The sequence below is a fragment of the Dendrobates tinctorius genome, unplaced genomic scaffold, assembly GCF_039654945.1.
Source record: "Dendrobates tinctorius isolate UK_male_01 unplaced genomic scaffold, ASM3965494v1 ptg000014l, whole genome shotgun sequence".
Taxonomy (NCBI): Eukaryota; Metazoa; Chordata; class Amphibia; order Anura; family Dendrobatidae; genus Dendrobates; species Dendrobates tinctorius.
This window is the reverse complement of record NW_027361682.1, coordinates 31842252-31903199: the sequence shown is the minus strand read 5'-3', so window position 1 is coordinate 31903199 and position 60948 is coordinate 31842252. Positions and strand designations below refer to the sequence as shown.

At 46.0% G+C, this 60948-nt stretch overlaps 1 protein-coding gene across 9 annotated transcripts; it reads right to left on the bottom strand.

Moving 5' to 3' along the window:
• Positions 1–874: 874 nt before the first annotated feature.
• SLC38A10 (solute carrier family 38 member 10) lies at positions 875–56754 on the bottom strand. Of its 9 annotated transcripts, none has more exons than XM_073560603.1 (18): positions 56110–56667; positions 55374–55468; positions 53843–53960; positions 53097–53142; positions 52660–52753; positions 52243–52386; positions 49884–50008; positions 37922–38024; positions 36937–37119; positions 31664–31775; positions 29204–29310; positions 26801–26954; positions 12828–12995; positions 11729–12181; positions 8783–8872; positions 6297–6320; positions 5541–5690; positions 875–2283 (listed from the first exon to the last, which is right to left on the bottom strand). In XM_073560603.1, exons 2-18 carry the CDS (start codon positions 55461–55463, stop codon positions 1295–1297), a joined length of 3150 nt encoding a protein of 1049 aa, XP_073416704.1. In that variant the 5' UTR covers positions 55464–55468; positions 56110–56667; the 3' UTR covers positions 875–1294. The 9 variants fall into 9 exon arrangements, with proteins under 9 accessions (XP_073416704.1, XP_073416705.1, XP_073416700.1 ...); XM_073560604.1 differs by having other exon boundaries at positions 56526–56596; XM_073560599.1 differs by lacking the exon at positions 55374–55468 and having other exon boundaries at positions 56526–56754.
• Between the last annotated feature and the right edge of the window lie 4194 nt (positions 56755–60948).

Sequence of the window (60948 nt, the reverse complement as noted above, 5' to 3'; positions counted from 1 at the left end):
CATTATATGGGACCAATGATTCTGTATGGAGAAATAGATGGGCCTCGTCATGAGATGTAAAAAGTGAGGTATTTTTCATTGTACTATACCGCTATTTCTCTGCCGTATCGGAGCATGATGAGTTGTGGTATGTGTTAAAGGGGCGCTCTTTCGCCCAGGGCACATGAAAACCTGGAGCCAGCCCTCCCCCCCCCACAGTTTGTAGCCAAATAACCCCCATTTTTCAGTGCGTAACTTGTATTATGAAGTTAATTAAGGTTGACAAGCTTAAGAAAGAAGAATTGATGCTTTTGGCATTCAAATGGGCACTGTAGGTGTGTTTCCTGTCCTCCTCTCACTGCCGACTTTTATTCCCCATTGACTTACATTGGGTTTCGTGTTTCGGGACGACCCCGACTTTTCCCTGTAATCGGACGATCTTGCTCGACCCGACTTTTGGAAAAGTCGGGTTTCACGAAACGAAACGCGACCCTAAAAAACCAAAAGTCGCTCAACTCTAATATTTAGTATCCTTGGTGGTCTACAGTAGAAAGTAATGTTAGTTATCCTTAGTGGGCTGGGAAAATGGAAGGATTTCTGCCCATCACCCTGCAGATGAAAGCCCCTTTGTTGCTTGTGTCCCTGTAACAGGTTTCTGCACCGATAGTTTATGATTAGAGTAGGGAGATCTAGAGATTAGGGCAGGAATAGAGAGGACTGTGTGCTGTGACGGATCATTCGGACGCCGGTAGTAGAGCTCCAGGAGGCAACATGAGGGGATGGTACATAGAACGGTATAATGAACAAAGACTGATGCAGATGGCGTTATGGACATTACCGAACTGTGTTTATCCGCACCCTGCATCAAATGCTTCCACTGACAGACGAGCAGAAATCATGAGGCCATGTTTAATAATATGGAGTAAGAAGGTCAAAGGTTGAAACACGGCACAGGCCAACACAAAGGTAAAAGGCACAAGGTTAAGAAATGATAGTCTCATCCTAGAAAGTACAAATCCGTTCTGAAGGCGTCACTGCACGGGTGACCATGTCCTCATGGATGAGATCACAACTGGAATGGACAGAAGGTAGGTCACATCTCATCAACGAAGCTCCGGACTTCGACTTCTGTTGACATGCTTTTCTCAAAATGTGACCTGACGAGTAATACTACCTGAGACGTACAGTATTGGTTGAGTTTGCAGCATAACTACCAGTTCTGACCACCGTTTCACATCAAGGGGGTATTGAATGTAAGTCCCATCGCAACCAAGTTCCCTGTGAGCCGCGCCTAATGTGGAACCACCTTACATCATCATCTTTTTTTCTCTTGTTCCGCAAACTGCTTGATCTGCCGGCTGTACACCGCCTGCAGACCGGCCTCAGCCACTGCAGCATTAAGATGAGTCTCCAGGGCCGCATGAAGGTCATTAATTCTTGGGTTGGGCGCGTGGTTGAATCCTATTAGAGTTCCATCTTTCTCCATATATTCTTCATCCTCAAGATCTCTCTTCTTTCTTCTAAGTTCCAAGTCATCTTGTAGTTTCAGGTCCCTGTTCTGCTTCCCCTGGTCATTTTCTGGTGCAGCACCATATTCTGGACCAGCCCCTAGTTTGGTATCCCTAACATGGTGCATGGACTCTCTTGACCTGGCTGCTTCTTTCTCCACCTTGATGTTTTGGCCTTGATTCTGTAGGTCCTGATGCAAATGCTGAACTTGTCCAGGTCCAACTTCTGGTCCATCTTCAAGTTGTCCTTTATGCTGCTCTAAGGGGTCAGCTCCTGTTTTCACGATTTTCTCCTTAGGAGGAGGACGTTCCTTCATCTTTATCTCCTTGTCGGGAGAGGCCAGCACAACACTGTTCTCCTTATCTTTCAATACCTCCACCTGATCTCTGGCTTGTGCATGAACCTGGTCTTGGATCTTCAGCGCTTCCTTCTCTTGCTGTGAGGGTTTTTGTACATTTAATTTGTCCAGAGACTGTTTTACAACCTGCACGGCCGCCTGATCCATGGCAGGGCTTTCATTCTTCTGCTGCTCAACTTTATGAGGGAGCAGATTATCATCACTTTTTTTAACCTCTGGCTTTTGAGCCTTCTCTGCGATATCCAGACCATTGCCCTTCTCCAGTTCAGGTTTTCCAGGTACTGTGTTGGCAACTTTATCTGTCTCCTTTTTAGTTGCTTCCGGTTGTACATCTACAGGGGGCACGTTCTTGATGTCCAAACCTTTGTCAGCTTCTCCAACCTTAACATCCTCCATGTTCTTTGGATGCTCCGCGGCTCGTGCTTCTGGTTTGTCACCTAGAACAAAATTCAGTTACAGTAATTAGTACAAAAACAAAACAATTATCTCCTCCCAATTCTTCCTTTGAGGAAAAATGCTTATGTTATAACAGCTTCCGCCCAGAGGAGAAAACTAAGGAGGGGCACAGATCTGGGATAAGAGAAGCAATGTCGGGCAGTAAGACCAGATTCTCAAGGCTCCCGTCCACTAGTCACAGATTTTTTTTTTTCTTAGACTGGATCCTGTGAATTGACTGGCTCAACTCTATTCTTCCGTGAAATGTATGAGTAAACTGACCACTGTAAACTGCGGTATGCCCTTATACAGTCTCACAATGTTTGGATAGTACCAGAATGTACAGGGAAATATTGACAAATTGGAGTAGCCATTTCCCTTTTGGTAATTTATTTGGTCATACATATCAAAAGAAAAAAGGATGTATACTTACAGGTCCCAAGAAAAAAAAAAAGGAGGGCTTCATTTTGGTTGGTGTCAGTTGCAGTCATATTAGTGGTCCAGCACTAGGAGACACCTGCTTAGAATCATAGAATCGTAGAGTTGGAAGGGACCTCCTGGGCCATCTGGTCCAACCCCCTGCTCAAAGCAGGATTCACTAAATCATCCCAGTCAGATGTCTGTCCAGCCTCTGTTTGAAGACTTCCATTGAAGGAGAACTCACCACTTCTCGTGGCAGCCTGTTCCACTCATTGATCACTCTAACTGTCAAAAAGTTTTTTCTAATATCTAATCTGTGTCTCCTCCCATTCAGTTTCATCCCATTGCTTCTAGTCTTTCCTTGTGCAAATGAGAATAAAGTTGATCCTTCTACAATGTGACAGCCCTTTAGATATTTGTAGACAGCAATTAAGTCTCCTCTCAGTCTTCTCTTTTGCAAACTAAACATTCCCAAATCCTGCAACCTTTCCTCATAAGACAGGGTTTGCAGACCGGTCACCATTCTGGTCACTCTTTTCTGAACTTGCTCCAGTTTGTTGATGTCTTTTTTAAAATGTGGTGCCCAAAACTGGACACAATATTCCAGATGAGGTCTGACCAAAGAGGAGTAGAGGGAAATAATGACTTCACGTGATCTAGACTGTATGCTTCTGTTAATACATCCTAGAACTGCATTTGCCTTTTTTGCTGCTGCATCACACTGTTGACTCATATTCAGTCTGTGATCTATTAGTATACCCAAGTCTTTTTCACATGTGCTGTCACTTAGCCCTATTCCTCCCATTCTATATATGCTTTTTTCATTTTTATTGCCCAGATGTAGTACTTTGCATTTCTCCCTGTTAAAAACCATTCTGTTAGTTACTGCCCACTTCTCCAGTTTATTTAAATCTTTTTGAATCCTCTCTCTCTCTTCTCTAGTATTAGCTATCCCTCCTAGCTTTGTGTCATCAGCAAATTTAATCAGTTTACCCTCAATTCCTTCATCTAAATCGTTGATAAAGATGTTGAACAATACAGGGCCCAGGACAGAGCCCTGTGGTACCCCACTTGAGACATTCTTCCAACTGGATGTGCAGCCATTTACGACCACTCTTTGGGTCCGATCACTAAGCCAGCTATGAATCCACCTAACAGTTGCCTTGTCCATTCCATACTTAGTCATTTTTTCAATAAGGATTGTATGAGAGACTTTGTCAAATGCTTTGCTGAAGTCAAGATATACTATATCTACAGCATTTCCTTGATCCACCCAATCAGTGATACCGTCATAGAAGGAAATTAAGTTAGTCTGACATGACTTATTAGTTACAAACCCATGCTGACTCTGTTTGATCACTTCATTCTTATCCAGGTATTGACTTACATGTTGTTTAATAATTTGTTCAAAGATCTTTCCTGGTATAGAAGTCAGACTCACCGGCCTATAGTTGCCTGGGTCCACCTTCTTCCCCTTTTTGAAGATAGGAACAACATTTGCTCTTCTCCAGTCTTCTGGCACTTCTCCTGTTCTCCAAGAATTTTCAAAGATTATGGAGAGTGGTTCAGAAATTTCTTCTGCTATCTCCTTCAGTACTCTGGGGTGTAATTCATCTGGACCTGGAGACTTGAATTCATTTAGGTTAGCTAAGTGTTTCCTCACTATCTTTCTGTTTATAGATATCCTGGATTCTTCTATTCCCTTAATAGGACCGTGAATAACAGTTGGTGTTACATTTCCTTTCTGAGAGAAAACAGATGCAAAATAGGAATTTAAAAGTTCAGCCTTCTCAACATCCTGTCTTACCATTTCATCATTTTCATCCTGTAAAAATCCTATAGCATCTTTGACTTTTCTTTTACTTTTGACATATCCCCAAAATCCTTTATTATTGCTTTTGACATCTCTTGCAAGCCTCAATTCATTTTCAGCTTTAGATAATCTGATTTGTGTCCTGCAGATTCTGCAGACAACATTATATTCTTCTTTAGATATGCCTCCCTCTTTCCATTTTATAAACATTTTTTTCTTCCTTTTTAGCATGTGCTTAAGTTCTGTGTTCACCCATCCTGGTTTCCTTAAATGCTTCCTATTCTTCCCTCTTTTCGGAATTGTTAACAACTGTGCTTTGAGAATTTCATTTTTCAAGATTTCCCATCCTTCCTGGACATTTTTGTCTTTAAGGATATCCAGCCATTGGATCCCTCCAATTATCTTTCTGAATCCCTTAAAATCTGCCTTTCTGAAATCTAACCTTGACGTCTGAGTCTTCACAGGTCTTCCGCCTCTAGTTATCCAAAATTCTAAAATAGCATGGTCGCTACCTCCTAGAGTTCCAGCCACTTTTACCTCCTCAACCATTTCCTCCCTGTTTATAAGGATTAGATCCAAGGTAGCAGTTCCCCTTGTTTTCTCCCCTACCTTTTGGAAGATAAAGTTGTCAGCAAGAGAGGATAAGAATTTCCTTGACCTGTTAGTTTTGCCTGAGAGAGATTCCCAACAAATGTCTGGATAGTTGAAATCTCCCATGACAACTATGTCATATTTTTTGGAGAACTTGGCCATTTGATGCATAAAGAGTTCATCCATATCTTCAGCTTGCACAGGCGGCCTGTAGTAAATGCCTACAATGGTGTCCTTTCCATTGTTCTGTCCTTGTATTCTTACCCAAACAGTTTCCACAGAACTCCCAGTCTCTGAAGCTTCAATCTCTGTGCAGGAAGGCCCCCTCCCCTTTCCTTGAACCTATTGTTCTAGGAAATGGATAAGACTGGACACTGTACTGGTGAACGATTACCATGTACAATGACTTGCTTGTCCTCGGACGCGCTGTCTCACCTTGCTGCTCCTGGTGAATCTCCATGTGCTGCTCCTTGATCACCTCCAGCAGCTTCTCCTGCTGGTCCAGGAGTCGCTTCTGCTGCACCTGCTGCTCCTTGATGACCTGTAACAGGATGGCGTGGTCCAGCATCTCCACTTTACCTGCATCTGTAATCCAAACAGAGAACATTTAGAAATGAAAGGTAAAACAATATCAGTCTGTTGTTGTTACAGGGTTTCAGAAAACAAGAAAAGCCATCTCCAGACCTCCGCAGATCCACAGCAAGATCACAATCCTGCTAAATAACGTACTCCCCAAACATGTCCCCTGAACCACCACTTGCCCGAACAGGTCACCAAACCCAAGTGACTAATCAGCCATCACCTAACGATCCGCCAAGCACAGCCCCCCCCCCCCCATCTCCCTCAGCCACTCTAACGGCCGAGCGTGGTCCTCCCCCAGCCGATCTGCAATGGCCAATCGCAGTCCCACCAGCCACTTTGCAATGGCCAAGCACCGTACCCCCCAGCCACTACACAACGGCCGAGCGCCATTCCCCCAGCAACGTCCAAGCGTGGTCCCCCCCCGCCCCCCCAAGCCATTTCACAACGGCCTCTCTATAGTGACACAAGCCGCAAGGGAATTTGGACAGTAAATCAGACACAAAAACATGAAGTTACAGAGATTAGTACTAGAAGATGTCAACTATGTACATTAGGAAGAAAAGGATCACACAGTCCTACACTGCACATGCCTCACATAACCATGCTTACGTTCTGCTAGCCTCCTCTTATCAGCTGTGAAGGATCCAGGAGAACAAGGGGGAAAAAAGACAGAGAAAGGGCATGAAAGCAAGGAAGAAGCAAATCTAAGCTGCACACAAGCCCAAAACATCTCTACCCTTTCAGATTAATATTCTTGCACATAGGAGCACTATTAGGCTATGTGCACACGTATGCAGAAAATTTCGGCATAAAAACAAGACTCCTTCCCAGAAAACGCGCGTTTTTTAGCGGAAAAAACGCGCGTTTTTTTATGCGTTTTTTTTTTTTTCCGTGCGTCCCCAGACACACAGAAAATAGCCAGAAATGCGGAATTTACCGCAAAATTAATAAGCATGCTGCATTTTTTACCGCAAAGCTTTTTTTGCGGTAAAAAACGCATCAATATGCACAAAAAGTGCAAAATGCATTAAAATGAATGGGAAGCTTCTTTTAAGCGTTTGAGCGGATTTTTTGGAAAAACGCGAAAAAAAACGCTGTGTGTAAACACAGCCTTATAGTAGTTATATCCCTACATATAATGGGCAGTATTATAGTAGTTATATTCTTGTACATAGGGGCAGTATTATAGTAGTTATATTCTTGTACATAGGGGCAGTATTATCGTCGTTACAGTGGGGGAAATAAGTATTTGATCCTTTGCTGATTTTGGAAGTTTGCCCACTGACAAAGACATGAACAGTCTATAATTTTAAGGGTAGGCTAATTTTAACACAGAATATCAAAAATAAAATCCAGAAAATCACATTGTATAAAGTATATAAAATTTATTTGCATTTTCCAGTGGTAAATAAGTATTTGATCCCTCTGGCAAACAAGACTTAATACTTGGAGGTAAAACCCTTGTCGGCAAGAACAGCACTCAATTTTTTGTTTTGTAGTTGATGATGAGGTTTGCACACGTCAGGAAGAATTTTGGTCCACTCCTCTTTGCATATCATCTCTAAATCATTAAGATTTTGAGGCTGTCGTTTGGCAACTCGGAGCTTCAACTCCCTCCATAAGTTTTCTATGGGATTAAGGTCTGGAGACTGGCTAGGCCACTCCATGACCTTAATGTGCTTCATTTGAGCCACTCCTTTGTTGCCTTGACTGTATGTTTTGGGTCATTGTCTTGCTGGAAGACCAAGCCATGACCCATTTTAAATGTCCTGGCGGAGGGAAGGAGGTGGTCACTCAGGATTTTACGGTACATGGCGCCATCCATTCTCTCATTGATGCGTTGAAGTAGTCCTGTGCCCTTAGCAGAGCCACCCCCCCAAAACATAATGTTTCCACCTCCATGCTTGACAGTGGGGATGGTGTTCTTTGGGTCATAGGCAACATTTCTCTTCTTCCAAATATGGCGTGTTGACTAAATGCCAAAGAGAAATGTGTCTCATCTTCTCCCAGTCACTCACAGAATCATCCAGGTGTTCATTGGCAAACTTCAGATGGGCCTGTACGTGTACCTTCTTGAGCAGGGGAACCTTGCAGGAACTGCAGGATTTTAAACGTTTACGGCGTAATGTGTTACAAATGGTTTTCTTGGTGACTGTGGTCCTAGCTGCCTTGAGATCATTAACAAGTTTCCCCCGTGTAGTTTTAGACTGATCTCTCACCTTCCTCATGATCAAGCATACTCCATGAGGTGAGATTTTGCATGATGCCCCAGATCGATGTTGACCGACAGTCATTTTGTATTTCTACCATTTTCTTACTATTGCACCAACAGTTGCCTCCTGCTCATCCAGCGTCTCACTTATGGTTTTGTGGCCCATTCCAGCTTTGTGCAGGTCTATGATCTTATCCTTGACATTTTTATAAAGCTCTTTGGTCTTGCCCTTGTTGTAGAGGTTAGAGTCTGACTGATTAATTGAGTCTGTGGACAGGAGTCTTTTATAAAGTTGACTATGTAAGACAGCTTTAATGCAGGTAACGAGTTGATTAGGAGCGTCTAACTGGTCTGTAGGAGTCAGAACTCTTAATAGTTGGTAGGGGATCAAATACTTATTTCCCACTGCAAAATGCAAATAAATTTATATAATTTATACAATGTGATTTTCTGAATTATATTTTTGATATTCTCTCAATGTTAAATTTAACATACCCTTAAAATTACAGTATATACTGTTCATGTCTGTCAGTGGGCAAACTCGCAAAATCAGCAAGGGATCAAATACTTATTTCCCCCACTGTATATACTTGTACATAGAGGCAGTATTATTATAGTTATAATATTCAGGAGTATAGAAGAGCTGAGTACCAGTTACTTAGGAAGCTGTAATAATTGTCATATTGGTTGCGAGCAACTCTGCCTTTTTACTAATTTGACAGAAAAGTAAAACTTGGATAGTAAAAGAATGAACTTGACTTTGGAGTGCCATCACCGTGGCCGGAGCAGAACGGTGTGACCAGGAGTCATGCTTGGCAATGCGGAAACCTTCTCACAGGGCTGAATGTTTCATGGCAGGGTAGACGTAAAGAAAAGCACCAACCTTCTTGATTTTCAACAGCCTTCATGTCGACATTTCTCACATCACGCTGCTCCGGTCCAGTGTCGCCAGGTGGCTGCTCTTTCTTCTCATCTGGAAAGGCAGTGAAAAGGTCACAATCAGAGCAGCCGACTCTTCTCCATGCGAATCTAATCTTGTTAAAGGGAGCAGAATGTGCAGCGAAGGAGGAAAACACGCCTGACAGTCAAGTGCTAGAGCTCCCCCTACTGAAGAAAAGGCGCAAATGCATTTCCTTTTAAACTCGTTCCCGCCACGGACAATTTTCTTTTTTCCCTTTGGTTTTCTACTCTCCTAATATTCTTAACTTTGATACCTCCAAACATAAAAAGAAAAAACAAATGTACCATACAATGTACTGAAAAACAGGAAGAATTTTAAAGTAAAATAAAAAAAAAAAAATGGTGGAATTGCATATTTTATTTCAATATTTTTTTTGGAGGGTGGGGGTTAATTTACTGCTTTTTGTGCAGTAAAAATTAACTGGCAATATAATTTTTGAGATCAGGACAATTAAGCAATAAGAAGAAACTATAACTCTGGTTTATTGTACAAGTGGTGAAAAAAAAAACAAAAAAATCCCTGACATTTATGAAAAAAAAAAAAAAAAAAAAAAAAAAAAAAAAAAAATTTGCGTTGGTATTTTTTGACACCACACTTACTTGTGTTGGACTTGTCTTTTGACCTGACGGATTTATTGGGATCATTTTGGAATAGATAAAAAATTGTGATCACTTACTAATGCATTGTTGTTGTTTTTCAGGGAGGGCAGTGACAGTTTTGATTGTTTTTTTTTTTTTTTTAAGGCTGGATTTGTGCGCATGGGACAATACCAAATAAATAAATATTATACAGTTGTGGCCAAAAGTATTGACACCCCTGCAATTCTGTCAGATAATACTCAGTTTCTTCCTGAAAATGATTGCAAACACAAATTCTTTGGTATTATCTTCATTTAATTTGTCTTAAATGAAAAAAAAACACAAAAGAGAATGAAGCAAAAAGCAAAACATTGATCATTTCACACAAAACTCCAAAAATGGGCCAGACAAAAGTATTGGCAACCTCAGCCTAATACTTGGTTGCACAACCTTTAGCCAAAATAACTACGACCAACCACTTCCGGTAACCATCAATGAGTTTCTAAAGGTACTGTCACACTTAGCGATGTATCAGCGATCCCGACCAGCGATATGACGCGGTCAGGATCGCTGGTGCATCGCTAAGTGGTCGCTAGTGAGCTGCCACACAGGCAGATCTCACCAGCGACATCGCTGAGGACGGGGGTCGTTACTTACCTGTCACACTAGGCGATCCTGACGTCCTCCTGCCCGGCTCCACGCTCGTCTCTCCACAGGAAGCCAACGACGAGAAACAGTCCTGGACGTTCTCGCGCGTTCAGCGATAACCAGCGGGGGAGCAGCTCGTTGGTAAGTATCAGACACAGCGATATCGCTAGCAATATCGCTATAATGTCACAAGTTATAGCGATATCGCTTAGTGTGACAGGCCCTTTACAATGCTCTGCAGGAATTTTAGACCATTCTTCTTTGGCAAACTGCTCCAGGTCCCTGATATTTGAAGGGTGCCTTCTCCAAACTGCCATTTTTATATCTCTCTACAGGTGTTCTATGGGATTCAGGTCTGGACTCATTGCTGGCCACCTTAGAAGTCTCCAGTGCTTTCTCTCAAACCATTTTCTAGTGCTTTTTGAAGTGTGTTTTGGGTCATTGTCCTGCTGGAAGACCCATGACCTCAGAGGGAGACCCAGCTTTCTCACACTGGGCCCTACATTATGCTGCAAAATGTGTTGGTAGTCTTCATACTTCATAAAGCCATGCACATGGGCAAGCAGTCCAGAGGCAGCAAAGCAACCCCAAAACATCAGGGATCCTCCGCTATGTTTGACTGTAGGGACCGTGTTCTTTTCTTTGAATGTCTCTTTTTTTCTCCTGTAAACTCTATGTTGATGCCTTTGCCCAAAAAGCTCTACTTTTGTCTCATCTGACCAGAGAACATTCTTCCAAAACGTTTTAGGCTTTTTCAGGTAAGTTTTGGCAAACTCCAGCCTGGCTTTTTTGTGTCTCGGGGTAAGAAGTGGGGTCTTCCTGGGTCTCCTACCATACAGTCCCTTTTCATTCAGACGCCGACGGAAAGTACAGGTTGACACTGTTGTACCCTCGGACTGCAGGGCAGCTTGAACTTGTTTGGATGTTAGTCGAGGTTCTTTATCCAACATCCGCACAATCTTGCGTTGAAATCTCTTGTCAATTCTTCTTTACCGTCCACATCTAGGGAGATTAGCCACAGTGCCATGGGCTTTAAACTTCTTGATGACACTGCGCACGGTAGACACAGGAACATTCTGGTCTTTGGAGATGGACTTGTAGCCTTGAGATTGCTCATGCTTCCTCACGTTTGCTTTCTCAAGTCCTCAGACAGTTCTTTGGTCTTCTTTCTTTTCTCCATGCTCAATGTGGTACACACAAGGACACAGGACAGAGGTTGAGCCAACTTTAATCCATGTCAACTGGCTGCAAATGTGATTTAGTTATTGCCAACACCTGTTAGGTGCCACAGGTAAGTTACAGGTGCTGTTAATTACACAAATTAGAGAAGCATCACATGATTTTTAGAACAGTGCCAATACTTTTGTCCACCCTCTTTTTTATGTTTGGTGTGGAATTATATCCAATTTGGCTTTAGGACAATTCTTTTTATGTTTTTTCATTTAAGACAAATTAAATGAAGATAATAATACCAAAGAATTTGTGTTTGCAATCATTTTCAGGAAGAAACTGAGTATTATCTGATAGAATTGCAGGGGTGTCAATACTTTTGGCCACAACTGTATATAATTTTTTTTTTTTTTTTTTTTTTTTTTAAGTCCTGTACTTTTCAAGGTGGAAAATTAGGACAACTTTTGCTTACCTTCTCTGAGCTGCTTCTCAAGGACTCTCTCGGCCAAGGCGAGATCAATTTTTGGTGGCTCTCTTACTACAATTTCTAGGTTCTTGAGGTCATCTGAGTCGTCCACTTTCTTTTCTAGCTGCTGCTCTCTGTCTGCTGGCTGGACACCCAGATCTTCTTTTACTGGGTCCCTCTCTGGCTCCTTTTTAGGTAAGCCCTCCTGCTGTGGGGGTTGCTGGGGGGCCGCAACGTGGTCCTTCTCCACCATTTCCACTGGAGGTTGCCCTTTTAGTTCAGGATTACCTTCTTTATTTTCAGTCTGTTTTCCATCCTTAGGAGCAACAGCGACCTCATTGTTTGGCAGGTTCTTCTGCTGGGAATCCTCCTGGTCTTTCTGTTCATCTACAGGGACTTCATCCCGTGGGACAGGCGGTTCATGTCTATGAGCTTCACCGACCGGGACAGCAATGCCTGCTAACCAGAAGAAGATGAGAGAATGATCAGGGTGACACCACACTAAGCCAACCGACTGTGTCCCTACCTGGTCACACACTAACTAGACACATTTAAAAGGGAAATAGTTACAGTCTATACATTTTACAGGAGTATAATAGGACCAGATTCATAGAAAGTCAAAGAAAAAAGAAACATCCGGCACAGTCCCTGAGAATGAAATACCCGCAAAGCCACTTATAACCGCTATCAGTGTGACACCTGTAACCCTTGCTGAACGGGTGCTCTTTCCATGTGAAGAAAAAACATGAAATATCATAGTAGAAAAAGACAGCAGGATGGCACTCACCGTTCTCTTGAAATTATTCACTTTATTTCATATTAATAAAGCATAGGCAATGGCACGGGAGAAAAGCAAAAAGACGGACGACAGCCGTTTCGTGCACAATGCACTTCAACAGGTCCCAATGGGACCTGTTGAAATGATTCACTTTATGAAATAAAGTGAATCATTTCAAGAGAACGGTGAGTGCCATCCTGCTGTCTTTTTCTACTATGAGATTCATAGAAAGATGCCCTGAAATTATTTTATAGGGAATACAAGTATTTACTAAAAACAGACATGTCAGGAGAGTGGAGAAGTCTTCTTGTACTGTATGAATGGTACCTTGGTCAGGTCTGTCCAGTTGTACTTCTTGCTGTTTCCCATTTCCTTCCTCCTTTTGTGGAACATCAATAGGCCCCTTAATCTGAGGCTGCTCCACCTCTACCTGCTTTGGAGGGAGTTTAGGTTTGTCTCGGTCATCTTCTGGTTCTTCCACAATTGGTTTCGGGACTGCAGAGAGGAGACGGACATTTTAGAGGTTCCAGCTGTGAAGGCAGCAGAATAGTGAGTGCAGCTCTGGAGTATAATACAGGATGTAACTCGGGATCAGTACAAGATCAGTAATGTAATGTAATGTATGTACACAGTGACTGCACCAGCAGAATAGCGACTGCAGCTCTGGGGTATAATACAGGATGTAACTCAGGATCAGTACAGGATCAGTAATGTAATGAACATACACAGTGACTGCACCAGCAGAATAGTGAGTGCAGCTCTGGAGTATAATACAGGATAAGTAATGTAATGTATGTACACAGTGACTGCACCAGCAGAATAGTGAGTGCAGCTCTGGGGTATAATACAGGATGTAGCTCAGAATCAGTACAAGATCAGTAATGTATGTACACAGTGACTGCACTAGCAGAATAGCGAGTGCAGCTCTGGGGTATAATACAGGATGTAACTCAGGATCAGTACTGTAATGTACATACACAGTGACTGCACCAGCAGAATAGTGAGTGCAGCTCTGGAGTATAATACAGGATAAGTAATGTAATGTATGTACACAGTGTCTCCACCAGCAGAATAGTGAGTGCAGCTCTGGAGTGTAAAACAGGATGTAACTCAGGATAAGTACAGGATATGTAATGTATGTACACAGTGACTGCACCAGCAGAATAGTGAGTGCACACTGCAGACAATCATGAGCCCACTTAAAGAGGCGGGAGCGGCGGAAAAATTGAAGGAGTTCGCTAGATCTGATCCCGCTGAAGGTGCGCGGCATAATAGGAGCACATCTTCTCAAGTTCAACGCAAAAATCACCATTCTGGGGGCGAGGAGGAGATGGAACAGGAGGAACTGACCCTTAAAGAAGCATCTGAGCAGTTGATGCAGGCTCTCTCATTGACCAGGACATCCCTGACGGAGAAAATTGAGGATGTCTATACGGAGGTGGGGAGACTCCGTCAGGATATGCAGGCCATGAGGGGGCGCATCACAGAGGTGGAGACGAGGGTGTCTAAGGTAGAAGATACCATTACACCAATGGAGGTTAAACTGACAAAAGTGTCGGGCTCCATGAATGCCTGGAAGCAGAAGGCGGATGACTTAGAAAACAGAATGCGCCGAAATAACATCCGTATTGTTGGACTGCCTAAGCGCTCGGAAGGTCAGCATCCTGAGCATTTTCTGGAGGATTGGCTCAAGACCTCCCTGGGGGACGAATTCTCAATGTTCGCCGTTGAAAGAGCTCACAGAGTCCCTACAAGACCCCTGCCTCCGGGGGCCCCACCTCGACCATTCCTGGCACGCCTGCTCAACTGCAAGGACAGAGATACCACTTTGCATCTTGCACGCCTGAAGAGTCCTATCAAAATCAACAACGCTGTCGTTTCTTTTTTTCCGGATTTCTCCGTGGAGCTGCAGAAGCAGCGGGCACAGTTCTTCGAGGTCAAGAAGCGACTCAGAGATAGGAACATTGTTTATTCGATGGTATATCCGGCCCGGCTCCGAGTTGTCCATGAAGGTTCCTCCGTATTTTTTACAGATCCGGCGGAGGCGACTGATTGGCTGCGGTCCCATGGGGGATCCCCTGCGAAGGAGTCCTAATGTGCCGGCTGTTACTTCAGATTTCCTCAATTGACGGTCTAATTGGAGCTCTCCCGGCGAGTTCCCAGATGCCAGCTATACCGGACACTGTACTCAGTGATGGTATCCCCTTGTTTAATTTTTGATGAGGGCGTAGGACTGTACGCCTATGTTATTAGGTTCCTGTATTGTTTTTTCTTTTCCAAAAGTTTTAATTTTTATAGTTGTTTAGATGGAGGCCGCAGCCGACACCAAATTCTGTTATCTGTGTGGGCTCTCTGCACCGGGATCGGGCACCATTATGCACCATATCCAGATGCGGGGAAATGGGTTCTGAGCTGATTTGTATGACCTAGAATGTAAGAGGCATAAAAACCCCTCGGAAGAAAATTAAGGTGTTCTCACAGATCAGACATCACCGTCCTCACATTGTGGCTCTGGTAGAGACGCACCTGACCAGGGATACGGTTCGGTGGGTACAGAAACCGTGGGTGCAATGGTTTATACATGCTTTTTACACTAGCTACTCAAGGGTAGTGTCACTGTTAATTCATAAGGATGTTCGGTGGGAGGCCAGAGAGGCCCGGAAAGACCCTGAGGGAAGATTTGTGTCCGTACATGCGCTGATTAACACTCAGAAATATGTAATTCTTTGTATTTATAATCCCCCTCCGGCCAATATATCAATCCTTCAGAAGGCATTGAGCTTTGCTTTAAATTACCCAGATGCACATGTCATCTGCATGGGAGATTTTAATTTGGTCATGAACAACCATCTTGATAAATTGAGACTGGGCGATGGAATACAGGGTGGGGTCCTCCCCCCGGGCACATCCCAACTGTCACAATTCATGACGGGTAGTGGGTGGCTAGATTTATGGAGGATGCACCATCCAGAGACGAGGGAATATACTTGCCACTCCTCCACTAGGCGCTCTCTGTCTCGCATAGACTACGCGTACATTTTTGGGTCCAGCAGTTTGGCGGCGTGGGTGGATGATATTAGACATGGAAGCAGGGGGATTTCAGATCATAGTACAATTATTCTCAAGCTTAAATATGGGCCATTGACTAATGGGATAGTATGGAAGCTGAATCCTTTTTGGCTGAAGTTGATAACACCCCGATAGAACGATAGATCAGTTACGTTGCTTCGTCTTGTCTCACCCCGAAATATTAATGTATTTTGGGTTGCTCTTAAAGCCTATTTACGGGGTTGTCTATCCTCCACGATTTCTCATATTAAACGGGTGACATCAGAGGAGGATGGCGAGATGGAGCGACGTCCGAAAGACTCGGAGGCATCCTATATATCGGATCAAACTAACAGTAACAGGGTAGAATGGCTGACCGCTCAAAGGTTATATGCTCAATACACTGACACCAAATCGAAACGTAAAGATGGATTTTTGGTTCTTACCGTAAAATCTCTTTCTTGGAGCCTTCATTGGGGGACACAGATTACCATGGGGTGTATGCTGCTGCTAGGAGGCTGACACTATGCAAAACAAGAAAATTAGCTCCTCCCCGGCAGTATACACCCACCGACAGGCACCAAGCACCTCAGTTGGTGAAAAAGCAGTAGGAGAAGCAACGAGAAAACTCTAAACATATGTACCAACCCAACAAGGGACTCTAAGACCCAACACGGTACAACTTAAACAGGGAGGGTGCTGTGTCCCCCAATGAAGGCTCCAAGAAAGAGATTTTACGGTAAGAACCAAAAATCCATCTTTCTTTATCGCCTTAATGGGGGACACAGATTACCATGGGACGTTCCAAAGCAGTCCCAAGGGTGGGAACAGCAATAAGGAACGAAAGTAACGGAAAGGCTTAGGTCGGCCGGTGAGCCACCGCCGCCTGCAGAACCTTCCTACCAACAACAGCATCAGACGAGGCCTGGGTATGAACCCTGTAGAACCTCGTGAAAGTGTGCAAAGATGACCAGGTTGCGGCCTTGCAAATTTGCATGGCCGAGGCCTGGTGACGAGCAGCCCACGAAGCCGCCACAGCCCGGGTGGAATGAGCTCTTACTCCCGGAGGGGGTCGCTTTTCCTGAAGACGATACGCCTCCAGAATGGTAGAACGAATCCAGCGAGCGATTGTGGATTTGGAAGCCGGAAGGCCCTTCTGGCGACCTTCAGAGATGATCAGCAAGGAATCGGACCGACGAAAGGAAGAAGTCCTGGCGAGATAGACACGCAGGGCTCTAACTACGTCCAGTTTGTGGAGAGACTTCTTAAGAGGATGAGATGGAGCCGGACAAAAAGAAGGAAGGACGATATCCTCATTGATATGGAAAGCGGAAACCACCTTTGGAAGAAAAGAAGGAACGGGCCTGAGAACGGCTTTGTCCTGATGGAGAATCAGGTAAGGGGAACGACAAGACAAGGCCGCCAATTCAGAAACTCTTCTGATGGATGAAATGGCGATCAAAAAGGTGACCTTCCAAGAGAGAAGGGACAAAGGGATGTCCTGGAGAGGCTCGAACGGCGCCTTCTGGAGAGCGCCAAGAACGAGGTTGAGATCCCACGGGTCTATTGGCGAATGATGAGGAGGAGCCACGTGGGAAACCCCTTGCAGAAAGGTTTTGACCTGTGGTAGAGAAGCTAGCTCTCTTTGGAAGAGGATAGAGAGAGCGGAAACCTGGCCCTTGAGCGTACTGAGGGACAGACCCGCGTCTAACCCAGACTGAAGAAACCCAAGGATAGATGGGATAGAAAAGGACATTGGGAAGACTCTTATCATCGCACCAACGGAAAAAAGCCTTCCAGTACCTATAGTAAATGCGGGAAGAGGCTGGTTTCCTGGCTCTGATCATAGTTTGAATAACCTGACTGGACAGACCTGATTCCTTCAGAATTGCGGTCTCAACGGCCATGCCGTCAAACTCAGAGACTGAGAATTCTCGTGGTAAAGGGGGCCTTGCGAGAGAAGGTCTGGAAGCCTCCAGGGGACGTCCGCGAGCATGTTGACCAGTTCCGCGTACCAAGGCCGTCTTGGCCAATCTGGAGCGACTAGAATCACTGGTACGCCTTCCGATTTTATCTTTTTGACCACTCGAGGGATCAAGGCCAGAGGCGGGAACAGATAAGGAAGTTGAAACTGGGACCACGGAGTCACCAGTGCGTCGCATGCGACGGCTAGAGGGTCCCTGGACCTGGCTACGAACTGCGGCACCTTGTGGTTCATCCGAGATGCCATGAGATCGACATCCGGGGTGCCCCAACGGTCGCATATCTGAGAGAAGACTGCGGGGTGCAGGGACCATTCGCCGGACGCTAGGCCCTGGCAACTCAGAAAGTCGGCTGCCCAATTTTCCACCCCTGGAATATGGACGGCGGAGATTGTCGGAACATAACGTTCTGCCCAGCGGAATATCTTGGCCACTTCTGACATTACTTGCTTGCTGCGCGTGCCCCCCTGATGGTTTATGTACGCCACGGCCGTGGCGTTGTCCGACTGAATACGGACCGGCTTGCCAGACAGGAGGGGCTGCCAATGAAGAAGGGCCAGGAAGATTGCTCTGATCTCCAGAAGATTGATTGGGAGGAGAGACTCCTGTGGCTTCCAGCGTCCTTGGGCCGCTTTCTGATGGAACACGGCCCCCCATCCTAGAAGGCTCGCATCGGTGGTGATGACTTGCCACTGAGGCGGAAGGAAGGACCTCCCTTGGAGAACTGACGCTGGCCGTAGCCACCAAGTGAGAGACTGCCTCACTCTGAGAGGAAGCCGAATAGGACGGTCCAAGGACATCGTGGTCTTGTCCCAGGCTGAAAGCAGAGACAGCTGGAGGGGGCGAAGATGAAACTGCGCAAAGGGTACTGCTTCCATGGAAGCCACCATCTTCCCCAGGACCTTCATGCAGAACCGAATGGGAATGGGAGCAGGCCTCTTGAGAGTCCTGATGCCCTTGGAAAGAGTTGTAAATTTTTCCCTTGGAAGAAAAACACGGGCTAGCTTCGTATCGAATTCCATGCCCAGAAAGGTCAGACGCTGGGTGGGGATCAGAATGGACTTCTCCTTGTTGACTAGCCAACCTAGGCGGCTGAGAGTGTCCAGAGTTATCTGAAGGCTCTGGAGACAGTCCTGGCGAGATGAACCCTTGATCAAAAGATCGTCCAGATAAGGGATGATGAGGATCCCTCTGGAGCGAAGGATGGCCATGACGGTCGCCATCACCTTCGTGGAAACACGGGGCGCTGAAGCTAGGCCGAAAGGAAGAGCTGTGAACTGAAAGTGGTCTCCCTGAAACGCAAATCGAAGATACTTCTGATGCTGCGCACAAATTGAAATATGCAGATAGGCATCCCGAATGTCCACCGAGCAGAGGAATTCCCCGGGTTCCATGGAAGCAATCACCGACCGAAGAGACTCCATTTTGAAATGAAGAATCTTCACGTGGCGATTGAGCAATTTGAGGTCCAGAATAGGACGAAGAGAGCCGTCTTTCTTCGGGACTACAAAGAGATTGGAGTAGAACCCGGAAAACCGTTCGTTTGAGGGAACGGGAACAATGACTCCGGCGGAAAGAAGGGAGGAAATGGCCTGCAGAAAACCCGGAATCTGGGCCCGCTGTCATGGAGGCCGAGACCGGAAAAACCGTCTGTTCGGGAGTGAAGCAAATTCGATCTTGTATCCGGATGCGACGAATTCTCTGACCCAAGCGTCGTCGACAACGGACAGCCAAGCATCCACGAAAGAGGAAAGTCTGCCTCCCACCCTGGAAGAAATTCCAGGTGGGGGTGACCCGTCACTTAGACGAAAATCTGCCGGAATTGGCGCCTGCAGATCTGGAATATTGTCCTCTAGATCTCCAGCGAGGAGCGGGTTTGTAGGAAGGTTTCCTCTGATCCCGCTCCCTGGTGGCGGGTGGCCGATCCTGTTGAGTGGCTCTCTCCGTGGCAGAGAAGGGACGAAAGGGCCTGAATGGTCGAAAACCCTTTCTGTTCAAAAAACGTTTTGGTCGAGATTGGGGAAGTGAAGTACTTTTACCTCCAGTGGCATCGGAAATTATCTGATCCAGCTTTGCTCCAAAGAGTCTAGAGCCATGGAATGGCAGATTGGTAAGCGACTTTTTTGAAGTAGTGTCCGCATTCCATGACTTTAGCCAGAGGAGTCGGCGTACAGCTACTATGTTGCTGTTAGCCCTTGCAACGCAGCCGGCCGCGTCCAAGGAGGCGGCCAAAAGGTATTTACCCGCATGGTTAATCTGATCTGCAAGATCCGCCAACTCGTCTTGAGGAGCTGACCCTAAGATGCCTCTGCGAAGAATTTTGGCCCAAGCGGAAATGACTTTCGCCACCCAGGCGGATGCGAAAATAGGGCAGAGAGAGGCGCCAGATGCCTCAAAGATAGATTTAGCTAGAGATTCAATCTGCCTGTCAGAAGGATCTTTGAGCGATGCCCCATCTGGTAGAGAGAGCACCGTTTTTGAGGCTATCCGGGAAACTGGAGGATCCACCTCGGGAGCCTTGGACCACTTTGAGAGCAGTTCTGCGTCAAAGGGGTACAGAACGTCCAAGTACTTGCGGCCTGAGAAACGTTGCTCAGGGCGCTCCCAGTGTTTGGATAAGGTAGTATCGAAATCGTTGTGATTGGGAAAGGTTCGAGACGGAGGTCTTGCTCGTTTAAGGAGAACCGAGCATTTCTGAGGTGGAGCCTCATCCTGTTTAATTTTTAGTGTTTGGAAGATAGCTGCAATAAGACTATCGACCATGTCCCACGTTTTAGAAACGCTGTTCCCCTCAGAACTAGCTTCCGATTGAGAATCATCGCCTGACTGAAGGTTGTCATCCGAGGAAGGAGAAGGAGGCCTGGGAGTGGAAGGGCCCTGCGAGCTCGAGGACGAAGTGGACAGAGCCCGCTTCCTAGAAGTCCTACCCTGTCTGTCTCTCTGAAGGTCGCAGTCAGGTGCGGACGACTCATCCCGAGAGGTGGTCGGGGCAGAGGTGGCTGAGGATAGCTGAGGTAATCGTTCTAAGACCTGGACCAGCGACTGTGATACTTTTGTCAAATCAGAAACAGACTGTGACATTGTAACGGCCCACTCCGGGGGGGAGAGAGGAGGGAAGAGCGCCCTCAGGCCGTGCGTTCCTGAGATGCTGACATATTTGAAGGACTGCAGGGGGGGCAGAATGGGGACGAACGACCAGATGCCCACTTCTTTTTACAGCACGCACAGGCGTAATAGGTAGCGGTGGGCCTGAAGCAGAGATCCCCTGAAGGGTTGGGCATAAGTAAACTGCACTGAATGGCCGCAGGAATTAGGGAATAACTGCCGAGGAGAGCTAATCCTTGCCTCAGAGCAGAGCCTACCGAGATTCTGTGCGAGCAGCAGAAGAAACGCCAAAGTGTCCCCCAAGCAGCGCAGGAAGGAGTGATTAGGAACAGGAGATCCTTGTGCTGAAAGATGGGGGCGGAGCTTAGCGGCTGCGCCGTGAGTGGTTAATAGCGACGGAGAGGGCATGGCAGAAGGGGGAGGCTGGCATCTCAAAGAGAAAGAAGCCCTGTGATGGGCTAGAAAAGGCGCGCTGAAAGGAGCGCGCTAGGAAGGGAGGAGGGAGCAGAAGAATTCCCCGCACTGAGGGGAAAGTGAAAGTGACGGCGCCGCAGCCCCATGCCGACCCCGACATACCGCGCTAAAGAAGTGGCCATCTGATCGCGGTCCTGCTGCTTGCGACGCTGCGGTGAGTGAGGGGAACCCCAGAGTCTCCCTGACTAGAGCAGGGGAAGGGGAGGACCGCAAGCGGCTGTGTGAGCGCGCGACAGGCAGAAAGGGCGGGAGATTCAAATGCTGTGGACCTCACCAAGGTCCTTTTTTCTTCTCCCATGCACTGAAGCTTATTCGGGGCCGGAGGGAACGTACAGGCACTTACCTGACGTTCCAGAAGAGGATGACCACAGGGGCCCACGGGGAAACGGCAGGCCGCTGGGAGGGGAAGGAGTCCTCTGTACCCGCATCCTGCAGAAGACGGCTTGAAACACCTGCGATTGCCGTCTTCCTCTCAGCACTGTCCCGAGAAAGGGGTGAGGAGGGGGATTCGGCAAGGACCAGCCACCTGTCCACAACCCTTATCACCGGAAGGTGATAGGGGAAAAGTCCTGCCTGCGGTACTGAGAGTTGCGATGTGGGTGACACCACACTGCTCGCTCAGCCGCATGATATAGGAAATCAGGGTGATAACTATACCCTGTTTCCCACTGGAAAAAACCTAAAAGATAAAAGGAAAAGATTAAAAAGTTCAAGCTAAACCTGAAAGAAAAATTGGATTAAAAACTGCGGATCTGGGGAGATCCCGGTCCGCCTCCTACAGACACTAAGCACAAACTGAGGTGCTTGGTGCCTGTCAGTGGGTGTATACTGCCGGGGAGGAGCTAATTTTCTTGTTTTGCATAGTTCAGCCTCCTAGCAGCAGCAGCATACACCCCATGGTAATCTGTGTCCCCCAATAAGGCGATAAAGAAATTATTTTTTGCCCGGAAGTCTTATTTTGAAATGGGGAATCAGGCAAGTAAGTTTCTGGCCTATTTAGTACGACAGCATAATGCAACTAACACAGTTCTACAAATTCGTGATTCACATGGTACTTTGGTTTCCTCAACTGACAAGATACTAAAATGCTTTTCTGATTATTATGGTTCAAACTACATCCTTTATTTGGGGGAAAGCCAGGCCCAAACTTAAACTAACCACATTGCAGAGGCCCAAGAGGGGAGGAGGGGCAGCGTTACCCGATTTCTTTTTATATTATTTAGCTGGACAGGCCAAGGCCATAAGTACATGGATGCCTGGAGGTCACCTCCCGAATTATGAGAGTCATCTACTTCATGCTGCAGGGATTGGTTGCCCACTGGGTTTTTTGGAAATGAGGAAAATAAATGTCTCGAGACTGTTACCTCTGCTTCATCTGGCACGATCGATATGGAGACAGATTAAGGGGGTGATTAGATTCGGGGATATTATAGCTGAAATTCCTCTATGGAATAATGACTACCTCACGGTGCTACGTGAACATCCATCCGCCGAGTTCTGGGTTCAGTATAGTGTCTCTACGATAGGTGATCTATATGATCGTGGAACACTGGTATACTTTGAGCAATTACAGGTCAGTCGCAGTGTCCCGAGATCCCAGTTTTTCCGTTACCTACAACTAAGATCAGCTTTTCAATCGCACATGAGATGTATGGGTATAGAGAATGCCATTTCGTCTCTACCCCTGATAGGGATTCTCCAATCACAGGGCCCTCAGGGTCTCATCTCCTCTCTATATACATATATGTTGTCAGTGGGGACAGAATGTGCCTTAGATTCCGTTAGGAAGAAATGGGAGAAGCTCATCCTAGATACACAAGGTGAAGAATAGGAAGAAATCCTGGAGTCACCAATTTGGGTGTCTCCCTCTGCCAACAACAGGATGATACAACTGTATATCATTAATCAATCATATTTGACTCCAATTCGACTCTTTAAGCTAGGCCGGTACCCGTCATTGGAATGTTTGAGATGTCATTCAATAGATGCAGATTTTATTCATATGATCTGGAGCTGTTGCGCAATACTGGAGGGAGGTGACGTCATTATTAACATCTTTAGTACAAACCCCAGTTCCCCTTGAGCCACTGATTTGTCTGTTTGGAGTGTGGGATGAGGAGGCATGGGGTCATTATGTTGGGATTTTTCTACGGGAGACGCTGATCATGGCACGGAAGATACTAGCATTACGGTGGATGCGGAATTCGCCTCCTTTTCTTGGGTCCTGGATCACTCTGGTAAATTCGATTATCCCATATGAACGTACACTGTATCAGAATAGAGGGTGCCCGGGTAAATTCCAAAAGATTTGGGAGAGGTGGAACTCCTCTCACCTACTTTGCAGAGCGGAGATGTTGCACAGTAAACTGCTCATTATATAGAAGAAGGCTGCGGGATAGTTTATGTTTTGGTAGATGTAGGTAGGGTTTAGAAGCCAGGCAGGTTTTATTACCGATACAATAACACAACACTACTGTGATTCAATTGATATTATGCTTGCTTTATTTACACACAATTGATGAACATATTATGCCTCATGTTTTCATACTGTCTGAACATATATATAATTTGTATTAAGGTTAGTGTCTTGTACTAAATGTGTGTATTGTAAAACTGCTTATGGTTTAATAAACGAATTAAAAAAAAAAAGTATAATAGTAGAGTGGAGTATAATACAGGATGTAACTCAGGATCAGTAATGTATGTACACAGTGGCTGCACCAGCAGAATAGTGAGTGCAGCTCTGGGGTATAATACAGGATGTAACTCAGGATCAGTACAGGATAAGTAATGTATGTACACAGTGACTGCACCAGCAGAATAGTGAGTGCAGCTCTGGAGTATAATACAGGATGTATCTCAAGATCAGTACAGGATAAGTAATGTAATATATGTACACAGTGACTCCACCAACAGAATAGTGAGTGCAGCTCTGGAGTGTAAAACAGGATGTAACTCAGGATCAGTACAGGGTCAGTAATGTAATGTATGTACATAGTGACTGCACCAGCAGAATAGTGAGTGCAGCTCTGCAGTAGAATACAGCCATCTAGTGACCACAACTTCTGGCTGTCCGCAAGTCATAAGTTACTTCACAAGCTCTTAATGCCAGTCTATGAGAGCTAGAATGAGGCCAGAACCAGGCTCCCATAGACTTGTATTGAGTTGTGACCTCCAGCTCGCACCATGAAAAATTGGAGCAGCCATCAGATCACAAGCTTTCAGAGACTGAAGGGAGCGACAGCAAAAGAAGGCGTAGACAGACAGATAGCAGCGGCAGTGAAAGAAGGTCTAAATGGCGACAGGTATCAGACTTAATGCAAGGACCTTAGATTTAAAGCACCAATCCAGCTGTAAAATTAAAAAAAAACATAAAAATAAACTAGGGATTCCTACATTCCCAGGAGTAATACCAGACAAACAGTTCAATACGCGCAGTTCTAAAACTTTATTTTGAAGATTCAATGTCAAAAGATGGTAATGCCACAAATGTCTAAGATGGTAATAACCCTTCATGACTTATTATGAAAAATATTGAGGGGAGGAAAAAAAATAGGTTCTATAATAGAAAACTGTGGATTCCTTATTCGAAGAGAAATAAAAAAAATCATTTGCTCTGCATTGATTTTATATATTAAACTATTTACCACCCTGAGATAAACTATCGGGGGATGGGGGGTAAACAGGACACCAGAGATTTTTCCTTAGGATTATTTGAGGATATCCAGGTAGCGTTCTGCCCTTCGTTTCCTCACTGTATTCTGCACAATGTCAGGAAGCAGCTGGGAAGCCCTGATCATAAACACTGATCTGAAAGCAGAAGAATCCCCAGAGCTCCTTACATCAATGCTGTGTTCTCGTGTCCTGCTCTAGTCGCACACAAACCATGGTATAGATCAGATCAGGATATTTTGAGACCTGCGGACACAAACAATGAAACGACGTCCCATTCCCATGGCGATCGTCTGACAACTCTATGACAACCTGACATAAACCGGCAAACTGTGTAAGACAAACATGTACAATGCGGTCTGCATGATCGCATAATAAAGCCTGTTGGATTTTGAGGATTCCCTTATAGTTTAAAGGGATTCTGTCAGCCCTTTCATGCATAAATACCTTGTTTATATCGGTTCAGTATGTAAACTGCCGATGTCCGGTCCGCTGGGCGGGGCTTAGTCACCTGCTCTACCCCTCCCTGTCTTGCTCTACACAAGAAGAAATGCATAGAGCAAGACAGGGAGGGGGGGGGGGCGGCAGGTGAATAAGCCCCGCCCAGCGGACAGGACAGCGGCAGTTTACATACATCTGAACCGATATAAAAAAGGTATTTATGCATGAAAGGTGCGGGGTCAGGGGGAAGCAAAAGTGCTAAGAGAATCCTTATGTGACACACAATTGAATGATATCATTACATGATATCTCAAAAAAGGGCTGACAGATTCCCTTTAAAGCAGCTGAAGGCCTTTGCATATAATAGGATATTACCGACTCCTTGCACCCCATCCCATGTGGTTTATTGAAGAGCAGCACCATACATACAGCTGTGGTATATGGCACATGAAACGCTACCATGTAGTCTAGACCGCCAGGGAATAAAATACGAACCCTCACCACATGCCCTAGACAACCAATGAATATGAACCCCAACAATATTCCAAAGAACACCTTGAAATAAATTATGAACCCCACCAGGTAACTAAATATGAGCCCCCACCACGTACCCTAGACTACCAGGGAATAAAATACAAATACCAATCAGATAGCCTAAGGTCATTGCAGAATATAATATCAACTCCTGCCATTTACAATAGGCCACCAGGGACTAAAAACATGAAGTCTCTGCAGTTTTCCCTAGACCACCAGGAAATATGAACTACTACCATATACACTACACCACTAGGTAATAATAAAATGGGATCCCCAATCATATACCCTAAGACCAACATGAATTAAAATATCAACTCCCGCTTTTTACACCAGGGAATAAAACATGAAGCCCAACCATATGCTATAAGACCAGCAGGGGAATATTAACCCATACCATATACCCTAGGCCACCAGGGAATAAAATACAAACCCCAACAAAATACCCAAAGACCATTGTGGAATTTAATGTAAACTTACTATTTACCCCTAACCACCAGGGACAAAAAACACGAATCCTCACCATGTACCCTAGACCACCAGGGCAAATTAACCACTACCATATACCCTAAACTGTCAGGGAGTAAAATACTAACCCAATTATACGAGTACCCCCAAGACCATGGCGGAATTCAATATAAACTCCCACTATTTATCCCAGACCACCAGGTAATAAAACATGAACCCCAGCAGTATGCAATATTACAATAGGGTAATATGAAACCCCCCCCATATGTCCTAAATCACTTTGGAATAAAATAAAATATGAGCCCTTGTCATTTACCCTGGACCACCATTAAATAAGAACCCCAGTGTATACCTTTGACCACCAGGTAATGGAATATGAACCCTACACCACTGTTAAATATTAACCCTTATTTTACCCAGAAGCACCAGAAAACAAGATACATAGTATTTTTGTTGTTGTTGATGATTATATTATATTTTTTTTTCATACATGCAAACTGCTGAATGGGGCCAGGAGCAACCATCAAAGCAAATAGAGCAACACATAATCTAAGACATACACTCTGGGAACCTCACCTGATATTTTAGGAATGTTCTCCTCCAGCTCTGGCTCTTTAAACCCTTCTCTTCCCTGCAGATCAGATTTGACTTGTATGGATGGCTCCTCCGGGACGGTCAGAGTTGCATAAGTGCTGATTACGAGAATCACCAGGCCGACTCCAAAGATAAACTATAATAAAAAAAAAAAAAAAAAAAAACACAATGTGAGATATGGCGCCACCCGCAGGCTGCAGAATGCTTAGTCAAATATGTCACCCTGATTCACTAATATACATGTTTTGGAGCCTGAGGCCCATTTTCATTTACATGGAAGACCTGACGACAACCTGTCGTGTATGCACCCTCTCCCATCCCTGAAGGGTTAACCCTCGCCTGTAGCTTTTCCTTTGGGATGCCTATTCTTGCCATATGCTACATAGGTCTGCCCTCCCATGGTGTATCCTGGCTCCAGCACTATTAGTGCCCTGACCTAAATTTCCTAAGACTGTGGATGTGGATTCCCCTTTACCCTGTTCAGCTGCAAATGGGATGTGGAGGTAAAGTAAGGTCACTGGAGCACAGAGGCAACTTCAGAGGGCGCCTGCTGGGAGTTGTGGTACAAGACTGAACGACTGCATACTTAGCTGAGCCGCTGCCTTAAGTTTCACAGGAATAAAAGGGGAGGCAGGCAAAAGACAAAAGAAAGTAATAAGGCAGGAGCCTACTTAAAGGGGTTATTCAGCTTTGGAAGGTGCAGATGATAGCCACGTGCCACGTCTCATGCACCCGAGCACGATGCCTGTAAATACCCAGCAAGTGGCTGATGAATGCCATTTCAGAGACTGGTACAAAGTTGCTTCTCCATCAGCAGAGTACAGGCAGCCGTTTCAGAGGTACAATTTTGGGAAATGCTACATAAGCAATTGCCCAACAGTCAGGATCATTTCCGATTCAACCATGATGAATCTATTGTGCTAGCAATGGACTGAATAAATCTATTATTATAGATTGTTCTCTAGAAGGCTTTCCCATGATCAGGGATTACAGACTACCCAACATGCAAGGGTTGTTTCCCTGCAGCGCCACCAAGAGGGAATACGAAGTATTTCATGATGCCCCTTGAAATAAGTAGACTGCCCTTGTAGTAGACGGACTTTCCATGTCCTCCACCGAGATGCTGCCATCTGATTCTTGATGAGATTCCAAAAAGGGGCAAAAAGGGGCAACATTCTCCCCCCCCCCCCACTATTAAAGAAGGTATCCAGTTTAGCAACTCAGGGAATATGCATGGTGGGTTTCCATTCTTTACAAGGGTGGAGAGAGGCGTTGTCCTGTATAAAACACGTGTCAGCTGTAGTACCCCATTTACTTTGTGGTGGCACTGCAGGGAAACTGAACATTTACTATTATGATTCCCCATAGATGCAGCTGATTACTGGGGGTCCCAGCAGGGAGGCACTATGTGGTCAGTTTATTAACAACATATCCTTCTAATGTAGAATTGTCCAAAGCAGAGAACCCCTTTAAAACCTTCCTAAATCAGACAACCCCTTTAATGATGGCTTTTCACATTGCAGAGTTCCTCATCAGGATTTAGACCAGGATCCTGTTGTCGCCGGACTTCGGGGGTCACTAATGCTGCCAGCTGGAAATGAGGTCTACTAAAAAGGAAAAGGACAATTGTGGGTTCTCATCTCTTCTCAGTCTTGATAGTTTGCCCTTTTCAACTTCCGCTTGCCTGCGTGGTAGCTCTGCCTCTTAACTACGCCGGTCAGGTCCGAGGGCTTCCTGAATGCCGTAATTAACTATTTGTTGGCAGAATTATAAGGCGTTGGCGGTAACATCTGTACTGCATTGGGTCCGGGGTGCTACGAGAGCTCACAAGACACTGCACAGGATCCGGTGTGCTGCACGAACTCACAAGACACTGCACGGGGTGCAGGGTGCTGCGCGAGCTCACAAGACACTGCACGGGGTGCTGCGCGAGCTCACAAGACACTGCACGGGGTGCGGGGTGCTGAGCGAGCTCACAAGACACTGCACGGGGTGCGGGGTGCTGAGCGAGCTCACAAGACACTGCACGGGGTGCGGGGTGCTGAGCGAGCTCACAAGACACTGCACGAGGTTCGGGGTGCTGAGCGAGCTCACAAGACACTGCAAGGGGTGTGGAGCGAGCTCACAAGACATTGCACGGTGTACAGGGTGGTGCGCAAGCTCACGAGACACTGCACAAGGTAGTGCACGAGCGAGCTCACAAGACACTGCCCTGGGTCCGGGGGTGCTACGTGAGTTCACAAGACACTGCACTGGGTCCGGGGGTGCTACGAGAGCGCACAAGACACTGCACTGGGTCCGGGGGTGCTACGCGAGCTCAAAGGACACTGCTTCGTATTATTGCCTGTAGGTACACAACTTCCTATCTGATGCTGGGTCACGGACCTGGGATGTTGGGCCACTCTTGTGGATCTTCTTATAGATGATGGCAGGGCAGATGAAGCAAATCAGGCTCCCCATTGTGGCACCAGTCAGTCCGAGGATGGTCTCCACTGGAAGTGAAAGCAAAGTAGCAAGGTCATTGTGTATACACATACATATAATATGCATGTAAAGATATAAGTATTAGATCCTGTTGAACAGCAGAACCAGTGGAGCGAAAGCAGCGGTTCCCTATAAATGCAGTAGTATTACTGTGTAAGTAGATCATCACTTATGCATTGGGTAGGTGACAGCTGTGGGAACCCTGCAGATTGCCAAAAGGGGAGGGGGGGGGGAATTGTGTCAAACGATGGGTGGTATTGACTAATTACCCTGTCTTTTAGCAATCGCGGTTTATTGACTGCTCATAGGTTAGACCCGCTCCACCCTTCCCCACTGATATCAATGACTTGGGGTATTTTTCTTATATTTAAGTTGGGCCAAAGTTGACATATTCTGACTATCCAAGTCTGTACAGCCAAGTAATGACTGTGCCTGGTGCGTGTTGTAACCTCACAGTTCAGATTGCGAGCCAAACCTCTAAAGCACTGACACAAACAGGAGTACGGTCATGTTCTCACCCTTGTGCACAGTGTAGAAGGGAATGTGGACACTCTAGAAAATTACTTACTCTTTGCAGCCATTCTTTGGTGCAATACCTGAAGTATTCTCCTAGGGGCACCGTTTAGTATTGAACTACCTGTTCGTTGGCCGTAAAATCTACTTTTAAACACTTCGATATGCGGCTGGTACCCCATGGAGCAATAAGGTATCCCAGGTCTGTTGTCATACACTTTCACATCAGGAAGAGAGCAGCGCTGATCACAATATCAGCTGGTGCATGCACGATACCTGCCAATCGTGAGCCCCTCCTGGCAGGAATCTAACAAGGTATCATCATCAATACCTCTCGATGAGAAAGTGAGTGACCCCGGAGAACTCCTAAGGGTTGAAATTCAGGATCACTTTCTACAAATGAGCCGGCCATACACATTAGATTACGGTTGGCTGAACCTGCTGAATAGGGAAGGACCGAAAGTGTAATGTGCATTGAGGCATCGAGACTTTTCCCCAGCGAAAGATGTCAGAATAAAGAAAGATCAACCAGCTGGATTTCAATTTCTTTCTTAGGAGAAATACAGGTGCATCTCACAAAATTAGAATATCAAAAAGTTAATTTATTTCAGTTCTTCAATACAAAAAGTGAACTCATTATATAGAGTCATTACAAACAGAGTGATCATTTCAAGTGTTTAGTTCTGTTAATGTTGATGATTATGGCTTACAGCCAATGAAAACCCAAAAGTCATTATCTCAGTAAATTAGAATAATTTATAACACCAGCTTGAAAAATGATTTTAAAATCCGAAATGTTGGCCTACTGAAACGTATGTTCAGTAAATGCACTCAGTACTTGGTGGGGGCTCCTTTTGCATCAATCGAGGTCCCAGAGTCTGGAGGAAGAGTGGAGAGGCCACAATCCAAGCTGCTTGAGGTCTAGTGTGAAGTTTCCACAATCAGTGATGGTTTGGGGAGCCATGTCATCTGCTGGTGTAGGTCCACTGTGTTTTATCAAGACCAAAGTCAGCCCAGCCGTCTACCAGGAAATTTTAGAGCACTTCATGCTTCCCTCTGCCGACATGCTTTTTGGAGATGGAAATGTCATTCTCCAGAAGGACTTGGCACCTGTCCACACTGCCAAAAGTACCAATACCTGGTTTAAAAACAACAGTATCACTGTGCTTGGCCAGCAAACTCGCATGACCCTAACCCCATAGAGAATCTATGGAGTATTGTCAAGAAGATGAGAGACACCAGACCCAACAATGCAGATGAGCTGAAGGCTACCATCAAAGCAACCTGGGCTTCTATAACACCTCAGCAGTGCCACAGGCTGATCGCCTCCATGCCAAGCCGCAGTAACTGATGCAAAAGGAGCCCCGACCAGGTATTGAGTGCATTTACTGAACATACATTCAGTAGGTCAACATTTCGGATTTTAAAATCATTTTTTCAAGTTGGTGTTTTCAAGCCATAATCATCAACATTAACAGAAATAATCACTTTAATAGATCACTCTGTTTGTAATGACTCTATATAAGTTTCACTTTTTGTATTGAAGAACTGAAATAAATTAACTTTTTGATGATATTCTAATTTTGTGAGATGCACCTGTAATCCTGTGTCAGAGGCTGCCGATTTCCCTACTACCCATTAGGAACAGCTAGAGACAAATGCTTGGGAATGGGAAGAACAGCTGCCATGACAAGACTAAGACCTCCTCTATTTGTCAAGAAGGCTAAACATATGGCCACTATCACCAGACCGACTCCTGTCTGCATGGACGGATGGATCAGAATGGCATTCTGTAGTAACTGCGGTTTACTGACTCCTCTTATAACTTTGGCCTGCTACGAGACTCACCATTTGGTATCAGAATTCCACCCATCATGGTACCAAACACGATGACCAGGGTCAAGACTTTAAAGCGTAATGGGGGCATATATCCTCCAGCAGCAAAGGTGCCATCTTTTTGCTGTAGGGAAAAAAAAAAAAAAAAAAAAAAAACATGTTTGGGCAGTAGACACATAACAAATAATGGCTGACAGCAGAGAGCAATACCTTGCTCATCTCTTTTAGACTAAGGCTGCACGGAATGTGGTGACATTTTGCCGATGGATAAGCCAGTATCAATGTGCAGTGATCACAGGGAATCTCATCGTGGGATGACCTTCTGCATCTAGGCTGAGAAGATCCAGGGCCTCTAGCTTCTGCATCAGGAGGTGCAGAACGTATGGCAGCCGTCTCTGCTTCACTGGTATTAGGTATCTGCTCCATTACCAGCCATGTATGATACCTGGCAAGTGGCTGCAGATGTAATGTCAGAAGTGAGTCTTATGGAAGAATGTGAAGGTGAGAGAAGCTGGATGACCCCTGTGAACATCTTTGGGACACAGCAATTCTTTGTTTTTGTGCCTTCATTTTTTTCTTCCAAAAGCCATAATACTTGTATTTCTCTGCAGACATAGCTGTATGAGGGATTGTTTTTTTCTGGGACGAGTTGTATTTACAACTCTCTGTTTGAACAACTCTCTGAATCTGTTGGCCCTCACTGACACCTGGATCCAGCATTCTGACACTGTCTCCCCTGCTGCCATTTCCCATGGTGGCTTACAATTCTCCCATTCCCCGAGACGCACTAACAGACTTGGTGGAGTCTGCATACTCCTGTCCCCACAATGCACTTTCCAGGTCATCCCCCCAGTTCCATCACTCTCATTCCCTTCTTTTGAGGTCCACACCATCAGGCTCTTCCATCCCCTCTCCCTCAGAGTAGCGGTCATATACCGGCCCCCAGGCTCACCCACCCACTTCCTCACCCCGTGGGGCTTGCGTTGGTGGTAACTACCCGGGATACTTCTGTTACCCATGGAATCCCTTTGGACAGGTTGTCGATGTCTTTCCACCAATCTAGGGAATGAATAGTGACTAGGGCTAGAGTCATGTGGCCCTCTAAGTGACTCTTTAATGTGGTCTGGTTCTTCAGGATGTCCTACTGTAGATCCCTGGTGTGTAATTGTGCCCACTGAACTGCTGGTAAACAGGCAGAAAGGGAACCTAGTAGCGACATGGCCTTCCTCAGGGTCATAGAGGGGTTCAGAGAGGCTCTTGACACTAGATCTATAACCTTCCCCTTTTTCTTCGTTGGGAGACAGCATTCCTGCTTCCGAGAGTCCAACGTTAACCCCAGGAATTTCTGTACCATATTTGGCTCTAGCCTTGATTTTTTTAGGTTTAGAAGCCAGCCCAGGTTTGTCAGAGTATTCATTACTCTGTCCATCTGCTCTCTGCAGTGTTGAACTGAGTCGCTTGCTGTTAAAAAATTGTCCAGGTAGGGGACTATCAAAATGTCCTGTTCTGAGGTGAGCCATCATTTCTGCCACTAATTTGGGAAATATTTGGGGGGCTACTGATAGCCCGAAGGGAAGGGCTCTGTATTGAAATTCCTTTATCCCCCCATGTGAACCGCTAACCTGAGGAATCTCTGGGATTCTTTGTGAATTGGGACATGATAGTAGGCATCGCTGAGATCCAGGACGGCCATAAAACAGTTCGGCTAGAGCCAAACATGGCACAGAAATTCCTGGGGTTAACGTTGGACTCTCGGAAGCAGGAACAGTTCAGAAACAGTATATTGATGGTCGATTTTATTGATTCCATTTTGAATTTCTGAGTTTTCACATAGCCATTCAGTTTCCGCAGGTTTATAATTGTTCGATAGGACCAGTCTGGTTTGGTCACTAGGAACAACGTGGAGTAGAATCCCTTTCCTGAGGTGGGACTTCTTGAAGGACAGATTTTCCCACGAGGTCCCTGATCTCACATTCCAAGGCCTCTTGTTCTTGTGGAGAGGATCTCAGGGGAGTTACCACAAATCTCTCTGGAGGGAGGGAGCGGAAGTCTGTTCGAAGACCTGCCCTGACCAGGTTCAGTATCCAGGTGATGTTTGAGATTTTTTCCCAGGCCGGAAGGAAATGGGATAATCTTCCCCCAACCCTGGGAAAACCGTCACTTTGAGGCCTTTTTATCTCGGGAAGAGTTTTCCGAAGAGGAACCCCCCCTGTTCTTCCTTTTCCCTTCTTTCTATCTATTCTGCTCCCTCAGGGGCCTTCTGTGGAAGAACTTTTTTGTCCGAAAGCGACGGGACCCCCAGATTAGGGAAACCCTTCTTCCTATCTCCTGCTTTCTGAAGGATATCGTCCAGTGCTTCCCAGAACAAAAATTGACCCTCACACGGGATTGAGCACAGTTTAAGTTTTGTCTGTAAGTCTCCTGGCCAGCACTTGAGCCATAGCGCCCTACGGGTTGCGTTTGAGAGAGCTGTAGATTTAGATGTTAACCGGATAGAATCGGCTGATGAATCTGCCATGGCAAAAAAACGGCTGCACCTCTTATCAAGGGGATAGACTCCAGTATTTTATTCCTAGGCACCCCATCCCATAGCTGCTTTTCCAACTGATCTACCCACACCATAAGGGACCTGGCGGTACATGCTGCTATGGTGGGCCTATGGTTTCCCCCTGCTGATTCCCATGCCCCCCTGAGGAAGGTGTCAGCTTTCTGTCTAAGGGGTCTTTTATTGTCCTCGAAGGGGAGGGCAAATTTCTTAGAGGCTTTGGCTACTGCGACATCAAGCTTTGGGGCCTTATCCTATGATGTGGATGCCTCCTCGTCAAAGGGGTACTTTCTCTTAAGGGAAGGCACCGAGGAATTTTTCCTGTCAGGTTTTTCGCACTCTTTCTTAATTAGGCCCTGGATGTTTTCGTTCATGGGGAAAACTTTACGATTCTTTTGACCTAACCCCCCCAAACATTATGTCCTGAATCGTCTTGTCTAGGCGAGGGTCTATTACTCCCATGGTTGATTACTGCTTTTACTAGGGTATCAACTTCATTTAGGGGAAAGCAGTGACGTCCCCCAGATTCATTGTCAGAGGATGAGGGATCTGGTACATCTGAGGCGATTTCCCCAGAACTAGCAGAATCCGACTAGGAGTATACGGCACCTTCCTTTCTTTGGACCTTATCTCCCTGTTTAAGGAACTTAAAGGCACTTTCAACCTCTGATCTGATAGTTGATCTCAACTTGGAGGCAAAGTCTGGGGTTTCCTCAAATATTACTTGTCCTATGCAAGAACTACAAAGCTTCTTGTCCCAGGATACCGGAAATGCTCTGCTGCACATGGGGCAACACCTATGTTTCGTTTTTCCCAGTCTCTTTTTTTCCCCTAAAAGGAGAGAAGGGGACCCCAATTACATAGTGAACTTTCACGAAGATCACTCACCCCTATGACGCAGCTGCAGGTACCGGTTCAGGAGGAGGGATATGATCTGAAAAGGGCTCTTTCAAGGAAGGTGATTTCTCCTTTGTGCCCCAGCTGCGTTGTGTGGAATGACTGCTGGATCTCTGCGGAAGGACGTCACTCCTGTGGCTCTGGCAGCTGCTGCTGGAGTTGCTTGTGCTGCTGATCACTGTCCTCCATGATTCTGCAGGACTGCATTGCAGCAGGGAGAGTTTGTACAATCCCACTTTTGAATTTGCCACCCAGCGTCGTCACTTCCGGTCTCCCTCCTGCAGCCACGTCACCAGGGAGCGCTCTCACTGCGCATGCGCAGGTCGGGAACCCAGAATCCCGCTTTTACTTTCATCTTGCTTCTGCCTTCAGGACACACACTACCCAGGCGTGTCCCCATGGGAACCTGGCAGCCCCTGCGTCCTCTCCGGAGCGGCGGCCGAGCATACCCCTGTGCTCACCCTGCAAGACCCTTCGGTCCCAGCGGTGGCAGCCTCAGGCATCGCACCAGCCATGACAGGGGCCTCTCTGCTGCCGGAACTCGGACTGACCGACCCTGGATCCGGAATCTTCAGTATCTTCCTGCAGGTATGGCACACTGAAGGTTCCCTGTCAGGACCAGGAAACCAACTGATGCGGGGGAGAGATACCGTCCTTGTATCTGTAGGTTCCCTGTCCCTGAAAGGCGGATCCCCTCTCTCCGTGGTGCTGTCATGAGGTATAGAGAAATATGCAATTCCGACATTTTTGAGAATTTTCTATTGATGATGTTCACTGAGCGGTAAAAACTTCCTAGGACAGTGCAATTACAGCTATTTCAAACCTTGTATTTTTTGGGTTTTTTGTATTTAAACGGGAGAAAAAAAAAAATCAGTTTATGCTGCAATTTTCCAACAACCAAAACGTTTTTTCTGGCAGGGGCTTATTTTGTGTGTGGCGAACTAACGTTCTTATTTATACCATTTTGATGACTTTTTATTGTATTTTTTTTTTTTTGGGGGGGGGGGGGAGTGGTGAATGAAAAAATTGGCAATTCTGGTGTTTTCATTTATTTTTTTTCTCATTACAGCTAGTCATGAGCAAACATGCTCGGATAAGGTGTTATTCGAGCATGCTCGTGTGCTGTCTTCGGCGTGCTCGATTGCCTGTTAGGCAATCCCTGCATGTGTTGCAACTGTCAAACAGTGTTGAGACATGCAGGTACGGGGACTCGAACATATTTTTAGAGCGCACTGAAGACACTCAGCATACGAGCATGCTCAGATAACACTTTATCTGAGCAGGTTTGCTCATCACTAATTACAGTGTTTTCTAATCAGGTTCATTTTATAGTTTGATTGAAAATCTGACCTGTCAGGCAAGCAGTCAGGAAGGAAGAATTTTATTTTTTATCTTTTTTACATTTCACTTTTATTTTTTATTCACCTATAGGAGACTTGAATCTGTAATCATCCAATGGCTTATGCTATATACTGCAATACTGTACTGTAGTGCTGCAGTATATAGTGAAAATGGCAGACTTTGAAGCTCAGCATATAGTTGAACTCTAGGAGTACAAACATGGTGGCGATGGGAGAAGGGGTCTTCAGCAGGCTCCCAGCTGTCATTGCAACCCATTGGCAGTCTGATGATGGGGGCCGGTTCTCACTTGCACCAGCTGCGATGCTGTTTAAAAGCTGCTGTCAGACCGATAGTGAGATCTAAATTGTTAATAGCCGCTGCCAGAACTCAGTTCCGGCCACGGCTGCTAGAAACAGATCCCGGCTACTTAAGATTGGGGATCAGTTGATAGGCAAGGGTTCCAGAAATGCTGGTGACATCTTGGGTTGTCGCTTGTACTCACTTGCTGCTCGAACAATAATGTGTTCAGGGCTTGTCTGCAAGGCAGGATCATCATGGGAAACCCGACAGCCACGGACATCATGAATCCCACCCGGATCATCTCAGTCACCAAGTTTGAGGGAAAGTTCACCAGTACATTACCGGCAATGGTTTCCGTAAAACTGACATAGCCAAAAAACCCAACCTGTGAACAGGAGCAGAGGGCATTAATGTGTATGGGAAGAAGAAAGCCCATTTATCGCTCTGCCTAAAGTATAAATCCAACATTTCATGTAGATCTTGTAGTATCACAATATTTACTGAAGGGGGTGCTGTTGTCATTTAAGAAAATTATATCCTCGTAATTGGTGACATCAGCAATATGATGTTTGTCCATTTGTTAATGATCGCTAGGGCAAATATGCCTCCCCAGAAATGTAAGGACTTCCAAAGAAGCCATTATCTACCCTTGATAAAAGCCAGTTATTGGGGTGGGGACACTCCCGATGATCGGTCACTAGAAGAGCTGGAAGTGATCATGTACTGCCATTTATTTGAATGAGGGCCATAGAATACTTAATTTTCCACACAATGCAGTCCGAGAGCAACAACAGCTCTCAGAAAATGAGTCCCTTGGCTATACCTGCCAAACTTTCATTCAGTTGACATCATCCTCATTCCCTTCTCTATGTATGCACCAGTGTAAGATAAGTGGTGCCATTTAGCTCCTTCCTGGGTGGTGAGAACTGGAGGAGAGGTCCTTTTAGGTCTACCCATTCCATGATGACATCACAGGGATCACCTAGAACACATCGAAGGGCCTCCCCACCTAGTGTCTCCCTTTGTATGCTGTGACACGTCATTTTCCTTCATCTGGACATAGCTAAAGTTAAAGCAGGGCTGATGAATGACTATACCTCACGTGCACATGTGCTGTGTTGAGTAGTATGGCTGACATGGCAGCACCATCACAGAGCAGCACATCACTCCGCAGTATGTAATCTTACCAAGACGTAGAAGCCAGTCACCACATTCAGGGACAAGGCAAAGATGGAGCTCATGGTCTTGACAGAGGGCTCATCCAGGCTGTCATATGTTGGAAGGACTTGTCTACAGCAAACAAACAGGCAGCGATTAGTTATAAATGTTCCCCCAAAAAATTATACACAGGACTCCCCCATATTAATGTCAATAGCTGTATAAACTATATATCCCATAAAAGTAATATCTAGAGTAATATGAGATAGGCCCATTTCCTTATCTTGGCTGGGTGGATCAGGTGGTCTTTACTTTCAAGATGGACCAATATATCTCATCTAGGATCTATGGGCGAGATATTTAGATAATTGTCCTGATCCTTAGGTCCGATTCCAGATTTATGGAATTTGTCAGTCATCTCAATCAAAATGACCATAGTCAAGTGGGTTTCAAGCTGAACAAATTCACTTTTAGGATATCTCGATTGTGAAGACCAATATGGGAGACCTGAAGACGATTCTGCATCGCAAGCCAATCTCAATATCTAGTCTTCTGCCCTGGGAAAGTCATCATCCCAAGTCATTAAGAGGGATTCCCAAAGGGACAATTCCCTAGACGAAGAAGTAATTGTTCGAAGGTTCGCGGTTATATGCGTAAATGGAAAAATCTGGTTAAGACTTCATGTCTATAGGATCATTTGTCCCTTCCTTCCCGCCTTTACCTCCACTTTGTGCTGCTTTTATCTGGTTCGTGTGTTGTCTGGGACTCATGGCTATGACAATTAAGGGTTAAACAAAATGATGGATCCGGCATCCAGTCTTCTAAATCCGGCATTCTTGATGCCTGTTACGCTTACTAGACTGTGACATCATGGTGTTGCAGGGCCTAGAATGTGCACGTGATGCCTAGAATGCCGGACACAGAAAAATCTTGCCTTGGTCCAGCTGCCTCGGAGGATTGCACTGGACGCCAGATTAGGGCACATCAAATTGTGTTTTATTTACAGGCACTATAGTGAGGGTAATTAGAGGGGCAGATCAGACTTTGCAAAGTCTACTGCTGAGAGTGTTCTCTACTCCTAGATCAAGCCTATCTTTTTAAATCTAACGTGGTTTTCCATTTTATTTTTGCGCAAATCAAGCTTAAAATCACACTAAAAAAAAAAAAAAAAAAAAAACTTCTGTAATTTTTAAATAAGCTTTGAAATTTATCAATATTTTTTTATAGCTCCACTTGCCGCCAGGGCTGTGGAGTCGGTAAGCCAAACCTGCAATTTCTCTTATACCGACTCCACGACTCCCACATATATTGCTTATATTTAAGTGAAAAATTTATTGTAGTACAATGTGAACATCAGACATTTAATCATTTTTATGATCCAATAATCAAGATATTTAGATAGAACAGAATATATGTTTACTGGAATACAACTTTAGAACACAAAAAACTGTAATAAATTGTAAATATGTAATACACTATAATATCGATTACATATATTCAGTACAGACCAAGAGTTTGGACACACCTTCTCAAAGTTTTCTTTATTTTCAAGACTATAAAAATTGTACTTTCACTCTGAAGGCATCAAAACTATGATTTAACACATGTGGAATTATCTAATTAACAAAAAAGTGTGAAACAACTGAAAATATGTCTTATATTCTAGGTTCTTCAAAGTAGCCACCTTTTGATTTGATTACTGCTTTGCACACTCTTAGCATTCTCTTGATGAGCTTCAAGAGGTAGTCACCGGAAATGGTCTTCCAGCAGTCTTGAAGGAGTTCCCAGAGATGCTTAGCACTTGTTGGCCCTTTTGCCTTCACTCTGCGGTCCAGCTCACCCCAAACCATCTCGATTGGGTTCAGGTCTGGTGACTGTGGAGGCCAGGTCATCTGGCATAGCACCCCATCACTCTCCTTCAAAGCACCCCCACACCATCACACCTCCTCCCCCATGCTTCACGGTGGGAACCAGGTATGGAGAGTCCATCTGGGTCACCTTTTCTGCGTCGCACAAAGACACAGTGGTTGGAACCAAAGATCTCAAATTTGGACTCATCAGACCAAAGCACAGATTTTCACTGGTCTAATGTCAATTCCTTGTGTTCTTTATCCCAAACAAGTCTCTTCTGCTTGTTGCCTGTCCTTAGGCGTGGTTTCCTAGCAGCTATTTTACCATGAAGGCCTGCTGCACAAAGTCTCCTCTTAACAGTTGTTGTAGAGATGTGTCTGCTGCTAGAACTCTGTGTGGCATTGACCTGGTCTCTAATCTGAGCTGCTGTTAACCTGCGATTTCTGAGGCTGGTGACTTGGATGAACTTATCCTCCGCAGTAGAGGTGACTCTTGGTCTTCCTTTCCTGGAGCGGTCCTCATGTGAGCCAGTTTCTTTGTAGCAGTTGATGGTTTTTGCCACTGCACTTGGGGACACTTTCAAAGTTTTCCCAATTTTTCAGACTGACTAAACCTTCATTTCTTAAAGTAATGATGGCCACTCGTTTTTCTTTACTCAGCTGCTTTTTTCTTGCCATAATACAAATTCTAACAGTCTATTCAGTAGGACTATCACCTATGTATCCACCAGACTTCTGCACAACACAACTGATGGTCCCAACCCCATTTATAAGGCAAGAAATCCCACATATTACACCTGAGAGGGCACACCTGTGAAGTGAAAACCATTTCCGGTGACTACCTCTTGAAGCTCATCAAGAGGAGAGATTATATATATATATATATATATATATATATATATATATATATATAGAGAGAGATATAGATATATATATATATATATATATATATATATATATATATATATATATATATATATAGAGAGATATATAGAGAGAGATAGAGATATATATATATATATATATATATATATACCCTACCCTCTACTCTACCCTCGCCTACTGTATTATCACCCATCCCTTGAAGATTGTGAGCCCTCGCGGGCAGGGTCCTCTCTCCTCCTGTACCAGTTATGACTTGTATTGTTTAAGATTATTGTACTTGTTTTTATGTATACCCCTCCTCACATGTAAAGCGCCATGGAATAAATGGCGCTATAACAATAAATATATATATAAAATGGGTTGTCGCCGTCTGTTTTTATATCTATATATATATATATATATATATATATATATATATATATATATATATAAAAAAAAAAAACAGACGGCGACAACCCTGGCACACCCTGCAAACACGTTTCCTGCAGCGGTGCTCCAGGTACGCCGAACGTCTGTGGAGAAAATCCAATCTACACGAAGATTTCAACCATTATAAGTTTATGCTTCGAACATACAAAACTGCCCTTCACCTCTCCAAACGAACCTATTTCAACACCCTCATCACCTCACTGTCCAATAACCTGAAACGTCTCTGACACTTTTCATTCTCTACTCAACCCAAGAGTACAGGCCCCAACCAAGGGTCTGGCCGATTACTTCAAAGAAAAAATTGACCAGATCCGACAGGAAATTATCTCCCAATCACCTCATACCATGCACTGTCCTCCCTCCCCCACTGCATCTAGCTCACTCTCTGATTTTGAACCAGTCACAGAAGAAGTAAGCAGGCTCCTTGCATCTTCGCGCCCAACCACTTGCACCAGTGACCCATGTCCGTCACATCTCCCCCGCTGTCACCACTCACCTAACTAAAATATTTAACCTCTCTCTCTCTTCTGGTATCTTTCCCTCCTCATTTAAGCATGCCATCATTCATCCACTACTTAAAAAAACATCCCTCGACCAAAACTGTGCCGCCAACTATAGACCTGTCTCTAATCTTCCCTTCATCTCTAAACTCCTGAAACGCCTGATCCACTCCCGTCTTATCCGCTATCTCTTTGATAACTCTCTTCTCGACCCTCTCCAATCCTGTTTCCGCTCTTTACACTCTACTGAAACTGCCCTCACTAAAGTCTCTAATGATCTACTAACAGCTAAATCAAATGGTCATTACTCCATGCTAATTCTCTTGGATCTCTCTGCAGCATTCGACACTGTGGATCATCAGCTCCTCCTCACTATGCTCCGTTCCATTGGCCTCAAGGACACCGTTCTCTCCTGGTTCTCCTATCTCTCTGACTGCTCCTTTACTGTATCTTTTGCTGGCTCCTCCTCCTCTCACCTTCCCCTTACTGTTGGGGTTCCTCAAGGATCGGTTCTAGGCCCCCTCCTCTTCTCCTTGTACACTGCCCCTATTAGTCAAACAATCAGTAGATTTGGTTTCCAGTACCATTTCTATGCTGATGACACCCAATTATACGCTTCTCCTCCTGACATCACAAAAACACCGGCGATTGTCTAAACGCTGTGTCTAACATCATGTCCTCACTATATCTGAAACTGAACTCCTTGTGTTTCCTCCCTCTACAAATGTACCTATACAGGACATTGCCATTTCTGTGTGTGGCTCGACTATTACTCCCCAGCAACATGCCCGCTGTCTTGGGGTCATACTTGACTCCGAGCTTTCCTTCGCCCCCCACATGCGATCACTGGCTCGCTCTTGTCATCTGCACCTCAAAAATATCTCTAGAATTCGACCTTTTCTTACTTTTGAGTCTGCAATAACTCTTACTGTTTCTCTTATTCAGTCTCGTCTCGACTATTGCAACTCTCTTCTAATCGGCCACCCTCTTACCAAACTCTCCCCTCTCCAATCTGTCTTGAATGCTGCAGCCAGGATCATATTCCTCACCAATCGTTACACCGATGCCTCTACCTTGTGCCAGTCATTACCACTGGCTACCCATCCACTCACTCCAGAATTCAGCATAAACTTATTACCCTCACCCACAAAGCCCTCCATGGCTCAGCACCACCCTAAATCTCCTCCCTTGTTTCAGTATACCACCATACCCGTGCCCTCCACTCTGCTGATGACCTGAGGTTAGCATCCTCAATAATCAGAACCTCCCACTCCCGTCTCCAAGACTTTACACGTGCGGTGCCAATTCTTTGGAATGCACTTCCCAGGTCAATACGATTAGTCCCCAATCCCCACAATTTTAAGCGTGCCCTGAAAACGCATTTATTCAGACTGGCCCATCGCCTCAACACATTAACCTAATCTATCCCTGTGTGGCACAGCCAAAAGTTTTACCATAACCAGGCTCCCTGCATCATGTTCCCACATGTTTTATGCATCCATTAGCCCTCTGTGTCTGTACTGATACACACTTAACATTATGGCTGGTCCATACAATCAGGGCAACTGTTACCACCCACCTTTCGTGTCTACCTCTTTCCTCATAGACTGTAAGCTTGCGAGCAGGGCCCTCATTCCTCTTGGTATTTGTTTTCATCTATGTGATCATTGTTATGCTGTAATGTCTATTGTCTGTACAAATCCCCTCTGACATGTAAAGTGCTGCGGAATATGTCGGCGCTATAGAAAATATATATATACATATATATATATATATATATATATATACACACAGTGGGGCAAAAAAGTATTTAGTCAGTCAGCAATAGTGCAAGTTCCACCACTCAAAAAGATGAGAGGCGTCTGTAATTTACATCATAGGTAGACCTCAACTATGGGAGACAAACTGAGAAAAAAAAAATCCAGAAAATCACATTGTCTGTTTTTTTTTTCCATTTTATTTGCATATTATGGTGGAAAATAAGTATTTGGTCAGAAACAAGCAAACAAGATTTCTGGCTCTCACAGACCTGTAACTTCTTCTTTAAGAGTCTCCTCTTTCCTCCACTCATTACCTGTAGTAATGGCACCTGTTTAAACTTATCAGTATAAAAAGACACCTGTGCACACCCTCAAACAGTCTGACTCCAAACTCCACTATGGTGAAGACCAAAGAGCTGTCAAAGGACACCAGAAACAAAATTGTAGCCCTGCACCAGGCTGGGAAGACTGAATCTGCAATAGCCAACCAGCTTGGAGTGAAGAAATCAACTGTGGGAGCAATAATTAGAAAATGGAAGACATACAAGACCACTGATAATCTCCCTCGATCTGGTGCTCCACGCAAAATCCCACCCCGTGGGGTCAGAATGATCACAAGAACGGTGAGCAAAAATCCCAGAACCACGCGGGGGGACCTAGTGAATGAACTGCAGAGAGCTGGGACCAATGTAACAAGGCCTACCATAAGTAACACACTACGCCACCATGGACTCAGATCCTGCAGTGCCAGACGTGTCCCACTGCTTAAGCCTGTACATGTCCGGGCCCGTCTGAAGTTTGCTAGAGAGCATTTGGATGATCCAGAGGAGTTTTGGGAGAATGTCCTATGGTCTGATGAAACCAAACTGGAACTGTTTGGTAGAAACACAACTTGTCGTGTTTGGAGGAAAAAGAATACTGAGTTGCATCCATCAAACACCATATCTACTGTAAAGCATGGTGGTGGAAACATCATGCTTTGGGGCTGTTTCTCTGCAAAGGGGCCAGGACAACTGATCCGGGTACATGAAAGAATGAATGGGGCCATGTATCGTGAGATTTTGAGTGCAAACCTCCTTCCATCAGCAAGGGCATTGAAGATGAAATGTGGCTGGGTCTTTCAACATGACAATGATCCAAAGCACACCGCCAGGGCAACGAAGGAGTGGCTTCGTAAGAAGCATTTCAAGGTCCTGGAGTGGCCTAGCCAGTCTCCAGATCTCAACCCTGTAGAAAACCTTTGGAGGGAGTTGAAAGTCCGTGTTGCCAAGCGAAAAGCCAAAAACATCACTGCTCTAGAGGAGATCTGCATGGAGGAATGGGCCAACATACCAACAACAGTGTGTGGCAACCTTGTGAAGACTTACAGAAAATGTTTGACCTCTGTCATTGCCAACAAAGGATATATCACAAAGTATTGAGATGAAATTTTGTTTCTGACCAAATACTTATTTTCCACCATAATATGCAAATAAAATGAAAAAAAAACAGACAATGTGATTTTCTGGATTTTTTTTTCTCAGTTTGTCTCCCATAGTTGAGGTCTACCTATGATGTAAATTACAGACGCCTCTCATCTTTTTAAGTGGTGGAACTTGCACTATTGCTGACTGACTAAATACTTTTTTGCCCCACTATATATATATATATACACACATATATATACACACCGTATATACTCGAATATAAGTCGAGATTTTCAGCCCAAAAAAATTGGGCTGAAAGTCCCCCTCTCTATCTTACATTCGAGTCATATACAAAGGGGGTCGGAGGGGGCGGACATGTCAGGTCATACTTAGCCGTCCTGACGCTGTGTCTTGAGCCCCCAGCTTCTCCCCGTGCTCTCTCTTCCTGCCTTCAGCGGTCACGTGGTGCCGCTCATTAAAACTCATGAATATGCGCATATTCATGAGTTTTAATGATCGGTACCACATGACCGCTGAAGGCAGGAAGAGAGAGCGCGGAGAAGCTGGGGGCTCAAGACACAGCGTCAGGACGGGCAAGTATAGCGATACTCACCTGTCCTGCGTCCATGGCTGCTTGCTGCTGTCTGTCATCGGTCAGTGACTTCAGACAGCAGAGGGCGCGGTGACGTGGTTAGTGCGCGCCGCGCCCCCTGCAGTCTGAACGTCACTGACCGATGACGTGGCAGATAGCGGTGAGCAGCCATGGACACAGGACAGGTGAGAATCTGACACCCAGCGACGGAGAGGTGAGTATGTCATTTTTTTATTTTTACATGCAGCTGCAGCATGGGGGCAGCATATGGGGGAACAATCTATGGAGCTTCTTGTGGGGGCAGCATATGGGGGAACAATCTATGGAGCTTCTTGTGAGGGCAGCATATGGGGGAACAATCTATGGAGCTTCTTGTGAGGGCAGCATATGGGGGAACAATCTATGGAGCTTCTTGTGGGGGCAGCATATGGGGGAATAATCTATGGAGCTTCTTGTGGGGGCAGCATATGGGGGAATAATCTATGGAGTTTCTTCTGAGGACACCATATGGGGGAATAATCTATGGAGCATTTGCCACCCTAGACTTATACGCGAGTCAATAAGTTCTCCCAGCTTTTTGTGGCAAAATTAGGGGGGGGTCGACTTATACTCGGATCGACTTATACTCGAGTATATACGGTATATATATATATCTCGAACACTATGACTTATCTCAGCTAAGACAGAGCCTAGATCCTCAGGCTACATTCACACCATGGGCGTAGCCAGGATCAAACCTGGGGGGGGGGCAGAACCTCATACCACACACCTCAGCTGCTGCAGAACCTCATACTGCACACCCCTACACTTGAAAATAAAGCCTGCACCTTAAGAAGATGTGGTGATGAATGCAGTTTAATTATTCCAACTATCAATTGATGTTGATGTGTTACTGAAGACGAGCAATGCCTGTCCTGGGCGTCCTCTTGGGCCGCTATGAGGTGTACGTGACTGGTGCAAAAAAAAAAAAAAAAAAAGAGTGTAAGGCTACCGTTACACTAAGCGATGCACCAGCGATCCAAACAACGATATGGATCGCTGGTGCATCGCTAAGTGGTCGTTAGTGAGCTGCCACACAGGCAGATCTCACCAGCGACATAGCTGCGGTCGGGGGTCGCTACTTACCTGTCAGACGCGGTGATCTTGACGTCCTGCCACCCGCGTTGCTCGTCGGCGCCACAGGAAGCGGCCGTCGAGAAATGGTCCAGGACGTTCTCGCGCGATCGGCGATAGCCAGCGGGTGACCCGGTCGGAGGTAAGTATCACATGTAGCGATATCGCTAGCAATATCGCTGCTACATCACAAAACCAGTGACGTTACAGCGATATCGCTATGTGTAACAGGCCCTTAAGTCTGTGTGCTACCCGGCTTTGATTCTTTTTGGTACAGATAAGACATGGATAGACATATGGATAAATGGATACAGTAGATTTCTAATCTGCTTTTGCTATTGAAAACATTATCTATGAGCTCAAAAACCTTTCAGGTGATGCGTTTTTTTAAAAAGCTGATCTGCTTTTGCAGCTGAAAAACGTATCCTCAAAAAACGCAGCAAAAACGCTGTGTGAGAATGTAGCCTTAGACAAGGAATAGAACAGCCATTTATAGGACATTTCATAACTTGCCAAAATTCCTATGAAAAAATATTCAGCACATTCTGCATTGAACTACTGTACCCAATTTATTATATATTTTAGGAGTTGGAGTCGGTCCATTTTATACCAACACCGACTGCACCAAAATGAGTACTGACTCCGACGCCATGACTCCGACTTCACAGCCCTGCAGTTGCCGCCAGTGAAGGGAAACATTACTAGGTATTTACCTCTGGCGGCCGTACGCTGCCTTATAGACCTAATACTTCCAAGAGCTGAACGTTTGCTGCAATTTATCCAGTATAGACAATCCTCAATGAAGAACGCTGCCTGGACGGCAGACTGCGACATTTTACATGCACAGATAAGTAGAACCACGTTCCTGTTCGCTCGCGGCAAGCAGGTCTTGAAAATAGTTAGTTAGGAATAGTCGTACATATTAGAAAGTTGAAGCACTTTTCATTATACGGTGCTGTAAACTCCTATAACTCAGATCTAGCGGTGGCCCTCCCCACCATTACTAGTATCCCTCCCCCTGTAGCTCGGCGTTGGCTCCCTCTTCTCCTCCGGAGATTTGGAGTGACTGTGCAATGTTAACATTTCATTATCAACGTGTGAGAAAATGTACGAGCTGCCACTGGATATGAGGGGCCGGGGCAAGCACTGACAGATGACGGCTGGATGGGACACCAGAGGAATGAGCAGCTACCCAGTATGGGGCAGCAATGCAGCACTGAGGATTTACAGACTCTGCAGTTGTAAAAATTACCATGAGACGCAATTGTGCGATATAGGGGATTAATATAGAGGTTATCCGGCCATTTAAAACTGATGTCCTATCAATAACATTAGAGTGTATGTGGCAGTAGAGCTATTGTTGCCTATAATCATTTCCATTGCACAATATTTTGCAGCTTTGGCTGGATTATCAGATGCCGGATTAAAAAAAAAACAAAAAAAAAAACAAAAACAAAAAAAAAACACTATATCACCGGCAGTAAGAAAAGAAGAGATTACCCCCATAACAAAGAGGTGGGACCCCTCAGTTATCAGTCAGGAAGAATCTCATCGTCCTGTCACATGTAGTGGTCACATTTCCAATTATCGGGGCAGAAGCAGATTTGGCATTCAGGAGATGAGAAAGTCGAGTGACAACTGCTCTGTGAGAAGGGATGGGAACCACCAAAATTGTCACCCAATTCTCTCAGAGCCGTTGGCACAAAATTACCACCCATGGAGGAATGGGCCCAACCATAGCTGAGCTAATATCAGAAATAAAGTGTTGCATCTTGCGGGAGGGGGGGGGGGGGACAGCCAGTATATGTAAATGTGGTGGGGGGCTGTCAGTGAGACTTCCAGGATTGTGAACACTTAGTGAAGGTGCTGAGAGATATACGGCATCTACCAACCCCCCATTGTAAAGCCCTGATCCCTTTTGCAATCAAAGCCCCTGGAACAGGAAGGAGATCTACAAGCCTGGCCATGAAATCTGATCTTTGTGACACCAAACGGGAAGCACGCCCACGGCTGTGCCACCGGGAGACCCCATAAAGCTATCACTCTGGAGAACTTTTCTAATCTTTTTATGGCCTTGGCTTGAGGAACGTGGGTCTTACTGTTCCGGCCTGTGAGCGTTGATGTGTGACAGCCGCCCAGGGCTTGGGAGACATCACCAATAGGATTGGGCTACAGTGAATTCTGCCACTTACAATATCTCTTCTGAAGTCCGACAATGTGACCAAAGTTACCATGTGGCACCACTCTTTGGCCCCCCTAGAGCACAAGGACCTACCTGTACATCTGTGCTGGGATCCCCATATATAAACCTGGCTAAAGAGCAGAGTCTGCACCACACGGCACGTGCCAAAAAACATAAAAGGGACAGATGAAAAAAAACAAAAAAAAAAACACCGAAGAGCCAAAAGGCCATAAAAATGAAAAATGACGGCGGTGGAAAGATGGTTATTATTATTATTATTATTTATTGTTATAGCGCCATTTATTCCATGGCGCTTTACATGTGAGGAGGGGTATACATAAAAACAAGTACAATAATCTTAAACAATACAAGTCATAACTGGTACAGGAGGAGAGAGGACCCTGCCCGCGAGGGCTCACAATCTTCAAGGGATGGGTGATAATACAGTAGGCGAGGGTAGAGCTGGTCGTGCAGCGGTTTGGTCGATCGGTGGTTACTGCAGGTTATAGGCTTGTCAGCCTCGCAATGTAGCACCCTTTAGACCCAGTAGCCCCTTGCCACAGTCATATGGTGCACGCCAAGGGTCAGTCCTATGTACCGCATCCATGGGCTTATGGGATAGGATAACACATTGTGTGATAGGATCCTACTACCTGAAATGTGTGACCTGGGTCATGCACTAACCTGTATATCATGGCGGCCTGGCTGAAGAGTAAATGTAATATTGTTCATAAAAATGCGCCTCGCCAACAGACCTGACGACTGATGCGTATTGGATAATATACAGACAACTAGATTAGGCATATTGATCATCAACATGCCCAATCCTTATTCTCATGTGGAATAGTGCCTGGTGGCGCACTTCCCTTGCTCCGTTTGGAGCACATCCATGACATGCTAGCTGACAGTCAGGAGGAACAGCGGTCAGGATATTCAGCCACCTCTAGGATATGGGCAGCTTTATATACCCAGATGGTGTCCTAAACAATCCGATGTGAATATATCAGCGTAGCTCAGGCTACAAGACTTGTATGCATGATGTGACTCGGCACATGTTCCATGTTATTATTCTTGCCAGAAACCCTACAGACACCATAATAAGTGAAGCGGATATCATTTGAATGCACTGCACGACGGATCTAGCACAGCTTTCGTCATGAACTGGAACCAAGGTGATCTTAGCTTTAGCCCACCTGTTCGCTCATCGACAATCCACGCAGAATACGGAGGTAGATATTTAATATATTCATATCCAGGAAAGCAAAGTTACTTACGACTGGCAGGCAAAGGACATGCCAAAGATGGGTATGCAGCGGAAGACGCCCTCGAAGCGGACGTAACTGACCTCCTTTGTCCACTCACCACCAAACAGCCCATGCTTGAAAGAGGAGAGCACAATCTGTTCGCAGAGAGATAAGAGATAAGACTGCGGAGTGACAACAGAATAATGCACTCCCATCCCATACTGTAAACGTCAGATAACTGACTGCACTAGTGGGGAGCACGGATATTTAAAATACAGACCCATACGTCAGAAAGAGCGGAGCTAAGACTTCCTGACACACAGAACTAGATTGCTATGTACTGTGGCAGTCATCCAGCTGAAAAAAGACAACAGAAAGCAGTCCTTTCCAGCTACATACCAAGCGTAAAACACACCATAGCAATGATGCCTGTAACACTGCGATGGGATCTGCAGCTGAACTGTTTGCTTCTCTCCTGTCTTTCCCAGTAGTGTTGGCTGACCAGTAACCATAGGTGAATGGAAACATCTGTCATACCAGCATCAGATTCGTTATAAACACTGATCTTCTATATTTAGTCTCAAATATTTGTCCTGATATTGAAAGATGTAGGCTAAACTAAACTTTGGACCCATTCCTCATCATAACAACCTCAGACATTGATTTTATTTGCACCCGTTATGTTTTCCAATAGCGTTTCTTGGCAGTGTCAGGGGCTCATTAGTATCAACCCTGGGGCTCAGCACATCAGTCACCATGGCGGTATAGATAAGACTAACGCTGATGGTAAGTAGACTTCTGCCAAATAATACGCATATGAAACTTCTCCAGTCACTGCTAAAGCGGGAGTCAAAGATTAACAACTCCTCAGCACATCAGCTGCCATATATGTGTATGTTGGTAGAGAGGGACCAGTATTATAGTAGTTATATTCTTACATATAGGTGCAGTATTATGGTAGTCCTATTCTTGAATATATAAGGCAGTATTATAGTAAATATAGTCTTGCACATAGTGGGCAGTATTATAGTACCGTATATACTCGTGTATAAGCCGAGTTTTTCAGCACTTTTTTTGTGCTAAAACCACCCCCTTCGGCTTATACACAAGTTCATTGTGCCAGAGGGCCAGCGCCGGTGGCTGTGCCTACAGGCTGTGCTGCTGCTTAATAGAAATGAATATTCATTTCTCTTATAGCGTGCACAGTGACAGAAGCAGCTGCAGGCTTTCAGAAGACATCATACTCACCCTCCAGCGTGCCCTGCATCTCGTTGATCATGGCGCCCTCGCAGCATCTCATTGGTTACGGCTTCCGGCAGCACTTCCTGCGCTGAGCAATCACGTGACACTGCTCATTAAGGTAATGAATATTCACTCCATGCCAATGGGAGTGGAGACGCGTGCATATTCATTACCTTAATGAGCGGTGCCACGTGATCGCTCAGCACAGGAAGAGCTGCAGGAAGCCGGCTCGAGGTGCTGCAAGGGTATGCAGGATTTTTTTTCTTTTTTTTTGTAATAGGAAGCATGTATACGAGGACGGGAGGGGGGAGCCACGCATACACAAACAACGACGGGGGGAGCCACAGATACCAGAACAGCGACGGGGGAGAGCCACGCATACCAGGACAGCGACGGGGGAGAGCCACAGATACCAGAACAGAGACGGGGGAGAGCCACACATACCAGGACAGCGACGGGGGAGCCACAGATACCAGAACAGAGATGGGGGAGAGCCACGCATACCAGGACAGCGACGGGGGAGAGCCACGCGTATCACATACCAGGACAGGGATGAGGGGGACAATGTATACCCGGCTTATACTCGAGTCAATAAGCTTACACAGTTTTCCATGGCAAAATTAAGTGCCTCGGCTTATACTCGAGTATATACAGTAGTTAAATTCTTTTACATAGGAGCAGTATTATAGCAGTTATATTCTTGCACACAGGAGGCAGTATTATAGTAGTTATATTCTTGTACATAGGAGTAGTATTGTAGTAGTTATAGGGGGCATCATGGTGGCTCAGTGGTTAGCACTGCAGCGCTGGAGTCCTGGAGTCCACCAAGGACAACATCTGCAAGGAGTTTGCATGTTCTTGTCGTGTTTGCGTGGGTTTCCTCCCACACTCCAAAGACATACTGATAGGGAATTTATATTGTGAGCCCCATCGGAGACAGCGATGATGTGTGCAAAAACTGTAAAGCGCTGCAGAATATGCTAGCGCTATATAAATAGATTATTCTTGTACATAGGGGAAGTATTATAGTAGTTATATTCTTGTAATATGGTAGTCCTATTCTTGTACATGGGAGCAGTATTATAGTAGTTTTTTTTTCTTAAAAACAATACTTTTGCATTGTTCAGCAGGGTCGAGTAATACATACCACAAACATGAAAATTGTGTAAAACATAAGCGCCATAGCGCTAAAAGACTGGATGGAAGCCATCATGTTGCGTTGCAGGCTGAGTGGAAGGACGATGCACAGTGAAACCGCAACCAAAAGGAATATGCGAAAACTTTCTGTTGCCTGCACAAACAGAAAGAAAGCAGAGACAGAGAGAAAATTAATAGCCTAATGTTAAATTTTAGAATATGGCTTGTGCCCGCCACATATCACTTTAAGAAATGACAAGTCTCAGATGGTGAAAAACAGCAAGAATTCATACCACCGAGTCACAGCCCTGGTGGATGTCCTAGTGAAAAAAATCGCTCGGGACCGTGCAGCGATGCTGTGCTCTCTATTTATCTAATACACTCAATATGGTCCTGGGCATTACTAAACTGATACAATCCAATTTACCTGCAGTCCAAGCAACCGGGCGAAGAAGGTGGACCCGAGGTCGCCGATCACGACATAGAACGCGATGCAGGTCCCTAACATGAGTCCAATCATACTGTGAAAAAGAATGGACATTGAGGCGAGACCTGGACATGAGCAATTTCACTTAAGTATATGGTCAATGGCTAAGATATTCTTATTAGGAAATTCTGGGCTAATATACGCAGCGTCCTGTTCAGGATCATCATTTTGTGCCTCATCACTGGCGAATCTGCCAGGTACGTGCATTGTAAAGCAAGACCATTGAGTGTTATAGGCTCTCTGTAATACCCCAGTTCCCCTCTGGGGGAGCTGTGGGGAAACTGAACACTTGCTAACAGGTTCCGCTGCTGATTGTTAGAGAATTTTCACAAAGCAACTGTGCAACTCATAGAAAGTAACATGTCGTCTCTGCTCACCTGGTCTCCACCAGCATCTTCCCTGCTTTTCCATAGGCGTGAAATGCTGCAGAAAATAGAAGAGAATTATAACCTTACAGAACAGCAAGGGGCATATATCAATAACATGGGTTTTAGAGAGGAGTAGTAAGATTCACAGTAACATTGGTTTGCATCGTCACTTCATGGTAGGGCAGAAATTATCAGCCGGAATCCTTCGATTACTAGACCCTAGAGACATCATGGGGTCCTTTTAAATACAAGAGCCAGATACCGGCACTCGAGTGTTGTACTGGAAATGGTCTAGCTACCCCGGAATAATGAAGTGGCTGCCAGCGCCAGATGAGTGGCCTAAGAATGTTTTTGCTCATCTCTAGCCACCCCAATACAAGTTGAATTGCCACCCATATTTTTGACGATTAGATCAGTTGTGCGCCAATATTGTTTGATTAATCAGGGCCATGAAATACGGGAATGTTCAAAAAGTATTCATCATTTAGTTGTTAAGGTTCATTTATGCAAGATTGGAAAATCCCCTCCTTACAATGAGACATTTGGCAGAACAGGATACATTTTGGTCCCGGTTTTATTGTAGGAGCAGGAATCATGTGCAGAGGTGACAGAGGAGAAGAAAATCTCAGGACGGTCTGTACTAAGGGAGGCAAATGTCAGTCTGAGTACAGAGACCCATCTATACTGGGCTGTGTTTAGACTCGATGGTCTAATGCGGTGGAGTAGTGATGGTCATAGCTTGTGGTGGCTCTTACCGAGACCTGCGTAGGTCCGCCGCTTGCTCATACTGGCCGTCTTTACAAGGAACATGCAGGACTGATGGGTCATCCAGCAGCACAGCATGAGGAGCAAGGTGCCCAGCACAAAGCCGCACTGCAAGAAAAGACATGGGGGCGTCAGGGTCATCACAGGGCACGCCAATCATTGCCTGACTATCAGCTAATCATAGCAGATCCCACAGTGGTGCACCTGGGAGATCATGTCCATTTCTCATCAGGACAAGTCTTCAAGATCACTTATTAGGTCATTCATCCCCAACATATGACTCTCTAGCAAGACTACAACTCCCAGGATGACAAAGGTTGGGTACCACTGTATTACATGCTCTATAGAAAATAAACAGAGGGGTGCAATCTTGAAACTCACAAATTGAAATCTTTCAACATGTGGTCATGTCTTAATGGTTATTGGTGTATTACCCTTTCAGGAAGAGTTGATATATTGGTAGGATTTGCCAAGACTTTATTCCAGGGGATACGACCTCTGATCCTAAGAAATAAGAGATCTCAGCGCTTCTCCTCATATTGTTACTGGGCGCCTCTGCTCTTTTTAAAGAATGAATTGGCTGTAGTTATCTGCAGAGCCAGGAGAGGCGCCACTGTGCAAAGAAAATGGTAAAAAGGCAACAACTCGGTGCCCTCACTATGCTTTGGATTCCAGAGGTAACCCTGGTGCTGTTCAGAGCTGCGCATTTCTGCTTTGGAAGTGAGGACAATGACAGTAGGACCCCACGTACCTGCATGATCAGGTGGTAACAAGCACGTGTCCTGTTCATTCAAACTATATACTGGTATCATCATCTGTAGAAAGTGGCTGGCTTTGGACAGCACCAAACAACCCCTTTAAGTGATGACCTACCCTAGCGATATGCCACCACTTACTAAGATGTAAACTGCCCTTTAAGGGTCGGTATATGCTTTGGGTTGGACACTGTGTACATCTGCAGCGTCCAAATGTTACAGCACAGTGGATGGGATTTCAAGAAATCCCATGTCCACTATGCGGTCAGAGACCCCCCCCCGGAGAGACGGAAATGAGGCACGTCTTTGCAGACCGCAGCACGTCAATTTATCTTGCGGAGACACGAGTCACCCATACAATGTTTTGGACATGGTGATTCTGCACGGTTCAATAACACATGCGGAATCACCTGCGTTCAACAGCCGGCAGCGCTTTGGATGCAGCGGACATGTGCTGCGTCCAAAGCGCTCCCGTTTACTGACCGTGGGCACGTATCCTAAGAGCCAGATGGAGGATTGGTGGCCGCAACCACGGGGTGTCCCTTTTCTGATCTGAACGAGACTGCAAATTAAAAATTGCAGCCCCCTGATGAATCGGGATGGGCCCCGATCAAACTTTTAAAGACTTTTTGAGCAGGACAAGGTCACGGCAGCTTCTCCATCTCTGGAAGGAAACAAGTACTGTATGTTCCTATTCACTGACAGCAAGCAGATAACGGGAACACATTCTACGTAGAAACAACCCCAGGCCGCCCCGTCCGCTCACCTGCTTGAAGCAGAAGGGCATGGTCAGCACGCTCACTCCCACAATGCTGTTCACAATGTTCATGATCAGTCCCCACTTAGAAGCCGCCATATCCACTACCAAAAATATATCTAGATACAGCAATTATTAATAATACAGATTTAAAAAAAAAAAAAAAAAAAAAAAAAAAATTAGCTTTTCAGACCCCCAAAATAAAAAAAATTAAGAGCAAAACACACTCTGCAAAAAAAAAATAAAAAATATTGCACAACCGTATGGGGAGGAGGAGAGAGGTCCGAAATAGCAATATTGACCTAGTCAGCGCCGGGTAGAATTAGCAGAACCAGACTGGACAGCTTATTATTGGCTCAATAGCCACAAAGAGGCAAAAAGACAAAGACCCCACGAAAACGGACATGGCAGCAACGGGTTTTTAAAGAAATTAAATTTAAAGAGAATTATTGTTTTTTTCCTCACAAACGGAAGTCACTATTTGTAGGCAATGTAAAAAAAAATACCCAACAGGGGATAAAGAGCCAAACAGCACCGGAGTGGCAATTGGGTTTTTTTTTTTTATTATTTTTTCTTAAGTATGTTCAAAATTACAAAAATAAATTCTAACAAATAAAAATTTGCAATTTGATTATTAACTTTGGAAAATCCAAAAATAAATTAAAAAAAAAGTTGTTTTTAACTTCTAGGGGGCAGTTGGAATTCAAGAAAATAAAAAAATATATAATACGCAATGCAAAAATACCTCACAGAGGAGAAATGGTGAAAATTAGCTGAAAAATTAGGTTTTGTCACTAGAAAAAAAAAATTCTGTCTAAATAATAAGGAAAAAAATTGGGGATAAAAGGGGAACCCAAAAAAACCGTCTGGGGCAGAGAAAAAAAATGGGTTCAATTGAATTGCAATGAAATAATGGTCCAGAGTGCGGAGACCAGGAAACCACTCGGTCCAGGCTTCTCCCAGGCAGTGGTGGCTGCACAGGTCTGTTGCTGAGGTAGGAGGCGCCCCCTGGCGGCGGGGCAGCCCTGCTCGTAGTCACATGACCAGTCGGCAGATGACGTGTCCACGGTAAACACACACTGACGTGGCGCCAGGCGTGACGTGTGCGGGATGAGGTGCTGCTCCCCGACTCTACACCCGGAGACCCCAGTCCGTCCTCACATCACCATGCGGGGTCCCGTTATAACGCGGCCACTCTGGCGTCTGCTCGCTCCACTTCCGGGATTCCCTGCGCGCTGACTGTATCCAGGAAATGTATGACACTAACGAGCTGGAAACGCGGTGACAGAGCGCCATAAGGCTAGAGGAGAAAAAGGCGGCATCTGGCGTCTGGGAGGACACACGTCAGAAAGTGGGAGTGGAGCAGGTCAGCAGTGGTCGCCGCGGTGCGCTGCTGAAAGGGGCTGTAAATGCCCTGCTAGGGACTTATTGCAGTGCATGCTGGAAGTTGTAGTTTTGCAGCAACTGATGATAAAGCCTGAAAGTGGAGACAACCGCACCTCCAGTATCTGTCTGCAACAAAAGGGTTCATAAATTTTGCTGGGAGTTGTAGTTTCCTAAACTAATCAATGAGGGCGCTACAGGTACTATTGATACCACATGAATGCAACAGCTCCTCCTGTCACACATGTATTCATCTGACAATCTCTCCTGTCACAAATATCACCTGCCTGCCCGTCACACATACCCCTCCACCTGCCCGTCCCGTCACACGTATCCCTTCACCTGCCCGTCCCGTCACACGTATCCCTCCACCTGCCCGTCCCGTCACACGTATCCCTCCACCTGCCCGTCCCGTCACACGTATCCCTCCACCTGCCCGTCCCGTCACACGTATCCCTCCACCTGCCCTTCCCGTCACACGTATCCCTCCACCTGCCCGTCCCGTCACACGTATCTCTCCACCTGCCCGTCCCGTCACACGTATCTCTCCACCTGCCCGTCCCGTCACACGTACCCCTCCACCTGCCCTTCCCGTCACACGTATCCCTCCACCTGTCCGTCCCGTCACACGTATCTCTCCACCTGCCCGTCCCGTCACACGTATCCCTCCACCTGCCCTTCCCGTCACACGTATCCCTCCACCTGCCCTTCCCGTCACACGTATCTCTCCACCTGCCCGTCCCGTCACACGTATCTCCACCTGCCCGTCCCGTCACACGTATCCCTCCACCTGCCCGTCCCGTCACACGTATCCCTCCACCTGCCCGTCCCGTCACACGTATCCCTCCACCTGCCCGTCCCGTCACACGTATCCCTCCACCTGCCCGTCCCGTCACACCTATCCCTCCACCTGCCCGTCCCGTCACACGTATCTCTCAGACTCCACCTTCCCGTCCCATCACACGTATCCCTCCACCTGCCCGTCCCGTCACACGTATCCCTCCACCTGCCCGTCCCGTCACACGTACCCCTCCACCTGCCCGTCCCGTCACACGTATCTCTCCACCTGCCCGTCCCGTCACACGTACCCCTCCACCTGCCCGTCCCGTCACACGTACCCCTCCACCTGCCCTTCCCGTCACACGTGTCCCTCCACCTGCCCGTCCCGTCACACGTATCTCTCCACCTGCCCGTCCCGTCACACGTATCCCTCCACCTGCCCTTCCCGTCACACGTATCCCTCCACCTGCCCGTCCCGTCACACGTATCTCTCCACCTGCCCGTCCCGTCACACGTATCTCTCCACCTGCCCGTCCCGTCACACGTATCCCTCCACCTGCCCGTCCCGTCACACGTATCCCTCCACCTGCCCGTCCCGTCACACGTATCCCTCCACCTGCCCGTCCCGTCACACCTATCCCTCCACCTGCCCGTCCCGTCACACGTATCTCTCAGACTCCACCTTCCCGTCCCATCACACGTATCCCTCCACCTGCCCGTCCCGTCACACGTATCCCTCCACCTGCCCGTCCCGTCACACGTACCCCTCCACCTGCCCGTCCCGTCACACGTATCCCTCCACCTGCCCGTCCCGTCACACGTATCCCTCCACCTGCCCGTCCCGTCACACGTATCCCTCCACCTGCCCGTCCCGTCACACGTATCTTTCCACCTGCCCGTCCCGTCACACGTACCCCTCCACCTGCCCTTCCCGTCACACGTATCCCTCCACCTGCCCGTCCCGTCACACGTATCTCTCCACCTGCCCGTCCCGTCACACGTATCTCTCCACCTGCCCGTCCCGTCACACGTATCCCTCCACGTGCCCGTTCCGTCACACGTATCCCTCCGCCTGCCCGTCCCGTCACACGTATCCCTCCACCTGCCCGTCCCGTCACACGTATCCCTCCTCTTGTCGGTCCCGTCACACGTACCCCTCCACCTGCCCGTCCCGTCACACGTACCCCTCCACCTGCCCGTCCCGTCACACGTATCCCTCCTCCTGTCGGTCCCGTCACACGTATCCCTCCACCTGCCCGTCCCGTCATACGTATCCCTCCTCCTGTCGGTCCCGTCACACGTACACCTCCACCTGCCAGTCCCATCACACGTATCCCTTCACCTGCACCTCTCGCCGCACGTATCCCTCCACCTGCCCGTCCCATCACACATATCCCTCCACCTGCCCCTCCTGTCACACGTATCCCTCCACTTGCCCATCCTGTCACACGTATCCATTCACCTGCCTGTCTCATCACACGTAGTCCTTCACCTGCCCGTCCCATCACACGTATCCTTCTACCTGACCCTTCTGTCACATGTATCCCTCCACCTGCCCCTTCTGTCACACGCATTCCTCCACCTGCTCATCCCATCAGACTTATCCCTCCACCACACAGACCACATATTACCACCACTACCACCACATAGTGACCGAATAATACCACATACAGGGGACAAATACCGCCATACCATGACCAGACAACATATTAACACCACATAGTGACCGAAAAATACCACATAATAGGAACAAATACCGCCACACCATGACCAGATCACATATTGTGTTGCGCGCGCTCCCCTGCCCTTCATGTCACTGGCGCCACTGCCGCTCGTGTTATGCACACGCCTGCCCCTCGTGACGCTCACTCTTGCACTTCTTGTCGCACACGCCTGCCCTGGTGTCGCGCGTACCCTGCCCCTCCTGTCGTACTTGTGTCTCTCATCTCACCTGCCCTTCCCAATGGCTCTCTCGTGGCGCCTGCCACACCCGTCCGCCTGCTCGTGCCCCTCCCTTCAGACACGTATCTGTCCCCCTGCTCCTCCCGTCAGACACATATCCCTCCCCCTGCTCCTCCTGTCACATATGCCCCTTCTTTTACTCACATGCCCCTCCTGTCACACATGTGCCCTTCCGCTGCCCCTCCTGTCACACATCTATCCCTGTGGGATAAGAAGCTGCTAATCTGCCCTGGCCCTGCTTATTATTCCGAGGATCGGCCGGCTGACCCCGTCCATATTAGATCACATCACGTGAAAATGAACATTTGCTCGTGGTGATAAATGCCATAACGCCAAAGTGCAAATACTGGAGCTCAGGTAATCCCGCCAAGAGAAGTCTTAATTGGCCTCAATATTAGAAAGGTGCGGCCTCCAAAGAAAATGAGCCAGACGCCTGTCTTCTTTCTTGGCATCTGTCCTTTTGGCACTGGCACCAGTCTAGTTTCATACATGCACATAGGATACACCCAGTCCTCACTGTGTTTATATATTATATTAATATTTGCCTGGTATTTAATAACCTTAGTCCCACTCCTGGAGGGCATCAGTGGGGGTGTAAGGGTTATTGATGGGTATACTTGTGGCTTAGGGTGATGAAGGAGTTAATACAATTGGTCCAGGGAAAGAAAGCGATTCTATAATTCAATTGTGTTTAATATTAACGTATTCATATTATTTTATGGGTCAGAGCTTGGCTTTTCTGCTACAAAGCTCCAAACCCTCTGCACAATTCTTTTCAGTGATAACAAATGTATTCCTGCTGTCGCCACTAGAGGGAGCTCTCTGCATAGGAATTTATACTGTTCCTACTGAACTCAGTATTTCAGCTGCATACAGTGAGCTCCCTCTAGTGGCAGCAGGCAGAATGCCTATCCTTTAAATGAATGGCCAATATTTATCAGTGTATTTAGGCCCATTTTTTGCATAAACTGCTCCTAATAAAATTGTAAATGTGATAAATTTAAAGCCAGGAGCGTTTTTTTAATCAGCTGTATATTTTATTTTCTTGATTTTCAGACAGTTTCTGTATTCTCCAAATTTGCACCTTTTAAAAATAACACAAACTATTACAAATTGTCCTGCTAAATCTGCCCCAATTTGTTGTCCTCAAACAAACACCCACTGAGCAGTTAAGGACATAATCATGGGCAGGTATATCATATGTGGGACCTGCACAGGGGCCAATAGGTTAAGGGGCCCAATGCCACCTTCAAAGCGGTTTCCCACTATGCCAGTAGCACAATGTTTGCCCTCACAGTTGCGCGGCTGCTTCCTTCCCCTCTTGAATTTCCTGACTTCTTGCACAATAATGTGATCACAAAGTCTCCCCCTAGAGATCATCTATAATCTATGCAGAAAGTTGACAGTAAGTGTTCAATTTCCCTACAGTGCCACCTCAGGCGAAATTAAGTATTGCATA

Bases quoted from the DNA above. Each gene is read 5' to 3' on its own strand.
- SLC38A10 (XM_073560599.1), bottom strand. From the start codon at position 56,660: ATGGCGCTCTGTCACCGCGTTTCCAGCTCGTTAGTGTCATACATTTCC. The intron at 31,776-36,936 runs GTGAGTACAAGC...TTTTCCCTACAG, and splicing joins CATTATTGTTCGAGCAGCAA to CAAAAAGATGGCACCTTTGC. The intron at 26,955-29,203 runs GTCCGTGACCCA...TTTTTATTATAG, and splicing joins AGAGTGGCCCAACATCCCAG to TTTATCTTTGGAGTCGGCCT.